The sequence below is a fragment of the Glycine max genome, chromosome 11, assembly GCF_000004515.6.
Source record: "Glycine max cultivar Williams 82 chromosome 11, Glycine_max_v4.0, whole genome shotgun sequence".
NCBI classification, from domain to species: domain Eukaryota; kingdom Viridiplantae; phylum Streptophyta; class Magnoliopsida; order Fabales; family Fabaceae; genus Glycine; species Glycine max.
This window is the reverse complement of record NC_038247.2, coordinates 12,344,596-12,416,684: the sequence shown is the minus strand read 5'-3', so window position 1 is coordinate 12,416,684 and position 72,089 is coordinate 12,344,596. Positions and strand designations below refer to the sequence as shown.

The 72,089-nt window shown below is 35.4% G+C and overlaps 1 protein-coding gene across 2 annotated transcripts; it reads right to left on the bottom strand.

Annotated features, from left to right (window-relative positions):
* Window positions 1-31,463: 31,463 nt before the first annotated feature.
* LOC100783315 (elongation factor G-2, mitochondrial) lies at window positions 31,464-57,499 on the bottom strand. 2 transcript variants are annotated; one of them, XM_041006483.1, is made up of 20 exons: window positions 57,025-57,499; window positions 55,596-55,817; window positions 55,081-55,202; window positions 54,839-54,989; window positions 50,013-50,084; window positions 48,443-48,538; window positions 47,600-47,688; window positions 47,396-47,462; window positions 46,620-46,658; window positions 46,275-46,329; window positions 45,119-45,234; window positions 44,951-45,025; window positions 44,799-44,867; window positions 44,576-44,697; window positions 33,568-33,693; window positions 33,260-33,380; window positions 33,021-33,121; window positions 32,883-32,943; window positions 32,030-32,083; window positions 31,464-31,934 (listed from the first exon to the last, which is right to left on the bottom strand). In XM_041006483.1, exons 1-20 carry the CDS (start codon window positions 57,415-57,417, stop codon window positions 31,830-31,832), a joined length of 2,256 nt encoding a protein of 751 aa, XP_040862417.1. In that variant the 5' UTR covers window positions 57,418-57,499; the 3' UTR covers window positions 31,464-31,829. The 2 variants fall into 2 exon arrangements, with proteins under 2 accessions (XP_040862417.1, XP_040862416.1); XM_041006482.1 differs by having other exon boundaries at window positions 45,119-45,228; window positions 46,269-46,329; window positions 57,025-57,498.
* Between the last annotated feature and the right edge of the window lie 14,590 nt (window positions 57,500-72,089).

Below are 72,089 nucleotides of genomic sequence, written 5' to 3'. Positions count from 1 at the left end.
ATAATCTAGGAAAATTTGATGCAAAATCTGATGAAGGCATCTTTCTTGGATATTCATTGCAAAGTAAAGCATATAGAATATATAACAAAAGAACTATGAGTATTGAAGAATCCATTCATGTTTCTTTTGATGAATCTAATGCTATTCTATCAAGAAAGAATATACTAGATGATATTGCAGAATCTTTAGAACAAATTCATATTCATGGACAAGATTCTAAAGGAAAAGGGAAAGGAAGCAATGAAAATCCTCAAGAAGAAGCAAAGTCAAATGATAAACTTCCAAAAGAATGGAAAACCTCAAAAGATCATCCCCTCGACAGCATTATTGGTGATATCTCAAAAGGGGTAACAACTAGACATTCTCTTAAAGAATTATGCAATAATATGGCTTTTGTATCTATGATTGAACCTAAAAATATAAAAGAAGCCATAATAGATGATAATTGGATAATTGCTATGCAAGAAGAACTAAATCAATTTGAAAGAAACAATGTGTGGGAACTTGTTGAGAAACCTGAAAACTATCCCATCATAGGAACAAAATGGGTATTTAGAAATAAGTTAGATGAACATGGAATAATCATTAGAAATAAAGCTAGATTAGTTGCAAAAGGATATAATCAAGAAGAAGGTATAAATTATGAAGAAACATATGCTCCGGTTGCTAGATTAGAAGCCATTAGAATGCTCTTAGCATATGCATCCATAATGAATTTTAAGCTTTATCAAATGGATGTCAAAAGTGCTTTTCTAAATGGCTTAATTCAAGAAGAAGTATATGTTGAACAACCACCAGGTTTTGAAATGTTGGATAAGCCAAATCATGTCTATAAATTGAAAAAGGCTTTATATGGCTTGAAACAAGCCCTTAGGGCTTGGTACGAGCGTCTAAGTAAGTTCCTTTTAGAAAAAGACTTCTCTAGAGGAAAAGTGGATAATACTCTTTTCATAAAGAGAACATCACATGATATTTTATTAGTTCAAATTTATGTTGATGATATTATTTTTGGATCCACTAATGAATTATTGTGCAAGGAATTCTCTCATGACATGCAAAGTGAGTTTGAAATGTCAATGATGGGAGAACTTAATTTCTTTCTTGGATTGCAAATTAAACAAACCAAGGATGTTATCTTTGTCAATCAATCCAAGTATTGCAAAGAGTTAATCCACAAATTCGGCATGGAAAATGCTAAGCACATGGCTACACAAATGAGCACTGCTTGCTATCTAGATAAAGATGAAATCGGTCAGTCAATAGATGTTAAGCAATATCGAGGTATGATCGGATCACTTCTTTATTTATCTGCTAGCAGACCTGATATAATGTTTAGTGTGTGTATGTGTGCTAGATTTCAATCAAATCCTAAACAATCACATCTTAGTGCTGTTAAAAGAATCATAAGATATTTAGTAGGCACTATGAACATAGGTTTATGGTATTCTAGAAATTCCACATGCACCTTAATTGGATATTCCGATTCAGACTTTGCCGGTTCTAAAACAGATAGAAAGAGCACAAGTGGAACTTGTCAATTCATTGGATCTGCTCTAGTTTCTTGGCATAGTAAGAAACAAAATAGTGTTGCTTTATCCACTGCAGAAGCGAAATATATTTCTGCCGGCAGTTGTTGTGCACAAATCTTATGGATGAAGCAACAACTTTCTGACTATGGAATCCTTCTTGACCATATACCTATTAGATGTGATAATACAAGTGCAATTAATCTTTCCAAAAATCCAGTTCAACACTCTAGAACTAAACATATAGAAATTAGGCACCATTTTCTAAGAGATCATGTTCTAAAGGGAGATTATGTATTAGAGTTTGTTGATACAAAGAATCAACTTGCTGATATCTTCACAAAACCTCTCCCCAAAGAAACATTTTTCTCTATTAGAAGGGAATTAGGCCTCTTAGATGTTAGTGATTTAGATAAATAAGAATTGTTTGAATTATTTTTATGATTGATTATTTGTGTTGAGTATGTTACTTTGCTTGATTTTTGGTTAAATTCTTGTTATTATGATAGGCTTTATGCATTATTGTGTGTTTGATGTTTGAATGATTGAATTAAATGCATTAGTAGTGATGATTGATAGTATTAGATGTATAGACATAGATAATTTTTAGAGAAACTAGCCTAGTTTATGCTTTTGTAATCGATTACCATTCAGTGTAATCGATTACACAAGAACAGGCAGTCTGTAATCAATTACAACATCCTGTAATCGATTACCAGAAGGCTTACTACTCCTGTAATCGATTATCATACCTTGTAATCGATTACACCTCGTCCTCCTCTATAAATACCTTCGAACTAGTCACACTGCGTAGCCTCACTCTCGTTCTCGTGCCTCCTTCATCCCTAATCTTCAAATTCTCATATCTTCCTCAATTCTTCACCAAAACACGTCCCGTAAAGCCCAATCTTCCTCATTTTCACTCCTCTTTCGATTCCACCGATTGAAATTCACTAAAACTTCCTCAAATGGTAGAATCATCGAAGAAGAGAAAGGGATTATCCTCCACCACCACCACGGACCATCTGAAGCACCCACAACACCTATCCATCCTCCCTTATCATCTCCAAGATCATCCACTCTGTTTTCTTCCAATGATCAACGTCTACGGTACCTTTCTCAATTCTCTTCTAAGATTATCTTAGACCCTAAGTACCTAGACATAGATTTCTTCAATGATGAGACATTTAATTGTTATCAAGTGTTTCAAAATTCTGGCTTGGTTGATTTCATGTCTTTAAAATTGCCTTATTATCCTGAACTTGTCAAAGTCTTTTACTGCAATTTAAAAATTCAGGATGACATTATTTCTTCTGAGGTGCATGGTATTTCCATGATCATTGATCAATCATTGTTCTTTTCTTTGACTAAATTACCCAATCAAGGTGCATCTTTTGAGGGAACCATTGTTGATGACTGGAAATTTGATTATTCTAGTTATGATGCTTGTCGTATGGTTTGTAATGACCAGGCTGAAATGACCGGTAGATTGCTGGCCAGATCATTGACCTTTGATAATCGCATCATGCACTACATTATTGTTAGAATTTTGCTTCCCCAGTCTTCAAATTTGGCTCAAGCCTCTGAGGAGGACTTGATTTTGATGTGGGCTTTCCTTATCGGCCGTCAAATCGACTGGGCTCACTTGGTTCGGTACCGAATGCATAAGGCATTACGGGCCAATGCACCTCTCCCTTACCCTCAATTGGTCACTCTATTTCTCTGTCATTTTCAAATTCCGCTTGATGATGAACCATTTGTTCAAGTCAAGCGTTCCTTTGCTATTGGTGTTGGTGCAGTCACTTCTTTTGGATACCATAAGGATCGGAATGGTCAATGGCTGAAGAAAGATGCACTTCCTCCATAAGATGAGCGTATTCCCTCTCCTCCTACTCAGCGAGATGATTCAGCCCTCATGACTGAAGTTCTATCCGTCTTACGGGGTCTTCGTACTTATGTTGAAGAAGATGTGGGGTATATTCGCCAGAGCTTCGATCTTCCACCACCACCTCCACCTTCTTAGATTTTAGTTTATAATTTTCTTTTTAAGCCGTGTATTTTGGCTATGGTATTTAAGTTATCATTTTCTGCACTTTATTTATCTTTTGGTATTTGGACTCTAGTCTTTTATGATTGGATTTTATGTGTTTCTGAATTATGATTGTTTGGATTATATTTTGGTTATGACTTATTTATGATTTTGGTTGGTTATGACTTATGATTAATCTTTGTCCACTTCATTATCTGTTTTGATTCCCACGGACTTTGGCTTTTTGATGTTGCCAAAGGGGGAGAAAAATGTGGTGGTAGAGAAGCTTAGAAATCAAGTGATCATCAATTCCAAAACATAGGGGGAGTGAACACAATATATTATGCATATACATTGCTTGCTTGTATCTTGATTTCAGGACTTAAATTGTCATCATCAAAAAGGGGGAGATTGTAGAAGCAAATGACTTTGATGTTTTCATGATGATCATGATGATTTGATGCAAATGCGCTTTTCAAGTTTAATTCAAGACAATGATTCAAGAATACAAGACACGACATCAAGATGATCACTAGTATTTTAGGAAGGGAATTCCTAATTGAAATAGCAAAAGGTTTGGCCAAGTAATTTAAGTTAAAAAGTGTTTCTCAAGAGATTTACTCTCTGGTAATCGATTACCAGAGGATGTAATCGATTAGCAGTGGCCAAAAATGGTTTACAACAGCTATTAAAAATTTGAATTCAAATTTTAGACTGTGTAATCGATTACGCAATATTGGTAATCAATTACCAGTAGTTAATAAATGTTTTAATTCAAATTTTAAAACCTGTAATCGATTACACAAATCCTGTAATCGATTACCAGAGGAGATTTTTAGAAAATTATTTTTAAGAGTCACATCTTTTCAAATGGTTTTTACATGGCCACCAAAGGTCTATATATATGTGACTTGAAACACGAATTTGCTCAGAGTTTTTCATAACAAAAAGTCTTATTCTCTCAAAGAGCAAAAACATTTCATCCTCTTAAGAATTCTTTGGCCAATACACTTGCAATTCAATAAGGAATTAATTGAGTGCTCAGATTGTAAAATCTATCTCTTTCAAGAGAGATTTATTCTTCTCTTCTTTTTAAATTCTCAAAGGGGATTGAGAGACCGAGGGTCTCTTGTTGTAAAGAAATCTGAACACAAAGGAAGGATTGTCCTTGTGTGTTCAGAACTTGTAAAAGGATTTTACAAGATAGTGGAACTCTCAAGCGGGTTGCTTGGGGACTGGACGTAGGCACAAGGGTGTGGCCGAACCAGTATAAATCTGAGTTTGCATTTTCTCTTCCCTTAAACTCGTTTATTTATTATTGATTTATATTTATATTCAGATAGTTCTATTTGAATCATTATTTAAAAGTTCATTTTTAAGGGAACTTGCAACTTGCATTGAAATTTAAATAGAATTTTTAATTGGGGAAATAGTTTGCAATATCTTAATTCAGCCCCCCCCCCCCCCTTCTTAAGATATCTGAGGCCACTTGTCTAACATCTATTTCTTTGTTTGGCCATATTTTTGTACCTTTTAGGAATAAACAAGATAGCAAAAGTATTGGAAAGAAATTGGATGACCAAGTCATAGCTCTCTCTTTCAAGGCTTCCAACAAGTGTAAACTTTATGGAAGCTTATGAAAGTTCTTACAAGGATTTCAAAGATGAATACTTTTGGATTTTTCCTCGAAAGAGATCCTTGGAACACCTTTTTTAGGTAGTGGGAAAGAGGCGGGTTGGCAAAGACTTATTTTCTTCTAGGTTCCCTCTATATTGGACCGGGGATGACTACAACAAGCCCGTGAAGGACTATAAAACCCTTGAAGAATCCCTGAGTAAGATGTGGGGAAAATGTAAGGCCCCCTTCTTTGAATTAGGCAAGAAATGGCAACCTAAGTTCCTCCCTAGAAGTTTGATACTAAATAGTTCTTTTTTTCTTTTGAGGATTTTCCTGCTAAAAGGGGTGAGCGTTCTATTTCTTATACATATTATCTTGTTATTTCATTACTTCATTCAACGTCTCATGTATTTGTTAAACACTAGACGATTCATCATTGGACGACTCAGACATCTCTAACGGTTTTTGTTAGTCGTCTTATATGACTAACTTTTGTATAGAAAACATTTTCCAAAACTAGTATAGTTCCCTAATTTATGGTTATTTTGTAGTGATTTTTGTAAATAAATCTTGTTTTATGGTTTAAGTTGTCTCTAGAATATGTCCATTGGATTTAATAATGAAATATGTGCAATTTTAGGTGAAAATAAGGCTAAGTCATGAAGTGCTAAAGGTGACAGTTGAGCTTAGCTCATCAGTGGGCTAAGCACGCATCCACCGCTAAGCGCAGCTTCAGCGCGACAGAAGAATCTGGCAGGGCATCAATATCAAGGCCGCGCGCTAAGCACGAGATCAATGCGCTAAGCGCGGTAGTTGTCTTTAGCCAAGCTCAGCGCACGACTGGCACTAAGCTCAAATCCATTTACTCGCGCTAAGCGCGAGGGTGGCGCTTAGCACAATGTCGCGAATTCAAAGCCTATTTAAAGCTTATTCAGAGCCTATTCAGGCTTTTCTTGTGTAGAATTAGGGTACAATAGGAAGAACTTTAACAAGGGCTCAGGGCACAGAATTCCACAGCACACCACAGTGCCTATTTCGGGAAAAGAGCTCTGGAGGCAACAAGAGGAGCAGCTTTTGCAGAGATACTAGTTTTTGTAAGCTTATTATTGTTAGGGTTTCGTCTGTAATGGCTGGCTAAACACCCTTGTTGGGGTTTCTAATGAACAACTGATGTAATTATTTTCATATCCAATTGATTTTGTTTCTTGTGTTCAATGCTTCTTCAGTGCTTAAATTTTGTATGCTCTTGGTCTAATCAACCATTTGTGTGCCTAGTTAGGTGATTTTAACATTGGGAAATGTGTTGTTGCCTTAGAACTTGAATGAAGCAGAATTGAAACTTAGTCTTACAAGAGGGATCTGCGGATTAAGTATTGGTTTTAAGTATGTTGTTACAATAATGTTGTTTGGTTTAAGTCTAGTCCAACAAGAGGGATCTGAGGACAAAGCTTAGGCTAAATTAGGCTAAACTTTCGTAAGCTATTTAAGCTAAGTCTAGTCCAATAAGAGGGATCTGAGAATGAAGCTTAGTTTAAGTTAGTCTAAACCTAGGAAGGCTATCTAAATTGAGCCTAGTCCAACAAGAGGGATCTGAGGACGAAACTTGGATTGATTCAGTCCAACTTGGGATCGAGGTTTAGTAATTTAGGCTACAACATAGAACACAAAAGCATGATTGATGAGAGAAACATCCTTATATGCATCAGCTGGTCTGTTAGAAAGTCCCAACACTTCTACCTACTGATGTTAATTTTACTTATTTGCATTTTTTCTGTTTTTATCCTAGACCTAGTTTAATTATGTTTTAAACCATCAATTATCAATGTTTCTTTCAACAATGCCTTATTTCTGAATTTAACCCGGTCTTAGACTAGTTTCCCAGAGTTCGATACTCGGATTCATCCGTTTTAATTTTTAAATACTTGACGATCCGGTGTGCTTTCTGGCAAACCGGGTTTCCCTTGAATATATTTGTACGAAGAAAAAGTGGAACAAAAAGTAACCGCAGGGGAAATCCAACAGTTTTGATGAAAACAAAGATATAAATTTGTGATTACCACTTTGTTGCATGTAAGTCAACAAGTTCGATGACTGGAAGCAACACTAGGAGAGACCTATCCATTATTGGATAACTCATCTACTTGAAGCATCAAATACTCGTCCAGTCAATCCAAACAACGAATGGAATAAGCACCTTATTTGAATTATCAATTTATTCTAGTTTATATGATTCTATTTAAAAGGAACATATCTGTGAATCTATCTTTTATTTCCTTTTATGTTTAACGATCATATTGAGTTATGAATAATAGATATGAAACGTCAAGATCCTACCCAATAGAAACGCACAATATTTGTTTATTTGAGGAAACAAGATCAATCTGTACAACAGTCATTACATTCAATTCTGAAGATACTCTCCACAATTATGAGCATCTTTGTACCTATAAATACAACAAGATCAATCTCCACAATGATCATAACATTCAATTCTGAAGATACTCTCCACAATTACGAGCGTCTCTCTACCTATAAATATGGATTGAAGAACATTGACAAACGTACAAAGAAAGGCAAGAGTCGTGAATCAAGAAACGAGAGAAAAGAAAAATACTTGTTGAGAAACACAATAAGCTTAAGAGAGTCCACCCTTTGTAGTATACAAAGTATTAGTGAGAGATAAGAACCTTATTGTAAATCCACTCTTTAAGTGTTATAAAGAATCTAAAAAGGGGAGACCACAGGTGACAACATTGAGAATTGTAAAGAAACTGGACTCCATGTCCATTGAAGAATTGATTCAAACCTTAAAGGTTCATAAGCAAGAACTTCAACAAGATGAAGGTTTTAAAAAGGGCAAATCTTTGGCTCTAACAACACACAAAGCCAAAGCCTCTCCAACGTGTAATGAATCTTCATCCAGACTTGCGTCCATAAGCTCATCCAAAGCTATCAACACTGATACATCTTATGATGATAAGTCTGATGATGAAAGTTCATACGAAGATGATCAGTTAGCCTTTATCTCAAGGAAGATAAGGAAAATGTGGAAGAAAAAGAGTGGATTAAACTGAAAAGGATCCAAGAAACCATATAGAGAAAGAAATAACAAGGATAGAAGTTCCATCATATGCTATAAGTGTAAGAAACTAGGACACTTCAAGTCAGAATGTCCAGACCTTGATAAGTTAGATCACAATAAAATATACTTTAAACCAAAGGACAAGAAAGTGCTGATAAGCACATGGAAAGAATTGAATGACACATCATCTGATGAGGAGACAAAAAAGAAAGAAGAAGCCAACCCTGTCTAATGGCAAACATTGCATAAGAAGGATTAGACTTTAAATCATATGAAGAGGTAAATATAAACAACCATGAAACTCTTCTATTAGCATATCATGAACTTCTCTCCAACTCACCCATTTTGTCCAAAGCTTATCAAAATCTAAGAAAGGAATTCAAAAGTCTTTCAAAAGATTTCAAAGAACTTCAATGAAAACATGAAGAAAAGATAGATAATTCTTCAGAAATTTTCACTCAATCATGTGATGACTTTGAAAGTCTAAAGTTAAAGACAACAAAGCTTCACCTTAAAAATGAGGAAACTTGTCAAGAAAGACCTAGTCTATTGGAAGACCTTCAAAAGTTGAAAAATCAATTGGAAGGCTTACAAAATAAGTATATCACACTCAATAAACTTCATGATTGCCTAAATGAGGAAATGAGTAATCTATTGAAAGAATGTTCACAAGTCCATTAGAATTATGAAAACTTGGAGGCAAGTAAACATAACTTATAGGTTGAATGTGAAGGATATAAGAAAAGCCTGAAATTTTTAAATGATAAATTTGAACAGTATGAGATTCTCCAAAAGCAACCTCAAAATGTTGTTACACTTCACCAAGAGATTGAATTTTTTTAGAGAAACACTATCCAAATTTTTTGGAAGCACTGAGAAACTTAACAAAAATGTTAAGATACAACAATTGCCCAACTGACGAATTTGGAAATGGATATAAAGGAAAAAGGTATGTTCATGATGAAGAAACCATAGTATGTTACTGCTTTGGAAACATTGGACACATGACATCCAAGTGTTAGACATCTACCAAAGACTGGATCGTCCAATGCTTTCAGAACTAACCAGAAAGGACCCAAGAAAATTTGGGTACCTAAAGAGAAAATCATTCTTGTTGCAGATATATTTAACCACAACAAGAACACACCAATCATGGTAGTTGGACAGTGGCTGCTCATGCCATAGGACAAGAGAAAAGTGTATGTTCCAATGCTTGACTCCCATGCATGGTGGAACAATCATTTTTGGAGGAAATCAAAAGCAGAAGATAACAAGGGTAGGAAAGATAACTATTGATCCCTATCCTCCCATTGATAATGTACTGTTTGTTGAAGGGCTTAAACACAATTTGCTTAGCATAAGTCAATTATGTGACATTGAACTTGATGCCTTTAGTTAAGATGGGTGGGTTGTCCAACACAAAAATAGGACCCAACTTTTCATTGCCAAAAGGAAAGCTAATCTTTATAAGATTAATCTTAGTGAACTATCAAATTAAAATATAACATGTCTACTATCAATTAAAGGAAATCATTGGGTATGGCACAAGAAACTTGGACTTGCAAGCTTAAGGTTAATCTCAAAACTACAAAGACACGATGTTATGAGAGATTTACCAAGAATGTCATACAAAGATGATTTACTTTGTGAAGCATGTCAGAAAGGGAAATAGATTAAAACCTCATTTTCAAGAAAAAACTTTGTTTCCACCTCAAGACCACTTGAATTGTTATATATTGATTTGTTTGGTCCAACATGAACAACCTCTATTAGTGGAAAAAGATATGGCTTGGTAGTAGTGGATGACTACTCAAGATGGATATGGGTTATGTTCCTTGCTTACAAGAATGAGTCCTTTGAGGTCTTCTTTAAATTTTGTAAAAGAGTTCAAAATGAAAAGAGATTATTCATTACTTCAATCATAAGTGATCATGGTGGAGAGTTTGAAAATCAGAGCTTTCATCTATTCAATGAAGAAAATGGAATTCTTCATAACTTTTCCATTGTTAGAACCCTTCAACAAAATGGTGTTGTTGAGAGAAAGAATAGATCATTGCAAGAAATGGCCAGAGCCATGCTCAATGATAACTCTATACCTAAACATTTTTGGGCTGAAGTAGTGAACGTTGCTTGTTATTTACAAAACAATATATATATATATATATTATATAAATAAGACCCATTATAAAAAGGACTTCTTATGAACTGTGGACGGGATGAAAACCCAATATTTCATATTTCCATCCTTTTGGATGCCAATGTTTTATCCTTAACACTAAGGACAACTTGGGAAAGTTTGATTCTAAGTGTGATAATGGAACATTACTTGGGTACTCTAAAATATCCAAGGCATACAGAGTTTATAACTCTAGTACCTCAGTTGTGGAATAAGCTATTCATGTAAGATTTAATGACACAAAGTTTGATACAAAAATGCCAAAGCTTGATGAATCTTTTATAGATATAAGACTGGACGAAGGCATTGGACCACTGATAGAACAATATCCAGAAACAGACGTGTCTAATCAAGTAACAGAACAACCTCAAGAAGAAAGAGAACCAACTAGATTAATTCTAAGGAAGAACCATCCAGAGTGTCAAATCATTAGAGATCCCTCAACCCCTCAACCAAAGTCCAAACAAAAGGATCTCTCAGAAAACAAGGTTACACAACTCTCATTTCAAAAGTGGAACCCAAGCATATTGATGATGCTATGAAAGATAAGAACTGGGTAAAAGCCATGCAAGAGGAACTTGAACAATTCCAGAAGAATGAGTCTGGAAGCTTGTAGAACTACCACAAGGAAAGAAAGCAGTGGGTGGTAAATGGGTGTTCAGAAACAAGCTAGACAAGGCAGCTAAGGTTGTGAGAAACAAGGCAAGATTGGTTGTCAAAGGTTACTTACAAGAGGAAGGTATAGACTATACAGAAACCTTTGCTCTTGTTGCTCGTCTAGAGACAATACATATTTTACTCATTCGCAGCTCATAAAAAATTGAGACCATATCAAATGGACGTAAAAAGTGCATTCCTCAATGGAGTAATACAAGAAGAAGTCTATGTAGAACACCCCCTAGGTTTGAGAGTAACACTTTTCCACACCATGTTTTCAAACTCTACAAAGCATTGTATAGACATAAGCAAGCTCCCAAAGATTGGTATGAACATCTTAGTTCATTTCTTGTAAACAATGGCTTTGAAAGAGGAAAAATGGATACAACGTTGTTTCATAAGAACTATGGCTCCCAATTTATATTAGTTTAAATTTATGCGGATGACATTATATTTGGTGCTACTAATGAACCTCTCTGTGAGGATTTCTCTAAGTTAATGCAAGCTGAATTCGAAATGAGTATGATGGATGAACTAAAGTTATTTTTAGGACTACAAATAAAACAAACCAGCAAAAGTGTATTAGAATAAACGAAATCCGTAAAAAAGTTCCTCGATGGTCATACAAATTTATTGACGAATTGGAACAACTGGAGGGAAAAAATGAAGTAGAGAATCATCAAATTCGTTCTAGAAAAGCTAAACGTGTAGTCATTTTGACTAATAAATCTAAATTTTAGGACTACAAATAAAACAAACCAGCAATGGAATCTATATCTATCAAACCAAATATGTCAAGGAACTTATCAAGATGTTCAAGTTGGAAGATGCAAAAGAAATGAAGACTCATATGCATCCAATGACATGTCTTGGACTAGATGAGGAATCCAATAAAGTGGACAACTCTTAATACATAACAATGATTAGATCCTTACTATGTCTAACTACGTCCATACCTGACATACTATTTAGTGTTGAACTATGTGCCTGATTCAAACAAGACCCAAGGGAAGTTCACTTAACGGCTGTCAAAAGAATATTTAGATATTTAATTGGAACTTCTAATCTTGGTATTTACTTTAAGTATATAAAGGATTTCATGTTGATTAGTTACTGTGACGTTGATTACACTGGTGAAAAAATTGAAAGAAGAAACATTACTGGAAGTTGCCATATCATTGGTGGAAACCTAGTCACTTGGATCAGCAAAAAACAAGGATTAGTAGTGTTATCCACTGCAGAAGCAAAACACATATCATAAAAAAGTTGTTGTACTCAACTAATATGGATAAAGAGTCAACTAAAAGACTACAACATATATGAAGAAAACATCCTTATCTACTGTGATAATAAGGCTGCAATAAGTATCTCTAAAAACCTTGCTATGCATTCATGAGCTAGGAATATAGAAATTAAACATCACTTTCTAAGAGACCATGTTCAGAAGGGAATAGTGGAACTACAATTTGTACCCACTGATAGTTAGTTTGCTGACATTTTTACAAAACCCCTTATTGAAAAGAGGTTGATTTTGTTAAGAGATCAACTTGAAATGGCCTTAGTAAAGGAATGCTTAATGTCTAAATTCTTGACAAACTACACTCTGCATCTAAAGGACATGTCATCCAATGGTCATACAAACATACATGCATGACCGAACGACTAAGAGTGGACGAGGGATATTTTGAAAACTCTATATCTTATTAAAACATAGTGGTTTGATTTTTGAGCTATCCTTAAGTAACGAACCTATTAATTACCTTTTTAAGAGTCTAGAGAAACTGCTCACATTCCCTTATAAACTCTGAGAAATTAGGGCAGCAGTCTATCTTCACTATCCTTGCAAGAACTCTCAAGATTCTCTAAAGAAAACTCATAGAAACCCTAATCCTTTTCTCTGCCCCTACCACAACCATCAACACCACAGACACCATTACCATCCACATTGATAGAGAACCTATTGTTCACATTGAACACTTCTTCAACATTGTATGCTGGAAGGTCTTGGCCTTAACATATAACATACTCTGCTTCTTTGTGAAATTTGTGGCTACTTCAACGATCCACAACTGATATACCCAAAACTCATTAGGATGTTCTAGAGGAACGCTCAACTTAAGGACTGGAAGACCATTGTGTCCAAGGTTCTTAGAAAGGAAGTTGTGTTGTCCATGGAGACCATCGCACAAGTCACTAGGTGCAGAAGGAAAGGAAGCACATACTAAGAAGACTAGAAGAAGACCTATGAAAGCCACATTCCAAAAACTCTCTATGGGAAGAAGGTCAAGGAGGCAGATGGCAAGAATAAGGTTTAGGAAAATATTCTATGTGATATGGCCAAAATCTAGTCCAACATCGCTCGAAAGAGCTTTATGCATAAAGTAGGTTCAAAAGACTCTGTGTCTGGCCTACAAAAATTTGTGCTCTTCCATTTGATGAACGAGATTTCATCTAACCTTCCACACATTGTTTACCTCAACATACCAAAGAACATGAAGACCTTGGGCGGAGTGATGACATATACTATGCCACCCTCATGAACAAACTCCTCTGGGAACACCAAGTATTCCATGTCTTTGAAAGACTGGACAAGGACTCCAAGCACTCCATCATCAGCAAGGGAACTTTTGTTGCCAAACAACAACACTTTAGTGTTGTCAACCTGAAGGTAATGAAAGTTGACATCAGAAGGAACAAGCCCATTCCTCTAGTAGATCAAGATGATATCCAACAGAGGAGACCGAAGAAGCTGGCCAAGATTGTTGCTGATGAAGATAAAGCTTTGGAGACCTTTGGACTTTCTAAAAAGGTTCAAAGGATCCTTAGAGAGTAGTAGGGCAAAGTTCAAACTAGGAAGTAAGCCCATCAATAACAAGAAGAAGAAGAGATTGTCTCCAAGGAGCAACTAACAAAGAAAAAACATGAGGAGTCCAAACCTTCTCATTCAGTTCAGTCTCAAAGGACTCTTCTACAAACCACTCTAGTAAGAAAGAGTTAGAGATAGATCATTGAGTAGGCTACAAAAGCTGAGGGATTTGTGAAATAAGGACAAAGGCCCTCTGATAATCCCAAGGAAGTGAAAAGCAAAACAAGAAGAACTTGTTGTCCAAAAGAAGCAGAGGCATGATTAGCCAATCATCCCCTTGTCCTTTCCATAGAAGAGGAAGACAAGAGTTAGACGCAAGTCCTTGACCCCAAAAGAACCCATCAAGATTTCATCCTCTGACGGCTCTAGTTCGTTTAATAGTGGGGCAACTTTAATTCCCACTCCACAACCATCCAATCCACCACTAGTGCAAACTAAGAAGCCTCTCTCCCCAATCAACACATCCAAGTTTCCATTACTTGGATCCACATGGAGAAGAAGCTGGAGACCCTGGATCCAACAAACCAAAGAAGAGATTGCTCACAAGAAATCAACGGAAGTATTGCCCTGAGAGTGAGCCCATCCAATGGCCATATATGAAACCCATCCAAAGACAACATGAGCTAGTGACTTAACCTCGATGGATGAAGTACAATCACATCCATACTTCATTTGTTGAATATGCGGCTCTGCCCCCAGATGCCATAGTAGCTCTGGATACCCTTTCTTAGACGAGACCAATGTATCCCAACCTAGTCAGGATGTGTCCTCAATGGATGCCAAATGGTACCATTAAAACCACTCGTCCATCCGTTGTGTCAGCAAAGTAAAAGCAAAAACATGCAATCACTTCCAGTGATCCATATGACAAGCCACCAAAACTCACTATGCTTGCAGCAGATCAACATGGACCCCTCAAAAGAGAATCCCATTCCTCAAACACTATGGTCCAAGAAGGTGCTAATCTAAAATTCTCGCACCAGATTCAATACCTCCCATCTTGGTTGCCTAATACCCTCCGAACAATATCTTAATATGATAGGATGCATCTTAAAGTAAATGTACGTACTAGACTAGGCAACTACTTATCCCATTGGACTCCACATTAGTAGATGCACTGACATCAAGATGGTGCCTAACAGAGTTTTCCCAAGACTGCCCATCTATGATGAAAGGAAGAAAAAGGGCTTCAAGCTCTACTTTAATGAAACCCGACCCAACCAAAAATAGAAGACACAATTGGTCAACTACTCCCACAACTGAAAGACTCTATTCCAGGGACAAAAGCTCATTAGAAAGCTTGATGTTGATGGCGCTAATACCTCTTGGAATTAGATGGTGGGATATGACACCAAAGGAGCCAACTCCTCTAACTCTGCACATGTACCATTCAATAGGCAATAGCTACTCAATTTAGTAGTCTCGGTGAATCTATCATTCTAAATTTACAATAAGCCCTTATGCATCTATTCAATGTTTTTGCAACTCCAATGTCACTTCCACCTACCCAACCTCAACCACTAGTAAGTGTTCCACCCACTCTTCCAACCCCTACCCAAACCCAAACACTTAGCCTTGACCCTCCATCACAAATAGCCATTCCCTAAACACTTCAGCCACCACTTACCCACTCTGATATTCCACCACCACCAAACCACCCATCGCCATCTTAACCACCAATACCACCCACTCAGGATCAACAATGATGCCCTTCATCAATTCTTTCACCTTCAAACCCACTGTCCTTTTGCTAATGACAAAAAAGGGAGAAGTTTATGAAAGAAATTTTTTATGTAAACACCAATCAATCAATAAAATAAGGTGTTTTGAAAGATATATGTGTCTACAACTGCATCTACTCATGCAAATACATATTAGACTTAGGGGGAGCTGAAAGCTACCAAACATAGCATTATGGTTTGTTGTCATTTGTACTACAATTATTCTGATATATACTTGCTAGATTCACTGCTCAAAATTTATATACATTGTCATCATCAAAAAGGGGGAGATTGATAGACACTGTATGACCCATCATTGGACAACCCAAACATTTCTTACAGTTTTGATGAAAACAAAGATATAAATTTGTGACTCATGCACATACATATTAGACTTAGGGGGAGCTAAAAGCTACCAAACTTAGCATTCTAATATATTATCAGTCGTACTACAATTATTTTAATATATACTTTCTAGATTCACTGCTCAAAATTTATATACTTTGTCATCATCCAAAAGGAAGAGATTGTTAGATGCTGGACGATCCATCACTGGACGACCCCAACATCTTTTACAATTTTGATGAAAACAAAGATATAAATTTGTGATAACCACTTTGTTGCATTTAAGTCAACGGGTTTAATGACTAGAAGCAACACCAGGAAAGACCAATCCATTACTGGATAACTCGTCTATTGGAAGCATGAAGTACACATCTAATCCACCAAACAATGAGTGGAATAAACACTTTATTTGAATTATCAATTTATTCTAGTTTATATAATTTTGTTTGAAAGGAACATATATGCGAATCTATCTTTTATTTCCTGATATGTTTAACAGTCGTATTGAGATATGAATGACAGATATGGAAAGTCCTGATCCTATCAGATAGAAACACGCAGTATCTGCTTATTTTAGGAAACAAGATCAATCTGCAAAATGGTCATTACATTCAATCTTGAAGATACTCTCAATAATTACGAGTGTCTCTCTACCTATAAATACGACAAGATCAATCTACACAACGGTCATTACATTCAATTCCGAAGATACTTTCCATAATTACAAGCGTCTCTCTACCTATAAACATGCATCAAAGATTGAAGAACATCAACGAACGTACAAAGAAAAGCAAGAGTCATGAATCAAGAAATGAAAGAAAAGAAAAACACTTTTCGAGAAACACATTAAGCTTAAGAGAGTCCATCCTTTGTAGTATGCAAAGTATTACTGAGAGATAAGAACCTTATTGTAAATCCACTCTTTGAGTGTTGTAAAGAATCTCTAATTCTATATCAAACTTCTATTTGTGAAACCTAAAAATGGCTTAGTGACAAAACAATACTTGGGTGTTCTTAGATTCAAGGGGAGTCTAAGGGTTGTGCCAGAAGTGACCTTGAGAATACTTGTAAGCCAAGAGTGGCCTTGAGAATACTTGTAAGCCAGAAGTGGCAGGAAAAAATACTTAGACTAATCAAATTTGATTAGTAGAACCCTTTACTGGTTGGTAAAGGAGAACTAAACATAGCTCGGGTTAAATGAACCAATATAAAACGAAGTAGTTTTACTACTCTTCATTAGCTTATTAAAGTATTTCATTATCCATTACTATCACAATTTGCACACAAGATTTTTACCAAAAGACAAGTTTTGCACCACATTGGACGACAGTCCACCTTTTGTCACTACACGAGGTTTTATAAATTTGTTTATTATAACATCTTCCATTTTGAAAGGGTTTTATATTTAAACTAACACACTAGTCACCCCCCCCTTCTAGTGTGATTTATTATATTTCAGTATTGCTTTTTTCTTTTTCAAAAGAATTTATGGATGCAAGAGATCATTTTGTTGCCTTGAAGAAAGGGAAAGCTACCCAGTCCCAAGATTGATAAGAAGAGGAAACGGGACAAGAAGCTACTCGATCCCGAGTTTACCAATCCCAAGAATGCTCCCATTTCGAAGGTGCAATCTAAGGAAGAGAAGAACCCTGAGGTCAACATAAAAAAGGCTCAAGTTAAAGTTCCTTCTCCTTCCGAGAAGTCCAGGCATGGCAATGCCCAGAAAGATTAAATTAAAGGTACTCATGTTATTGGTGTTGTGAAACTGCCAAATGCAGGTTTAAGTAGCCACACCTAAACCAAGATACTTGCCAGGATCAAATATTTTCTTCTTGTTGGATTAGCTGGGAATCTAGAAGGGCAGTAGAATAGATTCTGTTGAAATCTTTACCACTTATCAATACGATGGTAGTAATTGGGTTGAGATAGAGCCAAAGACCGATAAGTATTCTTTAGACTCAAAGGAAGAAGAAGCTCCTCGTCTCGGAGAAAAACCACAAGGGTCGAGAAATGAATATGTCAACCAAGCTGAGAATTATGTATGCCTTTTTTCTGACAAAAATGTTGATAAAGATAAGGCCTACAAGGAACAACTTGGCAACACAAATGTTCCCACTACTAAGAATGTCCTTCATCACGACAAAGCAATTGATATGGAGAATATTGTCATTGTTGAATGAGATTTTGAAGGGTTAAGATGCCGATTTACTTTGTATTGATTTCCTAAACAATTTATTTCTTTAAGTTTCCATTTCCTTTTACTTGTTTGAATTATATAATCACTTTTGTTGAACACCATCTGTTTTGATAGTCTTTATAAGTATTTTTGTTTTTTTTCCATGAATCATTTATAAGCACTTCTTGCTTCTTCCTTTGTAGGCCTATTGAATACTCATTTATGTTTGTTATTGAATCATAGGTGTTTGTGTCTCAGCCCCACCACATTTATTGCTTGTAACTTATTTACACAAAGGTCACACATTTTTGTTACAAAATTTCAAACTTCTCATTTATTGTGAATCCACACTTGTTGCATATATCTGTTTTTACTTAGTCATTAAAGCCCTTTATTGTTGCTGCAATTCTATTGGTCGTGCTTTTTAGGTGTTAGGTGTGACTCACAAATATAAGTAACCCTCTTTGTTATCTCACTAAGAGGCATATCTTATCTTGGTGCTTCCTCCTTCATCATTTATTCCATGTACCCTAAACTTAATGAAATCCTAATGTTCTTGGCATTTATGTTCCATAAGCTTAGGGTGCTTGAATGGATGATGGGGATTTTCACCATAACCTTGACCCTTTTCTTTATTTTACTCCACATTCCCTTAGGGTATTTTGAATAGATGTTTGTGGACTTGTGCTCTTTTCCAATCAACTCCTCTTCTATTTTGAATAGATGTTCGTGGACTTGTCCCTAGTGGCCTTAATCGAAGCCCACCGAGGCAACCTTGACTGTGTAGACAATCATTCTTTTTTCTGTTTGTTGATCTCATTTGGTACTCGCTTCTTAATGTTTTACTAGCATAAATTAATCAAGAAAACCTGAAAAACCTTATCAGTATTTGGGGTTACTTGATTAATAGATGTTTGTACTATATTAAAGTTCTTAGGGTATCTTGGTTAACTGACGGGGAACCAGGGGCCGAGTTGTTCCTTATGAGAACACCATAGCCAAATCGGTCCCATAACTTGTTGTGGGCTCCCACAAACGCTTAGATTCCTTCATCCTACGTGCTCAAATGACACTTGTTGGAGTAAACACTAGAGGTGCCCTTGTGTTTGTGCTTCCATGATACCAACTTGGTGAGATTTGACTCCCGAAGGCTTTCTTGTTTCTATTTGGCGGTTAGGACTTTTTAGCTCGCATCCCTACTCTTTAATGGGCCAACTGCCTAAGGCTTCCGCTCGACTCGTGGTTGCATCATCTTCTAAATCCAACGAGATTATGACTTCAGATACATCCTTTGTGAATGGCTTGAAGATTGGACAAACAACCTTTGTCTAATCTTGGGGTGTGATAGTTTCATTTATTTTCCTTTTTCCTTCGGGTTTTCTTGGGGTGTGATAGTTTTGGCTTATTGACCAATTCGGTCTTCAACTTTCAGTTGTTGAAGACCCTGCAACTAGAACATTACATAGCCTACCATAGGAGACGAGTTGTCAAAGATGCCTTTTCTCTTTTGGCCTAGTCGTGATCCATCCATGCTCTCTCTCTTTATGGAGGGATATTTTTGTCCAAACTCTTGCTTGGTGTCAACCTTTTCCATATGCATCTTCTCCTTTCTTTTTATGCAAAGAAATTTTGTGTGTAATGCTTTGTGTTGAGGTGTCACATATTTCAAGACATATAGCTTATTATCCATATTTTACTTTGTAACTTGCCTTCTAAAATGAAGATTTATTTTAAGAGATATTTATTTCTGAAACTTGTATTTTAACCTCGTCCTTGAGCTATATATGAATTTTGTAGGTAATGGTGGTTGACCTTACGAAGCTACTAACTAATAGTGGTAGCCACGAGTCTTGTCATTTTGTCTTCCATCTATGTTGGTCGACCTTTTGAAGCTACCAACTAAGGGTGGTAGTCACGAGTATTGTTGTTTCATCGTCCAACTATGTTGGTTGGCCTTTCGAAGCTACCAACTATGGGTGATAAATCTCATCGTTTTGCCGACCAACTATGTTGGTCAACCTTTCGAAGCTACAAACTAAGGGTGGTAGCTGCAAGGCTCGTCATTCTGCTAACCAACTATGGTGCTCGGCCTTTCGACGCTACCAACTAAGGGTGGTAGCCGCAAGGCTCATTGTTCTTTTGACCAACTATTATGGTCGACCTTTTAAGGCTTCTAACTAAGGGTGGTAGCCATGAGTCTTGTTGCTTTGTCGACCAACTATGGTGGTCGATCTTTCAAAGCTACCAACTAAGGTGGTAACCGCGAGACTTGTCGTTCTTACTGGACTAGCTTTTGACACAAAAGTTTTGTTAAATGATGGTAGTATCATAATGATCATACACAACTGGCTTTTATAAAGCCTATTCTCATCTAAAAGTTGCAAAAAAAGTGTATTGAAAAGGAAATCTTTTTACTCAACTATAATACTTCTACAGATTCATCATGTTCCAAGTTCATGGAATTAACTTCCTTGAAAAAGTTTTAAGTGAATATGTGCCTCCTCCTGACTCAAAGACTATGCGATAAGGACCTCATAATTTTCAATCATTTTTCCATCCTTGGCATTCTTTTTGCCGAAATTTTCCCTTCTAAGAACTAAATCTCCTTCTAAGAAGATTCTCGAAGTAACTTGCTTATTATATTTGGCATCTATCCTCCTTTTCAATTAAGCTTCTCTTATGCATGCCATTTCCCTTATTTCTTTAGCTAAATCCAATTAGAGCCTAATGTTACTCTCATTGTCCCCGTGATCATAATTGAGCACTCTCCACAAAGGTTCTCCTATTTTAACAAGAATCATGGCTTTTATCCCATATGCTAGCCTAAATAGAGACTCTTCAATCATAGAATGTGGGATTGTTTTGTAAGCCCATAGAGCAAGTGGGAGCTGCATGACCAAACATCCTTTAGTAGAATCCAACCTTTTTCTTATTCCTCTCAAAATTACTCTATCACAGCTTTGACTAACCCATTTGTTTTTGGGTCCTCAATAGAGGAAAACTCATGCCTTATCTTCAAAACCTTCTAGCCACTAATTAAACCTTTTCCTCAAAAATTGAGTTACATTGCCCGTGACTATAATATCTGGAATCCTAAATCAATAGATTGTTTGTTGGTATGCAAAATTATCGGCATTCTTTTATGTGGTTTTGGCCAATGACTCATTTTTTATCCATTTAGTAAAGTAATCGATGACAACAATGAGGTAGTTGACCAAACCCATTGCCTAGTGGAAAAGACCTAAAATCTTGATCCCTCACCAAGAGAAATGATGGAAGCTTGCTTGAGAAGCTTCTGTGGAGGTTGGATCTTTGGGCTTCAATGAGGTCCTTCAATGGTGATTTTCAGCCATGGAGTTGCAGCAAAAGATAAAGGAGAAAAGGTGAGAGAAGGCGTCATCCACTAGGGAATAAGCCATGAAAGGAAAAGCTTCACCACCAAAAGAATACCTTGGATAAGAAACTTAGAGAGGAAGCTTCAATGGAGGAAGAGAATAAGGGAGAGAGAGAGAAAGTGGCATGGAAAATTGAAGGAAGAAAGGGAGAAAAGTTGAACTTTGAAGTGTGACTCACAAAACTCTCATTCATCAAAGTTGTGACAAGTATTACACATGTTTCTATTTATAGCATAGGTCACTAACTAAATGAAATTCACTTTGTTTGTGAATTTCATTTTCATTTCATGTGAATATAAGAGGAATATTCCAAGGATATGTCAAAGGCATCTTAGCATATTCCAAGGATATGCCAAAGGCATCTTAGCATATTTCCTTTAAATGCCACAAGAATGGAAGATGTGACTCTAGCACATGAGAAAGGAATATGCCACAAGAATATTCCAAGAATATGCCAAAGGCATCTTAGCATATTCCTTGAGAAGCTAAGGGGGGGAAATTACACACACCCATTCAATAGCTAAGCTCACCCCATGCCAAAATACATGAAAATACAAAAAAGTCCCTACTACAAAGACTACTCAAAATGCCCTGAAATACAAGGCTAAAACCCTATACTACTAAGGTACCCTTAACTCGTAGGGTAGAGTGTTCTTAATTTGTAGGGTACCCTACAAACCTAAAATGGCCAAAATACAAGGCCCAAAAGAAGGAAAACCTATTCTAATATTTACAAAGAAAAGTGGATTCATACTTAGCCCATGGGCCCAAAATCTACCCTAAGGCTCATGAGAACCCTAGGACCTTCTCCTACATCTCTGGCTCAATCTTCTTAGAGTCTTCTATCCAATGCTCTTGCAGGGTAGGATTGCGTTAAGAAAGACCAAGGAGAATTCATAACTTGTAACTTATTTGTGAAAACATTATGCAAGTCTTAGCATCTCTGACATTTGTCACACTTTTTGACATAATTCAGGGCATTTTTTATCATTAGCCAATAGTATCCCACTCTTAATGCTTTTCTGACCAAAGACTTTCCACCCAAGTGATGTCCACAGCTTCCCTAGTGAACTTCTGCCAGTATGCAAGCTTGCTCAAAAGGAAACAAGCATTTTAGTAGTTGTTGAGAATACCTTCTTTTTGTAAAGTTGAGTGTTATTAATTCAATATTTTACTGTCATCATTTGTAATTTCCTGGCTTTCTTGTTGTCTGAGGGTAACTTCCCATCCACGAGATATGTTGCAATTGGATTCATCCAACTCTATTGACTTGACACCGCCAAGACGTGATTTAGCTCACGAAGGGTTTGTTGTATTACCATTTTGTTGTTCCCTGAAATTTGCGTACTTTCCAACTAAGATAGTATATCGACTCTTATGTTCTTTCCTCAGAGTATATCCATGAACTCAGCTGACTCAAATTTAGATTCCAATTCCTTGGATTTTGCTAGATATTTCTGTAGGAGATCATCCTTGGTTTGGCATTCTCCATTGATTGGAGTTGCTTATTACCTTTATCTTTTTTGCACCTAGGCCTTCTTCTAACCGCATTCTGGAAATACAAGCTTCATACTCCGCTTGGTTGTTGGTTGTTGGGAAAGCAAAAGTCAATGCTTGCTCAATGATCAACCCGTACAAGGATTCCAAGAGAACTATAGCACCACTTCATTTCTTGTGGGAAGATCCATCTACATATATCGTCCATACTTTGTCACCTTCTGGGCATTCTGAGGTTAACTTGGCAATGAAATCGGCCAAAGCTTGCGCTTTAATTACTTGTCAAGGCTAAAAAAGAATGTCATGCTCTGAAAACTCAATGGTCCATGCAACCATCATTCCAGCTAAGTCAGGTCGATACAAGATTTTTCAGATGGGTTGGTTGGTCTGCACCACTATCTGATGCTATTGGAAATATTGTCTTAGCCTCCTTGTTGTTGTTATTAGAGCAAAAACCACCTATTCAACTTTTGGGTGCATGTGCTCAACCCCTTGGAGTGTAATACTCATGATGTAGATCGACCTCTGGTGTTCACATGTTTCTCGGACTCAAGGCAACACTTATTGCCTTGTTTGCCACAACGAGATAAAGATAAAGTGTTTCGCCAACTTCTAGCCTTACGAGCATAGGTGGTGGCGGTAACTTTTCTTTCACTTTTTGGAAAGTTGCTTCACATTTCTCATCCCATTTCAACTTGGTGCCCTTTCTTTTGAGCTTGAAGAAAGGCAATGCATGTTGGAGAGATTTAGATATGAACCTTGTCAACATCGTTATTCGCCTATAGTGGCGTTGACAAGGTTCATAGCTAAATGTTGAGTTTCCTCCAGGGTCTTAGGATTCCTCATCTTTAAGATGGCCCTACATTTGTTGCGATTCACTTCTATTCCTCTTTTAGTCAACATATATCCCAAAAACTTTCCTAGTCTATAGATATGATTCGATTAAAATGTGGTGGGTAAGACCCATAAAATAAATATTTACAATATAATGGCTATGTTAATTTGATGAGAAAAGTATTATTGTTAAAATAATTCTTTACAATAATTATAATAAAATTTGAATCTATATCTTTATAATGAAATAATAGGAGTTATAAAGTTAATTTTGTGGTTGAGAAACGAAGTTTTAAGAATTGAACCAAGAAGGAGGATGAAGCGTAAATTCAAATTCTTTTCACTAATATTTTAATAAAAACTAACCACTAACATTAAATGATTAAAACAAAATTAGTTTTTTACAAATATCTTTTAAAAATAATCTTGAGATAAAGTTAGATGTTAAACATAGATATCTTCTTTAGTTAAGAAATTATTAAAGGATCCAGAATCATTATATTATTTACGATTCCAACAAATAATCATGTCATATGTAAAAAATTCTATATTATCCTATAATTTCTTTTTAGAGAGGATTTAAGCTTTAATCTTCCAACCACGTTAATAAATTGGTTAGCATTATGATACAATATTATGAAGTTCTACATAGATGCTTTGAATGGGAAAGAAGCCAAGTGAAAAAGGAAAAGATAGAAAGCATAAAAATCAAGGATAAAACAAGCAGGAGATAGGGGGGAACTGGAGTTGAGATCAGCCACAAATATCCCACCAATCTTTTCGTAGGGAAACCAAACTAAAGAGAGAAAAGAAAAGAATAAGGGAGACAGCACAAATACTCTAGAAAGTATAAAGAAAAAAAAAATGAGACAAAGCATAAGATGTTCCATCAAGCTGAGTCAAGATGGGGTCCCTTCCAAAAGAGAGAGAGTCCTCTCAATTGTCTAACCAAACTCGTGAAACTAGTTCAGGCCCCTCTGGATCACCAACTAAGTTGATTTTTTTATATATAAATAGTGAAATTTATCTTTATAAAAGTGTAATATAGTGATATATTAATTCTTAAAAGATAAAAAATATAAATTTAATTTTTGAATATAAAAAATATGATAAATTAATACTGTTGCTAAATTTATAAAATTATTTTATCATTAAATTATAATATTTAAAGACTAATTTAACAATAAATTATATTTATTAAAGATCAAGTTAACATTAAGTTGTAATCAAGAAATTCATTTATAATTAAATTATATGCAATGCAGGATTAATTTATTGTATTTTTTATACATTTAATAATTAAATTTAAATTTTTTATCTTTTAAAAATAAATTTATTAGTATTTCATACTTTTATAGACGAATTTAATTATTTATTTAATTTAGTGGTGGATTGATCTGACTCTTATATACATTACACGACTTCCTTTTTCAGACCTCATCAACTTAATTGTCCTTACCTTTTGGTGGCTCCCCACCCCCAATTATACGATCGAGAGCACTTTAACTCATGTGTACCTCAACATTCGTGGAAGGAAGGATTTCTAAGCATAATTTGATGTCCAGGATATAGTCAACTTTTCCGAACTTCTATCCAACATAGGGGCCCCACGTTCCACCATTATATTCTTATACAACAATTATTTTTTTTCCTTAAATATATTTTTATTTCTATAATTTAATATTTTTTTCATTTTTATTCCTTTAAAAAAAGTCGATTTAGTTCATATGAAATATGTTTGTTTTATTTTTCATTTAAAAGTATTTTAGATGACATTTTGAATAGTAAAAAAAATATTTTGAACAATAAAAAATACTATCTAAAATATTTTAAAGAAAAAAAATAAAATAAATATAATTTAAAAAGATTAAAATAAAAAATTTAAAAGATAAATAAAAAATAAATTATAAAAATAAAAATATATATTTAAGTTTTTTTATTTATCATCATTCAAAGTAGTGGAGGTGCATTCATCTTTATTTGATTTGTTAACCTCATCTAATCAACAAAAATATCTATTCAAACTCATGTGCCAATTTATAAGAGAAAAGGAGAAAAGTAGGAATAATAGAATGTAATTTATTAAAAATAAAGAGACAGAAAAATGGAGTATTGAGTGTATTAATTATATGAATATGCATATATATATATATATATATATAAATTTTTTCTTTAGAAAAATACAGAGTATAGTATAGTTAATATATAATTAGATTCCTTAAACATATTAGGTTTGATTTTTTATTTAGAGTATTAGAAAAATACAATATTAAAAGAGACATATATATCGAAAAAGAATACTCTTGATTCATGCATAGGAATGTATATAAACTGAGCCATTTGTAACATCAAATATTCATTTAACGTTGTTGTTTAGCTACATTAGATTTGATAATTTAATACCTCATGAATAGTTCATGTGTGATCTTTATCCATATAAAATTATAATTATTTTTAAAATTTTACTTTACTTTATATCATGGGGGTATATTAAATATTAAATAAATAAATTTTATTTAACAAGAAATTTGATAATAATAATACAAATTGTAAATAAAGCAACAAGTCAATTTCAAATTTTGAAAATTTCAACTAAGTCGTACCTAAGCTTTAAATTTGACTCATTTAAATAAATAAATTAAACTTTAGTAATTTTTTTTTCCACAAGTACATCTAGCTTGAACATCTAATATTCTCCACTCAAATTAACTTATTTTCACCCTTATTCATGCCTAATAGAAACTAGATTTAAATATGATTTTAATATATTTAAATATAATTAAATTTGAACTTATTCTTACAAAAATATTTTTTTATAATTCTAATATTTATAAAAATTTAGTTTTTGTAGATGGTTAACTGTGATATCACTTGGGAGTAATAACACTTTGTATAAGACTTTTGACAACAAATCAAATATTTTTTATCTGTAAGAATTAAATATATATACTAAGAAGTTTATAATAATCCACATTTCTTACTCAACCAATTAAATTAAACTTGCTTAATATGTCAGTATCACATGTCTACCTCCATAAATTGATTAATTGAAGTAATTAATTGATTAATTGAAGTAATTAAATATATGATAGTTTTTTTGTACGCAATTAATTGAAGTAAACAATATTCAAATGGATTAAAAATATATTTTTTAAGTACTTTATGTGTGTAATCGAAGTAAATAATATTTATATTTCATATACAATATATTTTATATGTATTTTGTATGTGTGTGCGTGGGTGTAATACTTACATAAATAATTATAGGTTAAAATATAATTTTATTGTCCCTATTTTTTTTGAGAAATTTTGTCCTCTAATTTTTTTAAAAAATTAACTTAGATATTATGTCCCTCACTTTTGTAAAAATTTATTATTTTAGTCCCATTTTTTAATTTTAAACTTGAATATGTACATTTTTTTTAATAAATTAAGATAATTTTAAAAAAATATTTGTCACGTGAATAATAAATAGACATGTGTCAATTAACATTTAAAATTAATCACAATAACCAAAATTACATGTTTTTTTAAAAGAGGGAAGACGAAATTTAAAATTTAAAATGGGCGACTAAAATCGTCACCCTTTTAAAAGTAAAGAATGACATATTTCAATTAAAAAATAGATGAACTAAAATTACATATTTAAAAAAATAGGAGAACAAAAATTATATCTTAAACATAATTATATTTACCTCACATAAATAATATAAATAAGGATTCAAACTTGCCACTTATCATATGCGAGAATGACTTATTCCATTTGATTAACCTTTTCAGGCTAAATTTAAGTATTTTTGAAAATTCTCAAGAATTTTTCTAATTAGAAACTTTTGAATTTTAAAATAAAATAATTTGAGTATGTCATTATGTGAAACAATAAGAATAACTATTTAATCAACAACGATTAATATAAGTAATAATAACTTGTGTCCTCTAACTAAGTAAATCAAATTCAAAATCCCACCTTGAATATAAAATAAACCATATTAGAAAAAAAATTATCCACATGGTATAGGCTCATAGTTCTTACTAAAAGATTGGTCTTCAAACAAAGAGCAAACACAATGATAAGAAAGGAATCACCGAGGATTCGTTTTAATCTTTGGGGTTCCAAATATAAGGCTTCACTCTCACTCTCAGCCTTTTATTTTACATCACGACCCCCCGACATCCTACAAATGTGGAATTAATCCGTACAACTAATCATGAATCCCTTTATTTACGAGCTAAATTCTAAATTAGTCCTCTAAGATTGAAATTGAATGAATTGAACAATAGATTTTATTTCATAAAAACAAAAATAGTGGGGGTGTAAAAAAAGGGTATAATGGGTAATAACAATTTTAAAAGAAAGGGACTGACTTAGCAAACCAAGAGGTGTGTTTAGCAAGACACCACTGTTTACCTGCTAATATGGACATAATTTTGGTCCATTTCTAATACGGCCTCATAGCTTGCACTATTCACACACCGCTTATGCTCTTACAACCCCTATTTTTTGGTTTCTTTTTTATATTCTCAAAATATCCTATTCTCTCATCTTTACAGATTTTACGTAAAATAGAGTAATTCCTGGGTTCTCAGACAGATGGAAGAAAAAAAAATCAAAATAGAGGAATGTGAACCCGAGAGACAGAAAATAATAAAATATTCTAAAACTTGATGTGCCAACACGTGATAAGTAAATTGGAGGCCGGGTGATTTTTATAAATCTATTGATTAGCTTCTTTAATGTAATAATGTTTTAATATTTGTTCCTTAATTATTAATGTACCTCCCTTTTCTACTTCTTTTGTTTTTAAATTTACATAAACAACCTCACCCCATCCAAGTATTACTAGCAGTAGACAGTATTTAAGCAGTGACGGACGTACGGGGGCAAAGCATGGGCTTCAGCCCCCCTCCTTTCCAAATGTTTCTAATATATATTTAAAAAATAATTAAATTAATGTTAATCATAAATTTATAATTATAATAATATATTTTTTTAAAAGATATGTAGCGAGAATTTGTTGCAGTCAATCTTTCTTTTTTAAAAGTAAATCTTAGATATACTTTAAAAAGATATTATTAACTTTTAAAATATATTATTATGTTTTAATATATTCAAAAAGTTTATAACCTAAATATTAGATATACCTAAAAATGATATTATTAACTTTTATAATTTTGCAAAAAAGTTTATAACAAAGACCACTGCAAAATTTTCTTTTTGCCAATTGCTTCCCTTCTTCAGGCACTATTGTTTTCTCAATTGTCACGCACTCATTGTTTGAAGGAAGAAAAAAAAAAACGTTAAGAGTAAATTTTTTCCCAATTCGTGTGCCCATTATTTATTTTATATTCATGAATATGTTTAACGTTTAGAAATTAGAACATATTATCTTTTTACATACATTCAAAAATGTATATGGTGTTTAGTTTAGATTTGTTTCAGTATTTTTTTCTTTTTTTTTTTTGTGATTGATTGTAGAAAGCATTATGAGAAAATCTACTCTCTTCAGGTATCGACAAACATAGATGAATCTAGATACTAATGAATGAAGTTGAAACTCCTTATTCTTAGGGCTTCTGAGCAATCATTCAAAGTTTCTACGAAGTTGAAATACCTTTTGGGAAATTTATCAACAATTTATGAACTATGTCAAGGATCATATTTAACTTATTTTTTTATTGATCGTTTAATTCATTTGGTATTAATTCTTCCTATTTCAACTGTCACAACTAAGAAATTATTTTCAACTATGAAGATTGTCACAAATAAGTTCGGAAATATGATGGAAAATGACATGTCTAAATTTCCTGGCAGTTACGAACGACGGGAAAATGTGTGGACAAATTGATCAAACCGTATCAAACAATTTTTGGCGGTTTAAATCCCCCAGAAATCGTTTCTCACTTTTACAACAAACCCAATACCAAATAGACATGGCAATGGGACGGGTCGGGTAGGGGTATTGTCTCCCCAATCCCTTACCCCGAGGCGCTGTTTTCGAGGGCGGAAATGATGGGGTCGAAGATGGAGTTGGTGTCGAGGGAGTGGAAGGCTTGAACGCGGTTTTGCAGTGGGCATGGATGGAGATGATGGTGTTCGGCTCTCCCTCTTCACTCTCAACCCCTTTCCAAGCTCACCATCGATGACTTCCGCGCCGACACCACTTTATGCGTAAAAAAAAACAGTACCTTATTTGAGTTTCGATTTTGGTTTCTCTATTGGTTGATGCTCCCCGCCCTTCCCCTCATCAAATCCACTCATAGGCACACACACGTTTTCTATTTCGTATTCTTGTTGTGAGTGTTGTTCAAAAAATAAGGAATAGATTTCGTTTTAGATAATTTTATGTTTCAGAGATTCTATCTTTCTTCCCTGCTTGCTTCGTAGTTTGTCTAAATATATTCTTTGCAATGCAGCCAATGCTAACCAGTGAAGAATGGAAGTGAATTTCGGGAATCTTGCATTTGACTTTGATTCGATTGGTTTTTGATCGAGGAGTGTTGTTTATGTTGATTTTACAGTGCCAGAAACTGGTTTAATTTTAATATATGAAACTTTACTCAAGCATTTTCTGACAGTTTGTAACTGCCAGAAACTAACTGCCGTAAAATGTAATTAAATAGTAATAAAATGATCATCAAGTCATTATTTAGGAGTGTGATTTAACGGCATGGACCAAAACTATTAACAGAATAAAAGATTAGCAACTGAAACGAGTCAATTTTTTGTATAGGGACTAAAATTGAAAACTCAAATTTAGGAAAAAAAAACATAATTAACCTTTTTTGTATTAAGAAAATTAAATTTTTTGGAGTGAAATTCATGAGGCATGAGGGAAAAATCCTTTTCAAAATACATGTTTGTTTCACGAATTATTTAATTATTCTAAAAAATATAAGACCAAACAAAATTATCTCACGTTTGTTATGATGTCATAAAAAAATAAATACTAAATATATTCTATTCTTGAAAAAGATATAAGTTCACATTCTATCAATATTTCTGCAGAAAAATTATTTCCATGAGATATAAATACCTTTTCACAAGTAAAAATCCCATAACCACTATCCCACTACTCTGTCAAAAGTTCCTTCAAGGTACGTGCTTAAATTTTTTTCAATCCCGTAAATTTCATTTTTTTTTCCAATTAATATTTCCACAATTTAATTTACTATCAGTTTCATTCATAAAAATATTTTAATAATTATAACATATATTCTCAAGAAAAAAATAACTTAACTAAAACATTTTAATCATTCCTGTAAATATAAAAAATAATTCCTACTAATTTTAATAATTAATCTAACACAATTTCATTATATTTACAAAAAAAAATCCTGAGACAAAAAAAATAATCCGTGTAACAAACACCCCTAACGAATGTATGTTTAAGTGTTTAACAATTGTCTAATAATGGTCCGTTTCTAATATACAAGCTAACGCAATGAGATGAAATATAAGAAAAAACATTTAAAGTGAATGAATAGAAGACTGAAATGAAATTTCCCTCTGCTTGTTTAAAAGAGTGAGAAAAACATATAAACTGTAGAAAAATAATTTATAATAATCATAAATTTCATAAAAGACACGTAGCAGGTACCGTAATGAACATAAAATTACATACCGAAGAGCTCTTAATCACCAATCTAAGAGTCATCTTCATCGACAAGTACGAGCATGTGTAACTTACACTTGGGACCCAGAACCATTTAACTACCCGACCTAAATAAATTATCCGTAAACCATATTATCACAATTCACAATTACAGCAACTTTTATTTGCTTTCCAAAATTGGTAGGCCTAATAAAATGAATCGAACCTATATCCTATATTATTGTCACAACTTTTTTTCTTTAAGAAAGTGATTGTCATAATTTTTTTTATCATGTACTTCGACAAAAGCTGATGATTATTCACCTTCCTTATTTCCCTTGTACGTGTTTATCAGTTGCGTCTGTACATCATGAGAAACTGGTGAATGTTCCTTGTATTCCATTGTGAATTCACCTTTGCCCTGTTGCAGTTATTAGAGAACAACCACGAAATTAAAAACCAAACAAAAAAATTAACAGCAAAACACGAATTATTCTCGAGTGGCATGATACTTACCTGTGTCATTGAACGAAGAGCTGTAGAGTATCCAAACATATTGTTAAGAGGGACCTGAAATAATTAATAACAGCAACCTATTTAGCAATGACAAAAGGACAGGTTATAGCTATAGGTTCACCGTTCATGCAATACATTAATATTTCAACATGATTAGACCAAATAAAACCAGTAAATAATCATTGCACAGGAGATTTCCAATCATCCGAAATAACAATTTTACAAGCAAGTTATAATCCCCATTAACCCCCATATTGCACTAAAACATGATATCAGAGTCTATCCTAGATCCATCAAATGGATCACCCAACATATTATCTACACACCAGGCCCAAAAAATGCTGGGGTATGAGGGGTTGTATTGAAAAAAAAACACCTCCCACATTGACTAAAGATAAGACTAAAATAGAATATATAAGTGGGGAACAATCCTCATCTTATGAGCTAGTTTTTGGGGTTGAGTTAGACCCAAATTCACATTCTAAGAAGCTCTCATTTGTACTTTAAAGATCTAGCAATAAATCAATTGTAAAAATTTGCAGTTACAGATTCAAAGCCAAAATGCTATTTGTGTGTGTTAAGGCTAGTTGACATATTTAGCTTTCACACAGGATCCTCCAGCGTCACATCAAGAACCAAAGTCGTATTTCCCTGAAGCGTGCTTGCCTAATAGCATAATTAATTACCCTTGAAAATCTAGCTTTTGACCAACCCCAATAGCATCATGTAATCCATGTAACTAACCTCATCTAGTGGGATAAGACTGTTTTGTTGTTTCTCCATAGGTGAACCATAACGAACTACAAAAGTAGTTAAAAACTAAAATACTTTTAAGAGATTATTAGGTACTTACATGAGCAGTAATGACAGAATCATCTCCTTCCTGATCATTTCCAACAATCACACCTTTTCTCCTTTACATGAGTTATAAAACTGTCAGAATTCTGGAAATATACCACAATATCCAGTTAAAAAAGTAAAGAACCCTCACTTGTTGATGTCACCAGCAACAGCTCCCTGAAATTCTGTTGGTACTTTCAGCTCAACAAGCATAACAGGTTCTAATATAACCGGTCTGGAAGCTGCATAACACTGTTACAAAAGCACCACAAATTATCAAAGAATTATTAGTCAATCACCATTATGTGAAGGAATCAATAGATGACTACAGGGACTATATGTGGAATGTCATTTATAAAATGAAATATGGATAACAGAAATGAAAAGGACCTGTCTAAAAGCATAGATAGAAGCCAACTTAAATGCAAGTTCACTGGAATCAACAGCATGGGCAGCACCATCTATCAAGACAACTCGGAGATTTTCAACTGGATGTCCAATTAAGGCACCACTGTATGGAAGAGAGAAATTGAGTTTGCCATACCAAAAGTTTAATCATACAAGCAAGACCAAATTGTATAAACTATAAAAAAAAAGCATCTAGATCATTACATTGATAGAGGACAACACACTACATGATGAATCACAAAAATTAGAAGTAGAATGCATGATTAAGCAATGATTAATTTTTTACTCACGAGTTGGCAGCTTCTTTGAAACCCTTCTCAATTGCAGGGATAAAATTTGATGGAATAGCTTGACCAACAAGCAAGTTTTCAAATTCAAACTTAGTTGATGACCCTGCAGGAAGTGGTTCAATATACCTGCAAACACATTGAATAAAATATATATCATCAAGAAATAAAAGGGCATCAGGGAAGAAGTGCAACCACAACTATCATCTTCCAAATTGAACAGTAAATTTTTTTTACATAACATGATAACATATATGATCATCTGTTCATGTGTAAAACACCATAAACAAATGACTTCAACTCCATGAAGGCGTTCTAAATTATATTTAAATATATTTACTGTGAAATGTTTTTTATTAAGCAATATATCACATGTATATATAATGGACATTCATTCAAAGTCCACAAGGAAAAAGTAAAAATAGTTACGAGTTAGAATTAGGTTGTAGGCAAGTAGGAAATACTTCAATAATTCATATCAAGCAGAAACTTAGTTTACAGCACTATGTCCCAATAGACACAATTGTTAAGACACATTTACCAAAAGCAATTCTTGAGCACTGATTACTAATTGTGTCACAATTATTTTACTACATTCTACATCATGAAATTTGTTCTCATAGCCTAAATGTGTTCTACATCTTGAGCACCAATTAAATACTTGGACAGCTCATAGCCTCATGAAATGAGAAACTAATGTATTGACAAGTTTCACTTCACAAATCTTGTCTGTGTGAACATATGAAAACAAGACATACAAAAACTTTACAAGTTTCAAATTAAACATGCTAAGTTTAAACCATGTTCATTTTTGCCTTTAAGGTCAATAATGTATTGAAAGAGAATAGACATACAGAACAAGAGGATCAAGACTCCTACTAACAGCACCAACCAGCAGTATTGGATGTTAAATCAGGAAGGAAATTAGTTATAAACTTATAATAAGGCCCAAACAATAGAATCATGATTCGCTCAAACTAGTACAGAACTGCGAATTGGTTCGTGCATACCAATTCACAGTTTGTTTACAAACGGGGACACCCAAACTCATGGTTGAATCTGTTGTGCAGTGGAAAGGATTGTGAATCAGTCATTTACGAATGGGAAGATTGTGAGCAGAGTAATAGGAGAAGGTGTAAGGCAGGGCTAGGGTTGTTCGCAAGTCGGGTTTGGCTAAACCCGTTACAACAACCCGATCAAATTTTTATGGGTTGGGTTGGGTCAGGGCAAAATTTGTTACATAACTGACCCAATCCCACCCGGTCATAAACAGGGGGTTGGATTGGGTTAAACGGGTCTGAATTTTTAAAAAATATTTTTTATTTTGTAAAATTAAACTTTTAAGAATAATAATTTGTTTATGTCTAAATTTTTGTAAATATATAATGACTAAATATACTCAAAAGAGACCAAAGTGTGACAATATTTAACTGATAAAAGTAATGATTTCAATGCTAATACGATATTTTTATTTTAGATTGAAATAAAGTATTGTTAGCATGAGAAAAATAAACAAAATCAAAGACAGGGATAAAGAAAAAACTTAAAAAGAAAAAAAATCATGGGTGGTTTAATTTAATAAGCTGTGAGCTAAAACTTAATGTGTTTTGCATTTAATAATTAATTTATATATAATAATAAATTTAATTATATGGTATGGATCGGGTCGGATTAAAAAATAGAACTCATTACCTAACCAATATATGATCAAGTCTTAATTGAATTGGGTCAGAGTCAATCCAAACACTTAACAAACCAAACCCACTTTAATTGGGTCAGGTTGGGTCACAGATTTGACTGCACTTGTGAACACCCCCAGGCAGGACAGTGGCTAGGCAAAGGAAAAGAAAAGATGGGAAATGGAAGCTGAAATGATTTTTTTTTTAACCGAGGAGATATAGTTGAGGAATGGTGTTGTACAGCTGTGCAGCACTTTTCTTGATAAGTGTTACATTTACATATATAATTAAGATTTTAATTTTTAAAATGATAAAATTACCTATACAAATAATTTAACTTAAATGAATCAATCCATTGATTAACTACTGAGGGAATCTAACTCAGTTGGTTGAGCAGGTAAGTTGTTGTAAACCCCCCGATACCTATCTTTGATTTCTACGGATAAAAAAATCCATTGATTAACTTGTGATAAAAAAATTCTATTGTTAACATATTTTTATTAAAAATAGATAACAAAATTTAAAAAAACTATTACAAATGAACCATTTTAAATTCAATTCAGTAAATAATAATTACTTGAACAATTCATAAGAATTACTTTTTAATTTAAATTTTTTTAATAATATTAAAGGCCAGCAGAATTAAATTAACATTTGTAGTAACACATTATATATGTAATTTATAATTTTTAACAAGATAAAAAAAATTCAAATAGCTACAGACTATGTATACCCCTTATGTACCAATACTTTGTAAGGTGGCATGCCACAAACCCATACCATGTACTAAAGAATATTGTGAACCTGGTAACTACGGCCCAAACAAATTGAAAGCAGACAGTTAAAAGTGGGAATTTATTGCTTCAGTTAAAAGTAGCGCTAAAACCTTATTACATTGGGTAAAGCAGACAGTTAAAAGTGGGAATTTACTGCTACAGAAAACATCAGTTTAGAAAACCTATTTATACATGGCAGGGACAGTACAAAACATACAAGAGAGTATCAGCATGTGCTAAAAACTATTCGGTTATTCTTAATCAAGATTCAGATTAATTCACATGCTTTTATAGGAGTATACTTGTAATATTTCTTTTTAGCTGAAGCTGTAAGTCTAACCATAGTAGTTAGACAGTTAGTAGTTAGTCTGTTAGTTAGGACAGCCATATTACAGCTGTCACTAACTCAGGTTAGTTGACAGTTACAGTTGTGTAACTACTATTTGTACTGAATTGTAATCAGTTTTCAGTTGGGTTGAATTTCCACAATAACAAATCTCTTACAATTTCTCTCTTCTCTTTAAATATTTTATGGTATCACAGAGCTAGGTTGATCCTAAGCTTGTTATTTTTTCATGGCTTCCGCACACAATAATTCTTCTGGTGGTTTGCCACCTCCTCCTCCTCCGCCATCACCAGTGGTGGATCCTTCTCCTCCAGTTTCATTCTTACACTCCATTTCTAAGAAGTTCACGAACTCCGATTACCTTCTATTGTGCAGTCAAGTGCAACCTGTCATCAAAGGCCACGGTTTACTCCATTTTCTTGTTAGTCCTATAATTCCACCAAAGTTTGTGACGATTGCTAATCGGGATGGTGGCATAATCTCATCAGAGTATCTCAGTTGGGAAAATCAGGATCAACTTCTGCTTTCATTGCTACAATCGACAACTTCTGGAGCTGTTCTACCTTGTCTCGTTGGGTGCAACACTGCGAAGCATCTTTGGGAGAAGCTTCACTCGCATTTCCATTCGATTGCTCGTGTGAAGAAGTTTCAACTTCGAATGGAGCTTCGCAATATCTCTCTCGATAATCATAAGATTACTGATTATCTTCTCCACATTCAGACATTGGTCGATTCACTCATCTCTATCGGAGATTCTGTTTCACAAAGTGAACATGTTGATATTATCCTTGAAGGTTTGCCAACGGAATATGAATCCAGTGACTTTTGTCTATAACTTGATGATGGTGAATCATTACTCCTTGCTCATGAATCACGAATTGACAAAATTCATAAGCAATATCTAGGCACTGTCAATATTGCTGAGGGTAACCCTAATTCCACCCCCAATTCTAGTTTCCCAATTGCTTGGTGCTGGGAACAATTCTGATCCTCAGGCGCATCTAACTCATGCTTCTAATGGTGCTAACAATAATAGTGATGCTTACAGTAGTGCTAATCACTACACTCCAGGTAGAGAGGTGGTGGCCAGAACTTATCTCGAAGCAGCCATGGCCGTGGTGGGGGTCATGGCAAATATGATTTTTTTTTTGTCAGCAAAAGTAGTTATATATAAATAGAAGTACCAAAGGTACTAAAGATACAGTATAGTTCTAGATATACTACTGGATTCAATGATCAGGCTGGCTACAAGCTGATAGGATCCAGAGTAATCAACAGTAGGTACATGTACATAACCCTCAGCTGGTTTGCCATCCTAATTACAGAAACCATCTATTAGGTTGCTAGACCACTGGTTAAAGTGTATAGAAAAATCTTTCTCCATAGCTCTGAGCCATGTCCAAAGCAGAAACACTGCATCCTCCAGCAGCTTGGCTCCATTGAATGGTTCATTCAGGAAGATGACCTTATTCCTTTGCTGCCAAATCGACCAAGTCAGGGCTATCCACCAGCTCTTCCATCTATTGTACCTCTTTGATCCAGGCCTCCCATTGACATGCTGCATAAAGTGTTGTCTTGGAATTATAGGGTGCACCCCCAAGGTTCGAACCCATGATTGGGATTCCCACCACAAAGGTTGTGTTGTGCTGCAGTCAAAAAATATGTGGGATGCATCCTCCTCCTTATTTCTGCAGAAAGGGCACATGCTGTCTTCCAGCTCTACTTGTCTTCTTCGTAGGTTAGCTTTAGTCGGTAAACGATCTCTAATTAGCCTCCAAGCAAAGAATGAAACCTTAGCTGGTATCTTTAGCTTCCAAAGATCCTGAAGTGCCCCATCCTGATTTCATCCTCTATATCTCCCTGCAGCAATTTATATGCACTCCTTGTAGAGTAATGACCATTAGGCTCATGCTTCCACACCCAGAAGTCAGGAACTTGTTGCTGGATTACAACCTGTGAGATCTCCCTCATAAATTCGACAGCAGAGTCGACTTCGTTATCAAATAAAGGCCTTCTCCATGAAAAATTTCATTCCCATATTGTTTCAGAAAAGCTACCCACGTGCTAAATGAGTTTGTGCTGCTGGCGAGATATCTGATACAACCTAGGATATTTCAGCATTAATGCTACTCCATCACTAGACCAGCAGTCCTCCCAAAATTTGATTTTATCACCACTCCCCACTTTCCATGTTGATCCAGTTTGCAGAACATTATTCAGCTGGTGGTCCTGAAATACCGCCATTAAGTCCTGCCACCATAATGATTCATTAGTGCCTCTTTTTCCTTCAAGAAATTATCTCCACCCGCCATATTTGGACTCCAATATTGTGGCCCATAACTCTGTTTTGGTGAAGCATATCCCACCGCCATTTTTCAAGTAATGCTTTGTTGAAAGTCCTAACATCTTTTATACCCAGTCCTCCCTTTTCTTTTGGTAAGCAAATTGATTCCCATTTCACCCATGCTATCTTCCTTTGATCCAAACCTCCTCCCCATGGGAACCTTCGCTGAGGTTTGATCAGTTTCGCCGCTGTTTTGCTAGGTAACCTGAAAAAAGAAAGAAAATAAATTGGGATAGATGATAGGGTGGACTGTATAAGGGTCACTCTCCCCCCGAAAGATAGATATCTTTGTTTCCATGTAGATAACTTTCTCTCACACTTTCTAACAACTGGATCCCACAGCTCACTATGCCTTGGGTTTGCCCCAATAGGGATACCCAGATAAATAAAAGGCAAGGTCATAATACTGCAATTCAAGTATTTGGCTGCCTCTTTAGTCCACTGATCTGATTTTCCAAATGCCATAAAACGGCTCTTCGCAAAGTTTATTTTAAGTCCAGATGCAAGTTCGAAACTCCGCAAGATCGCTTTGATTGCCTTGATATTTTGCAGTGTAGCCTCCCCAAAAAATAGTGTCGTCAGCATATTGCAAAATGCTGACTGGAATGTTGTCTTTCCCCACAGCAAATGCAGTGTATAACTTCTTGTGGATTGCTTCTCTCATGAGTCCAGTTAGGGCTTCCGCTACAATGTTAAACAACAAAGGTGCTAGTGGGTCACCTTGTCTAAGACCTCTTTGCGGAGTAAATTGGGGAGTAGGGCTACCATTTACCAATATGGATACCGAGGCAGTTTTGATACAGCCCTGGATCCATTTATTGCAGAAGCCCATCCTACGCATCATGTATATTAAAAATCCCAAGAAACTGAGTCATAAGCCCTTTCAAAATCTGCTTTAAACACCAAGCATGCTTTCTTGCCTCTCTTTGCTTCCTCCACCACTTCATTGGCAATAATTGTGCTATGCAATAGCTGCCTTCCAGCTACAAAAGCAGATTGCCTTTCATCAATGATTTCCGGCATGATTCTCTTCAGTCTATTAGCTAAAAGTTTGGCCACGATCTTGTAGACACAGCCTATTAATGAAATAGGTCTGAAATCATTAAGATTTTGAGGGTCTGGCACTTTAGGAACTAGGGTAATAAAAGAGGCATTGCTTCCTTTGGGGAAGATCCCATTTGCATGAAATTCGTAGAGGAACCGGATGATATCTGGTTTCAAAAGCTGCCAAAATTGCTTGATGAACTTGAAATTAAGTCCATCCGGGCCTGGACTCTTCTCATTGCCGCACTCCCATACTGCCCTCTTAATTTCTTCCTCGGAAAAACATCCTACCAGCAACTGATTTTGTTGCTGGTCAATGCTCTTAAAACTGATACCATTCAATTGCGGTCTGATGGACTCGGGCTCTTGAAAACGCTGTTAAAAAAACCTGTAAATTTCCTCTTTCACTCTGGCTGGTTCATCAACCCACGCAGCATCAATAAGCACTCCATTTACTACATTGAATCTCCGATTTGAATTAAGCAGCAAGTGGAAATAATGAGAGTTGCTGTCTCCTTCCTTTATCCACCTTGACCTTGCTTTCTGTCTCATTAATGATTCATGGGATTGGGCTGTTGTCCATAGGTCCTGCTGGAGCATTTTCTTTTTCGTACATTCTTCAGGGGTTAAAATTCTATCAGCTGACTCAATTTCCAGCTTATTAATTTCCGCCTCTATGTTTTGGACCCTCTTGAAAGTGACTCCAAATTGTTCCTTGTTCCATAGCTTCAACCTCTCTTTGAGACATTTGATTTTTTCTTTGAGAACAAATCCTCCCCACCCTCTTGGTTCTGACTGTGACCAGCAATTGATAACCACATCCCTGAAAGACTTATCTTGAAGCCAGCAGTCAAGCATCCGGAATGGCTTAGGCCCCCAATCCACATTCTTTGAAATGAGTAAAATTGGGCAATGATTAGAAAAATTTCTATTCAAGGTGAATTGTGTACCTGCTGGCCATTTGGTAAACCATTCAGCTGTTACAAGTGATTTGTCCAATCTGCTCTTTGCAGCCCCATTAGGTCTAAACCAAGTGAATTTACTCCCCACACATGGTGGCTCTTCTAGTTCCATATCCGCTATCCATTCATTGAAATGACTGATATGTCTGCCATCTACCCCTAGATGGGATATAACCACCCTTTCTGATGGGTTTCTGACACTATTAAAATCACCCAGCAAACACCAAAGCCCATTTGGATTCAGGCTTTTAAGCTGTTTGAGTGAGTCCCAGAGATCTCTCCTATTCTGAGCATCACAAGGGGCATATAGGTTAATTATATAAACCTTTTGTGCCTCATTAGTCCAGACACCTTCCAGTAGAATGAATCCCCTACCTGTAACCTTTCTCTCCACTTTGAATCTTTTCTCGTTCCATAAGCACAATAATCCTCCCGCCGTGTTTGTTGAAGGCTGCATTTCCCAACATACATCAGCCTCTCCCCAGATAGCTTGGCACATGAATTTATCGATTTGCTCCTTCTTCGTTTCCTGAAGGCATAGCACATCAACTCTGTGCTTCCTTACCATCCTCCTGATTGCACTCCACTTGACCCCCCTCCCAAGCCCTCTTACATTATATGATAAGATATTCATGAGACATCATTCCTATTGCCCAGCTTTTCTGCCTCCTTGCTATCTCTGATTTCCATATCACAGATTCTTTCGATAATGGTTGCATGTCCCATGTCACCTGTCATCCCCATCTCCTGGGCCATTTCCCATTGCTGCTTTGCCTGCTGGAGGTGGTTTTGATTGTCTGCCATACTCTTTGATGGCCCCTCCCCCTTCTGAAATTGAATTGAATTATGCATAGGCTTTACAGTAATAGGTATTGCAAATCTGTTGAGGGGCATGGGGTTTTTCTTAGGGGTTATTTTGTGTTGTTGCTGGGCACAATCATCTGTGTCTCCCTCCATGAGCTTCATATATGTGCTGAGAATACCCTTTTGTTTTTTGCCCTTTCTCCCTCTCGAATATACGTTCCATGAGCCAGGAGTCTCTTTTTTGTTGTGTATTGGGCTTTGGCTGGACTGGGATGGTAGTAAAGCAGGGGTGTGGCTAGTGGAGTCCATAAGCAGTGGCCCAATTTCTATTGCACAAAATTGATGGGCAACGTTGTGGTTTTTAGGTTGTGTTTTTTAAATGAGGCATGTAGGTCACGTGTCTTACTACAAGGTGCCAGCTGTTCCCCACTGCATCCAACGGTCATGTGAAGCTGTTGACTCAGCTCAAGCTCGTCATTGTCCCTTTGGTAAACCACTTCTACCACGTCAAGTTCCTCCCTACTCCCGATATTACACCTATCCTCTGCTCCGAGATTTTCCTCATTCACGCAACTTTCCCTGTCTTCTTTACGGGATGCGTCATTGCTGCAGGTCCATCTGGGTCTTCCATATTTGGCAACCTCGTCGGGTTGTCTGTGTCAAAGGTCTTCACACAATGGTTATTACCCGCTGCTTGATCAGAAGTGGTCGTAGCGGGGTTGGGTGATGGTCCGTTGGGTAATTTCGTCATTCTTTTGGTCGCTGTCGCAGCGGCGGGGCTGCCGTCATCCCATTCCGGTGTGTTTTCATGCTCCGCTCCGCTAACGAGCTTTCGCAAACTGGCTATCAGTGTCGGCATCAGAGGAGACAATCTCCTCGGAGGAGCCGAGGGTGCTGCGAGCTTGGCAAGAACACCTCCTGTTATCGCTCATCGTCTCTTTCACTATGTGGATTAGGAATGTCTCGTCGCCGATGTGTAGATTGACCGTGTGCTAGAGAGTGGGCTTCCATGGGGTCCTAATGAGTACCCTCGCCCTATCCAACCTACGCAACTCCTCCACGTCATCATCCACCTCCACCAGGTCTCCTATAGCAGCAACAAGCTTACGGATGTTTGCTGTATCCCATGCCTCTAATGGAATGCCCCAACATAGGACCCAGACTAGTCTATGGCCCGTTCTAATGCTGCTGCTCCATTTGTCCAGCGAGTAAAACAGCGTCATCCCATGCATATTCTCTTCATTCGCCAATTGTTCCGCCTTGCTATCAGAGAGACCAAGGAGCAGAATCATGTCGTCGCCGAGGTACTTGGGCACGACATCATCACCTATCTCCCAGGTTATCTCATCTTCAACTTTGTCGAAGCTTGTCATGGTCTTCAGGCGACCAACCCACGCATCAGAGTACCATGGCTTGGTCCCCGTCGAGATGTCAATGTGAACTGACGACTGTGACCCAGCTTGCCTGGTGCCGACATTAACTGGGTACCGCCTTTGCCCTGATATTCTAGTGTTTGAGAGCAGAGCTTGCGCGTACGACGTCGGGGCTGCCTTGTGTTGAGCATGCGTTTGGCGGAGTGCTAGCATACCTTGACTACGGTTGTGCGTTTGGGTTTTGGGCTCCACTCTTCTTTGTGCATGACTTTCCCTCCTCCTTTCATACTTTGGGACGTTCACGTACAGTTTCAAGCCACCTATTATGAGGTTGTCTAACTGTCTTTCCAGTGTACGTTCGTCGGAGACACCTCTAAACCTCACGAAACCATACCTCTTCCCACCTCTGTTCCTTTGTTTGGAGATGAAAATCTCCCGGACATCCCCCCATCTTTTAAACTGTGCCCACAGGTCGCTCTCCGTTACTTCATCGAGAAACCTTGTAAAGTAGAAGGTTGAGATATCTGATCTCTCCCTCCAGGTGTTGTGGACATGAGTGGATGATTGACCAGGCCTATTACCGGCATAGTTATGCCGGGGATCCTTCCTACCTCTCGCTCCCTGTCTCTCATTCCTAGACTTGACTCTCACCCAGTGGCTATCACACTCTGTCTCTCTCTCACTCACTCTCTCCGTCTCTCTCTCTCTCATCTCTCTCATCTATATTGGAATTCACATACCAGAACACTTCTCTGTAGTTATTAATACATATTTCATGCCTAAAAAGATATATGAATTAAAGAGAAGGTACATGAGATCTGTGTGTTCAATATGTTTCTTTTTGCTGATGGATTCATGGCAAATATGCTGATGTTCAGTATCAGGTCTGCCACAAATTTGGACATGAGGCCTCTTTTTGCTATCATAGGTATGATGAAAATTATGTTCCCTCTCAACCTATGAATTATACTAACTCAACATCACCCTCTCAAACTTCACAATCTCAGAACCAAACACCCCTACCCAAACCCAAACCTCACAGTGGCATTCTGCTCCTTCACCATCCCCTGATTAACCTCAATTCAGTGCCTATCCACAACCACAACCCTTTACCCCATTCCCTTATCCACCTCAATACATGTGTTAAATATATGCTTTTATTTTTTGTATTACTTAGCTAGAAATTAGGGATTATTTGAATCCTTGTATCCTAATTACTTCCTATAATGATTATAAATAAACATCAGATGAGTGGGTAACACACAGTTTCTGTAAAAACTTAAAATGGTATCAGTTATTAGGGTTCGATCCCTCTCACGTTTGTGCGCAGTCACTGTTGCAGGAGAGAGATAAACACAAAAATATGTTGTTGTCAAAACTGTTTTATGAATTGGTGTACAAATAATATTTCTCTTTAAATTATACTTGTGATTCAAGTCATACAATTTGATCTGATACACAAGCAATGCCTGCCAGAACTAGGATGGTGTTTTAGCAATTCAATGGTTTCAGGTCAAATTTCATGATTCTAAACTATAGCATGGGTAGCAATGCATTTTGGCTCAAATCTATGCAACCCAACTGAATAATCTGGGGTGCATACATGCATGTGTACAAAAATTTATCTTGAAGCAAAGATAATATTTACAGCAAATAAAATAAGAATGACTAATCAATACTGACCCAATTACCCGTCCATATTGACCTTGTCCTCCACTTTGCTTCTTATGCAAATAGTCAAAATCAGCACGTTGAGTAACAGTTTCTCTGAAGTTAACACGGGGCTTTCCAACTGAAGCATCAACCTTAACAGGTAAAGACAAAAGAATGAAACTCCAGATGAAGCAAACATTTGGCCAGCTTCGAACAAGAAAGAAAATAAATATGTGGAGGATGAAAAGGGTACCTTATACTCTCTCCTAATGCGTTCAACATAGATATCTAAATGCAGTTCCCCCATTCCAGAAATGATTGTCTAACCACAGAAGTTTACTAATATCAACATACGAACAATAATATTGTACTTAAAAAGAGAATGATCAAAGAATTAAAGATAACCTGCCCACTCTCCGGGTCCAAGCCAACACGAAAAGTAGGATCTTCTTTTTGGAAGCGATTCAAAGCTTTTGAAAACTGTAAGCAATTCAGGAGAAATCCAATTAGGTGATACAACTTTTTTCAAATCTAGGCAGGGGGTTGACGTGTTACATAAAATAAATTACTCACTTGCCCTCCAGAATCTTTAGAGACTGGCTGTACAGCTAATGACATCACTGGCTCAGGAACATTCATAGAAGTCATTGTGTATTTAACTGAACCGTCAGTAAAAGTATCTCCTGATGACCAAGACAAATGTTAAACACATATATAATCAAAATGAAACAAAAATAAGAGCAGAAATAAATAATGAATGGAAAGAGACTGCCCCAACAACACATCTTCAGCATATATAACCCAGAAAGCAATACAAGATTTAGTTAAAATCATAACACTAACTGACATTACCTGATGTAGACAATAGATCCTTCCAAAAAGGAAAAGAAAACAAGAATAAATGAAACAGCCTATAGAGAAGGAACATCCACTATTTGCAATTCATAAACATGTAATTCAATCTGTTTATCATTCTGCATTCTGACAGGGGGAGGCATCCTAAGTGATTGAACACAAAGGCCAAATTGAAAAATATTATCAAATTAAATATTTAATAATTTAATTATTAATAATTAATAATAGCAAACATTTCAAAATTGTAGAGCACTATGGAATATTTCAGCCATCTACAGCCAAAAACTACAGCTATTAGTTTGGTGTTCTTGGAGGAAAAACGTCCTTTCACCTAAAAGCAGTTTATCTTATCATAATACATTGCAAAGGCTATATGCCTACAACAAGAATAAGAACCAGAATTAGGTTTTGCAGTGTGTGGTTTACAGGGTTCTATTGCACATTGTTGGAGAGGAATGCCTACATTTTAAGTACATCCCCTAGTCTTTACATGTCATGAGATTGGTTTGTTTACAGGCAACCACTGGAGATCTTTTCATGGTTGTTAAAGGGAATGGGGAAGTGAAAGTTCACTAATTTCAGCATGCAAGCCAGAAAGGTTTCACAGTTTTTCAGCATTGTTTAGCCACTTTGCTCCTTTTCTTCTTTTACAATACATCTTTTGCATTTTCTTCTGTTTTTCTTTTTCAGCCTCGCAAGTGAAATTTATTCTCCAATAAAAAATTTAATCCCTCTTTTATTAATGATGATATATAAACCATCACCAAAAGATTCTTGGCAAACACCTACCCACCCAAAATAAATTCCAACACAGGAGCAATATAAAATTCAAAAAATGCATAGGTTTAAGCAAAGACAAAAGAATAACCTGATGCACAGTCGACACCAAATACAGCAACTATTTGCCCAGCATGAGCCTCTTGAATGTCCTGCAGATTGTGAGAGAACCCAATTAAAAGTTGTAAGAAAATGGCAGAGAATAACTGAATATATTCAAATTCTTCAGAATGTATTTAGTCAAGAAACAAAACCCTAGCAGTTTATGTTCAACAAAAATAATAGTATATCAAATATGACCTACCTAACTACCTTATTTTACCTCTTACTCCCTTTTAAAAAAAAAAAAGTATCTTATTATAACTCTTACTCCCTTTTAAAAAAAAACACTGTTTCCAGGGGCATTCAACTTAATAGGGATACTGAAACTCTAAAAACAAACCTCCATCTCATCAGAATGCATCCGAACCAAGCGAGGAACCTGCATGCACAAGAAAGGACTCAGCCACAAATTCACTATATATAATCTCGGAATGCAATACAATAAGACATGGAATGACACCTGATCTTACTAGTGAAATACTGTACTGCATTTATTATGTATCCTGCCTCATATTTAGCTAATAAAAAACTAAAACTAGTACCAATCTTTGTTGCACTGTTTAGTTTTTCAAGGATCTCTGATACAGACCACATATTGTTTCCCAGTCTTTGAATAAACAAAAAATTTCAAGACAAAGAGGAAGAGATATACAAAATGTCCTCCAACAAGAACATGCGGCGAGGTTCCTTGTGAGATGTGTGGTTAAATTAAATACGATACCTTTTTTAAGCAGGATGAGTTTCTTCAAAAATTAGTTCAAAATGCTAGTATGATAGTATCTAGTAAAAGTTTGAATCCATGCACTTAATCTTAAAGATTTAAATCTATGAACTAACAGGATTTCCATGAAAATGAGGCTATATTAATGTTGTTGAAACAACAAAAAAATGCAGATTTGGACTAATGCTACCGTAGAATGCTCTTCAAGAAAATATCATGAATAAAATATTGAATGGAGTTATACCTATCATAGATTGGAAATGAACAAATGAAGAGTAAAAACAAAATATGACTATAGAACATAGACACAGAGAATCAGGTCCACAAGGCAAAACACTCATATGAACAAGACTAATACATTCATGCTAGAACAGTTAAGAGCTATATAAACTTACCTTGATCTTCTTGCTAGTGTTTACATTAATAATAAAATCACCCTTCCGAATCACACCCTCGTAAATTCTTCAGCCAAAAAAAAAAAAACCATTAGCTTATGTATTTGTGTAATGTAGGCTAACATTCAAAACAAAAGATCAATATATATAAATGATGAAAAACGGTTTCAAATGGGATTAACAGCCTCCTATGGTGAGGGGTACCTTAGATATGTTAACTGACCAAACCGCCCTTCCTCCAACTTGAAAGCCAATGCCACAAGTGGCCCATCAGGACTTCCACGCAACTCAACCTAGATAAGAATAGAATATTACAATAATCCAATATATAGCAAGACAAACAAGGGTAACTGAAACAAGCAAGCATATCACAAATCAATGTGATTGTATCTCTCTGGATTGCAAGAATTAACCTCATAATATCCACAAACATTATTTCATTACAGCAGAGATTTTGGAAAGAATGCAGGCAGGTTGCATCAAACCCAGCTGAGATTGGGCACAACCTGAATGCAAAAGTTCCTTCTACTCTTTTAAACTCATCCCAAACTCATATACAACCAAACCCTCCTTGTTATCATACCTTCGAATACCCAACTCTATCCTGAAATCATAAGCCTTATTTTTTATATTGATAAAGAATTATTTTTGGCGAGAGGATCCTAAACATGTCTAATTTAGTCTTCTCTTAAAAAACATTTATTTATATTTTCAAATTTGAAAGCAATTTGACTATTACTGTGATTTAAATCTTGGTTATGTCAATTCGGATATTAGTGTTTCATTTTCTCCCCTGGCTAGTGACTTACAATATTACAATGCATGCATTACTATGTTTAATATTGATACTTTTCACTTTTCGAATGATTTATGTTTCATTATGTAGAACACACATTCAAAGCAATTTGTATCATTTTAATAGGATATCTTATAATTCATGATTCAAAAATTGACCTTCAAATTCAAAACTTCAAATGCAATTTATGACAATCACAATAGCTACATAGTATTAAAGCAAGACAGATCAACTTTAAAAAAATCAAGTACCTTGTCCTCATTCTTAGTTTGGTCAAGGGCATAATTACTAACTTCTATTGGACATGGCAAATAACTAATTACACCATCCAGAAGTGGCTGTACCCCCTGTACCAGTAACAAAAATTAAAAATGAGATAGAAGGTAATGATGCAAACAAGTGACGAGTCTGATGAAATCTTGAAAGTTCAAGTTTGGATCATATTCATATATTAGCATGCATACAAAAGAATATTTGAGGGGTCGAGAATTGGGACTTGAGAGCAAGGTCGCTTTCCTAGACGCATAGATGATGAAAAGATTCATCATTTACACCATCAATACTAAGTATCAATTTAAGAAAGCATATAGAATATTACCCCCAGTCCTGTATATAAGAAACAAAAGGCAACATTGTATTGGTCCTAATTATAGGAAACATAGGACTACTTTATTGCTAAAATTCCTTTTTACCCCTAATTAACTGTGAGATCTATTAATGATTACTCTCTTTTCCCCATGAAAGTGGGTGAGTTTATTGAGCTATCAACAAAACAAGACACATTCACTGGTTGAAAAAATATCTTTTGAAAAATAATCATATCTTAAATCATTTAATGCTATGGGTAGTCTTGAAATAAAAATAAAATTTATGATAAACTAACTAATCTAACGAATCTTGTATTTATTAGTTGATAGAAATCAGTGATTGTATTTCCTAATAATCAGTAATTGATTGATCTTGTAATCAATTACTGATTCTATTTCTCTATTATAAATAAGATCATGTGTGGTCTCAAGACACACAAATACTGTAATATTTTTATTCTGTGTAAAGGTCATAAAGTAACTAGAATTTAAGTTTGGCCTTGGCCCAAAAAGTGACAGACCCAAAAAGCCCAGTGTGGCTGTGGCATGACATTTATGATCACCATTATGATAGTTGTCTGTAACAGTCACTACTCACTAGGTTGCAGGCAAGACAGTTACAAATGGATTCAGGGTGCATTTGAAAGAGTTTATTTACCATTTATTTGGACTTATGACATAAGTACTTGTGTAAGTGTTTGGGAGAACTTATAAAAATAGCTTTTGATATGTCAACAAATTGTTCTTAACTTGTTTCAATAAGCTCTCCAGAATAGCTTACGAAAACAATTTACAACTTATAGTTTTACTCTATTTCCTTTTCAATTATAGAAACAATTTATACAAAAGTACTTATATGATAAGCACTTATTCAATAAGCACTTAAGTTGTTTTTCCAAATAGGCTCTCAATTACAAAAGTGCATATTGGAAAGACACAAACTAAATTAAACCATAATCACAGCATTAAGTCAACAAATGAAAAAAATAGCGCTGCATCAACCAGATAAAGGGGAGGAATAAAGAAAGTAGTGCATTGGAAAGACACAAACTAAATTAAACCATAATCACAACATTAAGTCAACAAATGAAAAAAAATAGCGCAGCATCAACCAGATAAAGGGGAGGAATAAAGAAAGTAGAGCTATGCAGCAATATACAAACTGAAAGTGATTGTATCCGTCATTGTACACACAAAAAAAAGATATACAAATTGAAAGTAATTCACTGGTCACCTTATTTTTGAAAGCACTACCCATGAATACTGGTATAAATTTCTGGGCTATGGTAGCCCTACGAACTGCTTCCTACACACAAAAAAAGAAAAATAATTAAGAATAATAAAACTCTATTCAAAAATAAAATGGTGAGGGAGGATGTCAGGAATGGAGACTAACAAGTTCTATTTGTAACACCCTAAGGGGGTGTTTGGTTTGACTGTTTTCTATTTTCATTGAAAACAGAAAACGGTGATGAAAATGTGTTTAGTTGGATTTTTGAAAACATTTTCAGTGAAAATGAAAATAGGAAACAACCAGAAAATGAAAGCAATAAAATCTCGTTTTCAGTTGAAAACAAGAACCTCATTTTGGGTAAAATGAAAATGCGATGACAAGAAATGTAATTTTAAGCAAATTTAAAAATACGAACAAGATAAGAAGTCAATATATCATAAATTTTCAGTGTTTTTATTTCCTGAAAACAGAAAACAAGAAGTAAAACCAAACATGTTTTCAGAATTCTAATTTTTTGAAAATGAAAACAATTTTCAGAAAATGAAAACAGAAAATGAAAATGCAAACCAAACACACCCTAAATTTCTCTACAATATATATATAATATATAATATATGATAATTCTAAAAATTTATAATGTGTGTAACAATAATATTAATAAATTTTTGAACTACTAAAAATTGATGTATTTATAATTAATGTCAAAATTAAATGAAATAACAATATTTTATAAGACGAAAGTGAGAATAGCTGCATGTCTCAGCTAGGGTGAAATTCCTTTGAAAATATGAGTCAATTTTTACACATTTTACTTGACTCAATTTTTACCAAATAGATTTGAGTGGTAAATAATTTATCCACATTTTCCCTACTATTTAAATACCTGATCTAACTATATAATTGAATGATAAGATCATTTGTATGGCTTTCCTTTTCCACATATTTAGACGACCAAGGTGCCTTATTTTGGGGTTCATTTAATTTAAATATTCTATATTTATTTTACTAGTGTCTAACAGTACTAAAATGTCAACAATCAAATATTATAATTTTATTTAACTTAAATTAAAATTTTAATTTATTCCACACATATCCTGTCTTGACAAAATGACAAAAAAATTTATCAGGAAAAATTAATTTAATTATTATCTTATATATATATATATATATATAATTTGAACCTTCAAAATAAATTAATAATTATTATAAAATCAAAATACTATTATTACATTATTTATTATTTAACTTACAAATTAATTATTAAATACACCAATTTATAGTTCTTTAAGAAATTATAAATATTGTTGTTACACACATTATAAATTTTTAAATTTATCATTTAATTAATTTTTTATCCAACATAATTATATACATCTTAGAGAAAAATTTAGGATGTTACACTTCATATATCACCATATAAAATTGTTAGAAGTAAATGTCAGATTTAAGAACATGTATAATGGGTAGTATTAGTTGTTACTGACTCATGCTGGCGTGTGTACACAAAGCATAGGCTGCATTTTATGTTGTGTGTGTCCTACAGTCCTAATACACAGTACACACCAGCATCTGGAGCCTTTGCTGGCCGCCAAATTTTTGTGGCAACTCCACCACCGTCCTCCCATCCTTTCCACAAACCTCACTCACCTCCCTATTCCCTGCCCAAATCAACTAAGAAAACTTATCTCACTAACCTAAGTCCTTTAGCTTCAACCTTCAAGTCAATTACCCCAGCCTCCTACGCCATTATCTTCATAGAAACCAACATGTATACCTTCTAGCACTGCCTCTAATGCACCTTCTGCCATCAGCTTCACCACTGTCCCCTTTATCATGTTACAAATTGGTGGGTGCAGCCAAATTATTCCTGTTGGGCACTGTTCTAGAATTAAGGTTAGAAGAGAAGTGCTGTCATGATCACCTTGTCAAACAAGCCAAGGATATTCCAACTGCAGACCAAGATAGGCAAAAACAAATTGATGCCTCATTCTATGGCATCATATGGTTTTCCATATAACTTCAGTCCTATATTACTCTTTCAGGGCATGATATTATGTTTGAGGCAAGACCAAAAAAGTGTACTTCAATTATGTCAAAGGCCTGCACAATGTTTCTAATTTGGACTTAGGGCCTAACTCAATCCCACAAAACCGGCTTGCAAGGTAAGTCATGGCCAAGCCTTATAAGCACTACTTAAGCCTTATCTCTAGTCAATGTGGGACTATATTCACTCCCTTACACCTATCACAATGAAGGTGCATGAGGCCGCAAATTAAGGTTGGCCAAGGGTGTCTACAATTACGGCAGCTTAATACACACCCTCACCCCAGGGCTACTAGCCTGGGGCGTGCCAATGCAGGTGGCCAACAGCAATGGATATAGGATAGAGTCTTATATTAGAATTTGAGCTTAGAAAGTAACTCAACTCCATAAAACTAGCTTGTAAGGTGAGAATTGTCCAAGCTATCTATGCATCACTCTGGCCTTATCTCGAGTCAATGTGGGACTATATCCACCCCCTAACACCTATCACAATGAAGGTGCATGAGTCTACAAATTAAGGGTGTCCACAATAAGGCGGCTTAACACTAAAACCTTAACCTAATACATGGACATGCAAGCTTGTCTAGGTAAATGATAAGAACCTTGGGAGAACCACAACAAAAAAGGTAGCTATTGTAGTTGGAGGACTCAGGGTCATATAAAACCCCACACCAAAATCCCATACTTTCAATCAATTGAACCCTAATAATAAGCTTAAGAACTTGCTTGCTAAAACTGATTCCCTTATGCACTTTGCTGATGATGCTAAGGGTGTAAGCAGGTCGGTTTGGGTTGGGTTTGGTCAAACCCATGCCCCAACCAAATCAAATTTAAACGGGTTGGTTTGGGTCAATTTTCTAAGAAAAAATGAAACCCAAACCAACCTGTTTGTAAATGGTTTGGGTTGGGTTGGGTCAACAAGTCAAAACATTTAAGTTTATCTATTCTTTTTTAAAACACAATATTTTTTATAAGCTAAAATTTTTATTAAATGAATTAGACACAACTGATTCTTGTTAGATTTTTTATTAAAAAGAAAATTTTGTGATGTCATCACACCTCACTCTACTTCACTGACTCTTATTTATCTATCTATTCATCGGGGATGGAAAATTAAGCATATCATATTCAAAATAAGAAATTTCAACAAGCATAATGAGGATGAGTTTCAAACACTTTTTTCTACCAAAACCAATGGGACATTATGAGGCATACTCTTTGTAAATAAATTCGAAATAATTTTAGAAGCCCCTCGAAGTGACTTCAATCAATAAAACCCTTGTCGCTTTAATCCTGAAGGTTAAGGATGTATTGATACTTACTCAATTTAGGTCGATAAGTCTATATAATCAATAGTCAATAGAATTTATTTTTTTAAAATTTAAAAATATATATTATATATTACATATATTAATAATTATAATTAAATATAAATTAACGGGTCAATAGGTTCAAATATTAAAACCCGTGACTCAACCCAAAACTCAACGGGTTTGATCGGTTCGATTCGAGTCGGACCCAAACACAAAAATTACCCAACCCAAATTGTTAGGGTTGGTTTGGGTCAATTCGGGTTCGCAAGTGACTCGCACCCGCTTAAACCCCTAGATGATGCAAACAAATAATCAATATGCCAAACATGTCTTCATGGTCAGTCTTTGTCCTTGATAATCTGCCCCCAAAACTTAACTATTGGATTTTCACTACAGCCTTTTATTTTCATCAAACAGTCTTGTCTGAAAGCAACTATCGCATATCTCCAACCAGCAAATGTTTGTTCTACCTTGAACCTGTTGACATGTCTAAAATGGTTTCTTGGTCCAGCAACCACGGTGAACAGGGAGGAGGTTGTGGTGGAAACAATTCCTGTCCACATCACACTTATGAGTCATGGCAAGATATTTGGTCACACAAAGGACCAATGCAGAACCAAGGCCAACCAACAAGCTAAAACTGTGAATGCTGTTCACGTGACCCCGTCTAACTCAATTGACAAGGTTTCCCATGGGCCTCTGGGAATAATGAATATCTCAAACACAAAGCAGAAATGTAGTCCACTACACCTGTCACTTTTGTAGCTCAAATCAGTAACCTGATATTTTTTCCTAGAGTTCTCTTAGACCTTGGATTCTAGACTAGGGGCTTTTGATAGTATGTTTGGTAATAGATCCTTTTCCTCTCGTCTAGACTAGGGGCTTTTGCTAACTTCAGCCAATGGTTCACAAACCATAGTCCAAAGAATTAGTCAAGCCAAATCCCCTTCCCATACTCTCTTTAAATTATGTATTTTCATGCCTATTTATCCTTTTAATTTGATTTCCTTAAGCAAACACACTCTTATCCTTCCTTGCTCTGTTATCACAGTCAATGATAAAGGAGAAAGTAGTACTATGTTTACGGTAAGAAAATCTGTTTGTGACTATTAACTAAGGGTAAAGCAAGTGGCAAATCTAAAACATAAATGTACTAACATGCTTATGATTTTTAGATGAAACCACACATAGATAATTTAATTGATACATTAATGAAGGGAATATATGAATAGTGAGAATAGATATTCTGTTAAAATAATTCCTTTCTCCCGTCACAAGCTGACAGATCTATACCTTCTTCTCTTGAAGCACAGCTAGGATGCTCAAACCATAAGGTCCTCCATATTTTCGGACAACAGGCCAAGAAACTAATTGATAGAACTTAGAAGTAGAATAAATATGATGCATGCAACCCAATGAATTCAATAATTGACATAAAAAACTCAAAAAAAATAATTGTTACCTACACACCTCAAGATCAGCAGCTGATATGGTCTCATCACCAAGAAAAGCTTCAGCAAGTTTATCGTCAACCTCTGACACGGTTTCTATGAGTTCACGTCTTTTCTCTGCCACCAAGGCTTCCATATCTGCAGGCACTTCTTCAGTGACAACATTTTCACTGCAATAAGCAACAATAGAGTAAGCAAAAGAATAATGCCAGAGGAGACTTAATCTTAGGAACAAACAATGCAGAAGTTTTTGAAACAGACCCATTTGAACCATGGAAATAGAAGGCCTTTAACTGCACAAGATCAACTAGTCCCTTAAAATCATCTTCCAATCCTATTGGAACTTGTATGGCAGCACTATGATGCCGAAGCTTAGATCTAGCCTGAAAAATAAAATAAAAATGGTCTCAAAATGGAAACAATTTTAATTCAAAAATAAGACTGAGAATTTATAAAATGCACAGGGTTAATATAAAATAAATAGAGAGATCATTAAATCATAAAACTAAAATTTTTTAGTTTATGGCTTGCATAATGCAAAATCATTAATTATATGGTAGGCTCCGTGCATATAAAAACTGAGTCACAGATTATTTTACATCGTGACCAATTTTTTATAAAGATACAGCTTAGGAGTTTCAAAATCAACTTTTTCAAAATAATCACTTTCTCAAATGCCACTGGACCAGTGATAAGGGAATAACCAAAATTGTGTATATGGCAAACAAACTATAAAGCTGTTCGTCTACAACGACTTCCATAAATCTCAAATTCACCTGATTTAACACTTTCCATGGATCTGCTCCCATCCGATCAAGCTTGTTTATAAATGCAAGTCTTGGAACTTCATATCTTCTCATTTGCCGATCAACAGTAATGGACTGACTTTGCACCCCACCAACACTACAAAGAACAAGAATGGCACCATCAAGGACACGCAAAGCCCTCTCAACCTCGATGGTAAAATCAACGTGACCAGGCGTGTCAATAATGTTAATCTGCAACAACACATTTCCCAGGATATTAAACATATAAATATATGAAGACAAAATTACTTACAACACGATAATTAACCACAATTCACTCAGATAATAAAAATAGTAACAGCAGAAGCATTCAAATCTCAATTCCCCCTTTATATTTCTTGATTCCTATTGGTTCAAAATTCAATTCAATTTAAAATCAACCAACATAACAAACTCTTCAACTCTTCCAATTTTATTGCACTTCAAAAACACATAGCAGTAATGATTTTTACAAACACTCAACCAATCATTAAATCATACCAAGTGTGACTTTTGAAATAGTTATTTTAAAAGTCAACATTATCATACAACCTGTAGTTGGATGACAGTCTTAAATGTTTTTCCACTCTGCATTCTAATTTTAAAAAACATAATAATGAAAATAGTAACAACAGTACTTACTACCTTACAGTCCCAATTCTTATTTCTTCAAAGCCTCGTTTTGTTACCTCCATGTCTTAAGGCCTGTTTGGTAAACTTCTTTATAAACAAAATAAATAAATAAATAAAATAAGTTTCTCCAAAAGATAAAATTAGCTTAGCTTATGCATAAGCTAATGAGCAGTTTGTTTAAACTTATTTGTTGAACTAAGCATTTATTTTAATAAAAATAAACAGCTGTTTGTTTTTAGTGTGTTTGCCTAAACTGTTTATGCTTAAAAAAATCAGTTTTCTGTTTATTTTAAGAGGTAAATCCGGGGCGGTTTGTTTAAACTTATTTGTTGAAATAACTGTTTATTTTAATAAAATAAGCAATTTTTTTGTTTTTTAGTGTGTTTGTCTAAACTACTTCTATTTAGAAAAAAAAAAAGTTTTCTACTTATTTTAAGAAGCAAATCGTATCTACTTCTTAAAAAAAGGTTATTTTAAAATTGTTTTTTTGAGTTTAAACAAACTCATCCCCTACCGCTTCTTAAATAAGCGTATATAAAAGGCGTTTATTTTAAAGTTGTATTTTTAAAGTTTAAACAAACTCCTCCAATTTATAGAAGTTCTATCATATTAGCCACCTAAAAGCTTATTCTCAGCTTAAGCATAAGCTTTTGGAGAAACTTATCTCATTTTATAGAGAAGCTTATCCAAACAGGACCTAAATTCAAATTCAATTAGAACTGAACCAACACCACAATAACTCTCCCAACATTATTTCACTAGTTGAATTCAACAAACAAAACCAAACCTTATAATCTTTCCACGTGCAGTAGGTGGCAGCAGACTGAATGGTGATTCCCTTCTCCCTCTCCAAGTCCATGGAGTCCATCTTGGCGCCGACTCCGTCCCTGCCCCTGACCTCGTGGATCTCGTGGATCCGACCCGTGTAGTACAGAACCCGCTCCGTCAGCGTCGTCTTCCCGGAGTCGATGTGCGCCGAGATCCCAATGTTGCGGAGCCGCTCCATCGACTCCTTCCACCAGGGATCCTTCTCCGGCTTCGCGCGCGCCGCGTTCCCGGCCGAGAAGTGGCGGAGATGGAAGGCGCCGCCGATGAGGGAGGACGCCGGCGACCGCGACGAGGAGGTGGAGCAGAGCGCGTAGAGGAGGCGCGGGGCGGAGGACCGGGATACGCGTGCCATGGCGGGGGAGAGGGTTTTGCCCTTGTGGCTTTGTTCTTGGGGTTTTGACTACGGAAATGAAACTAAAACCCTAGGTAGGACCAATTGAATGGGTTCAAGTTTAAAAATGTTAAATTTTTAAATAGATTTATAATGAGAAAACAAAAAAAAAATTAAAAAAAAAAAAAAAAAATATATATATATATATATAAGAGGAAAAATGGAAAAGAATAATAAAAAAAGAAACTAAAAGTATCATACAGAAAAAATGTTTAAGCCTTTTTTAAATATTACATATATTTTTCTTATCTATGAGAACCCATAACAATCCAAAAAAAAAATATCAATGGATTGAATTGTTTATAACAACTCATGCATCCTAGTCTTACTCAACCAGTTAAATCTTTTTTACTAATATTACATATATTAATAAGGTTTAAGTACATTATTAATATTTTAATTTTAAGTTGAATTAAACTAGAATATATAATCAGAAAAAAAAAACTAGACTACACATAAATACTTTAAAAATCATCTATAAGATGTTTTTTATTAATTAAAAATATAAAATAAAAAATTAATATTGCATCAAAATTTAAATCATTTAATCAACATGTAGTTGGTTAGAGTAAATTTAAACTCACATTCTTTTATGAGTGTTTTGTTAAGATACCTTTTGAAATTACCATTTTCAAAATGGTGGATTCACATAATGGTACACAAAAATATTTTACTTAAAAACCCTCTCAAATGGCCATGTGAGAAATGGTGGATTCATCAATTAGTGGGTAAATTATAATTTTTTGCCCAATTTTTAGGTGTTTGTGTGGAATGTTGAAAATAATGGATTTGTCAGATGGTAACTAAGTGGTATCCATGTTGATCAATGATTGTAGTCTATAACAATTTAAGTCCTGAGCTTTTGATCGAGACGATTTTTCATGTTCAATCTACGATGTCAATATGATTCTACCCTTTTTTTTCTTTTTATTCACTTGTTTTCCTAATATGTCAATTGTAATACAGTTCTTATTTTCCTATACTTTGGTTTATCAATTTTTGGAGATGCGTTCTTTTATTACCTTTATCAGTTTATGTACATTTGATTCTTTTTTTACTTTTAAGTGGGATCTAAAATTTGACTTTTAAACCTTTGAGTTTTTTTTTTTTTGCTTTGTGCTCTAGCATTTGTTTTGTTTTCGTTTCTCAAATTTTATGTCATATGTTATGCTATTCAACATTCATTCATAAGTCAATCATGAAGAAAGGTTATGTGATTCTTTTTGCATTTGACGTATACTTTTTTTGGAAAGGTAATTTGTATTGTCCATCATTAGTTTTCGTTTTTGAACTTCCTGTGAGTATGAATGAGTGACTTATAAAATGGTGCTTGGGCGTGGTAATTTTGCACACCTTCCAACCATTTCCTCCTCACCTGTTTATTAACATCGAGCTAAGAAGATGTTTACAGTTTTACCTTTTTTGAAATATTTGTAATCATTGACTATTATGTAGAAAATGATTTTCAAGAAAATATGTCATTTCATCCTAATTGTGATCAAAGAAGAATTGGTAGAAGGAAACGTATTTCATTGAGAGACTTTATACTGCATAGATACAAGATAGGTTGAATGAAAGAACTTTTTTGTGTAGGGAATGTATGTTGTTTCAACAATTTATTGTGGATTCCTATTCCATGATTGAAATTTAAAGGTTATCATTTATTAGACAACATCAAAAAACTATTACAAAAGAATTTTTGTCTGAAATACAAGAAGTTGTTCATTGTGGTGATGTTGATGTAATTTTTGTTGGTTTTAGGGTGGTGTTACCTTCTTCCTTTGTTGGTGAATTTCGTTATATGTTCAACAATTGTCAAGATTCAATGTCTATATGCTCAAGATTTGGTTGTTTAGATCTTTTCTTGACAATTATGTGCAACCCCAAATGACCAGAAATTCAAAGATACATTGATTCAAAAGGATTGAATGCATTTGGTTGTCCTGATATCTTATGTGAATTATTTCACATCAAATTGCAAAGTATAATGAATGACTTTAAAAACTTGAAATTCTTTGGAAATGTTATTGCAAGTAGTATTTTTTATTAACTATTATTATTATTATTATTTCTCTATAACTTTTTTTAAAATTTTATGCTTTTATTGATGTGATTTTTTTTGTTATGTATTCTATTGAATTTCAGAAAAGAGGTTTACTTCATGCACATATTTTGTTATTTTTACATTCCCAAGATAAAATTGATTCAATGGAAAAGGTTGATTATGTTATATGTGCTTAGTTTCTTGATCCTGACAAGTATCCAAAGTGGTTTAAAGCTGTTTCAACTTTTATGATTCATGTTCCATGTAGAATCAACAAAAAAAAAAATTCACCATGTATGAATGATGTCAAATGTTCCAAGTTCTTTCCTAAAAAAAAATACAATTTAAGTGCATCACTTGATGATGATGGGTTTGCAATTTATAGAAGGAGAGACACAAGTTTACATATAACATGTAAAGATGTTAAATTGGATAATAGATGCATTGTTCCATACAATCCAATGTTATTCATGAAGTATCAATCTCACATTAATATTGAATATTGCCACAAAAGTAACTTCATCAAGTATTTATTCAAATATATCAACAAAGGTGTTGATAGAGTTACTATGTCGTTGTCAAATGATGAAACTTCAGACAAGATACAAAACTCCATTGATGAAATCAAGTAGTATTATGATTGTAGATAATTTATATTATTTAATTTTGTTACTTATATTTTTCAATTATAAACTAAGATTTATTTATTTTTTATTTCTTTCAGGTATTAGTCAACATGTGAATCAATGTGGCATATTTTTGCATTTGATATACATATGAGATGGCATGTTGTTCAAAAGTTGAACTTTCATTTGCCTGATGATCAAGTTGTTTGTTTTGGAGATCAAGAAAAAATGATTATGTTCCTACTAGAAACTATGAAAACATGACTTTGTTTCTTTCTTGGATGAACACCAATGATAACTATCTAGAAGCTCGAAAATTGACTTATCTACAATATCTTGAATATTTTGTATTAAATTTTGACTTACAAGAATGGCGTGCAAGGAAAAATGATCTCGCAATTGGAAGGTTGAATTTTATTCCACTTGGATCTGGTGAATTGTATTATTTAAGGATGTTGCTTCATTTTCAAGTTAGGTCCACTTCATGTTCAAGTTAGGTCCATTTCATTTGATGATTTGAGGATTGTTCAAGGAAAAATATATGGTACATTTTGTGACGCATGCATAGCTCTTGGACTTTTAAGTGTTGATAAAAATTTATTGATGGTATCAAGGAAACTTTTAATTTTTCTTTTGACCATTATCTTAGAAGACTATTTGTGAGTTTACTTTTATCGAATTCTATGGTTAATCCTTCAGTTGTTTGGGAAGAAACTTGAATTTATCTTCTAATGGTATCTTATATGACAAAAGGAAGGAATTGAACTTACCAGGTAATTTTTTTTTAACATTAAAAGTATTATGCTTTTTTTAAAAAAATAAATATATAATTTTTGTGTTTTTAGATATATTTATTGAAGATGATACAATGATAAAACTTTGCTTGATTGAGATTGAGAAGTTAATGTTATCAAATAGGAGATCTTTGAAGGAGTTTAAGTCAATACAAATGATTCTTGATGAATATTTTGATATGTACGGTAATGTGCTTTTGTTTAATGAGCTTAATTATCATGTGAATGAAATGCAGCCATTATTTGATGAACAAGTTGTCATGCTTAATGAGGATAAAAAAAATATGTATGATCATGTAGTTTATGCTTCTATATATAAATACACTTCCCAAGTTTCTTTCAAGACTTTTTTCCCTATTCAATTATTAGTGTCTGTCCAATTCTACTTTTTAATGTCCATTCTCTTTTTTGCTTCTTTTTTATTTAAATTTTATTTTTAATGGTTACTATTATTTGTTTTAGATGGACATGAAGTTGTGCGTACACGAAACAACTTTTGCTAACTTGTTTGTAACAATACACTTGAATTATTGTTCTGACATGCATAAGCTGAAAAGTTGAGAAATATGTTCCTTTTTTATTTTAAAAAAATTTATAAAAATTGATATATTTATATATTGTAAGTTCTCTTTCGGATAAGATAGAAGATACCAATTAAAATTTTGACTTTAAATTTTATGTGTAATCTTATCATTTTGGGCTTCTCATAGGATAAGACTGATGAGCAAGAACATATATTTGTACGACCTCCCTCTCAAGAAATCTTCAACAAAAAGGTTCTTTGATATGTTCTTCTTCTTCACGAGAATCTTCCTTTGGTTCTCTCCTTTTGGCTTTGCCCTCTCTTTCCATTCCCAAACTTCTTCGTCAATACTCACTCTCTTTGTTGTGTTGTCATTGGCGCTTACCATCCTTTTCCACGCCCTTTCCTTTGTCATCTACTCCCGCTCCTGTGACCCCTTTCGGTCGCGTCGCCTTTTGTAGTCGAGATTTGACCTCGCAAAAGAATTCTTCAAGAGGGACAACGACTACGAGGATCTTTGATTTCTGCTTTAATTGGGGTTATTGATTTCTTTTCTTAAGTTTCTCTGTTTTGTTTATTTTCAATTACTACAAAAGTGGCAGAGATAGGAATGCACAAAAAGACACAAGGTCCTTATGAGCAGCAAAGACAAGAGCACACGAATAAGGTGAGTTGTTCTTCTTTGATTTTTTTACACTTTTTTTTCTTCCTAAAGTTTTTGATTTTTTTCTTCTTTAAAACTTCTACCGAAGCAGCAGACCCAAGAGCGCACGAGAAAGAGGTTGTTCCTATTTTGTCGTGTCCAAGGGATTAGGGAAGACAAGCAAGGATCCCTGCCAATTTTAGAGACGAGGCTCACTCTAGCATATGGGATCACTCCACTTATCTAAGGATCTATGCTATGTATCTCAATCAGAGGCTTGAGTTGATGTTGTTTAATAGATAAAGCTTCTTCAATGATGACGGTGATGATGGGTTAGGAGGAAGAGACAATTTTTGGTCATCGTTGTATGACTTTGGTGGTGCTTATGACAATGGTGAATTTAAAGGAGAAGGTGGTTATGGATACCTCTTCTGGCAGTGGCAAGCATCATTTCTTTTTTCATTTGGGTGCTTTTCATCTTAGGAAAATTGAAGTCGTCACTTCTTTTGGTGCTTCTCCTTTACAGTGTGGTAAGCCATTTTTTGCTCTCTTTTTTCCCCTTTTTTCTATTGGTAAGAGTCTTTTGATAGTAAGGTTCATCAATATTATTTTCTCCTTTTCCATTTTAGCATGACTTGGTTTTTCCTAGTATGTTGATAACTGATGTGCATAAGTATATTTTGTAATTAAAACATATAAGGATTATCAATATTCTCTTATTTTATTGCTTCTTTCGGTGTAAATAATTGGAATTTTAGAATCCTCTAAGTTTTTTGGTGCAGTAGATGCCTAAACTATTAAAATTATAATGTGTTTGGTGGTTTTTATTTTGTAGAAACACAGACAAGGGATTGGAAGAGAAGTTGAAGCATAAGGATTCGCGCTTAGCGCGCCAGGCTCACTGAGCGAGCTCTAGTCGCTTAGTGAGAAGACCCCTACTTAGCCTGAAGAAGAAGCTTGGAGAGTATGAAGTCATGCAAAGGGGCGCTTAGCACACGTTGCATGCTTAGTGCATGTTGCGCCATTAGTGTCCAATCACTTACTCGCGCTTAGCGCACAGATGCGCTTAACGCAGAATCACAAAATCTCAGCTCAAGATGGTTTTTAAGTGAAAAAAAGAAGAAAAAGAGGGGATATTCGAGTGGGAGATAATACAAAACACTAGAGCTCGAGGGAGAAGAAGAAGAAAATAACCATTGAGAGTCATTCCTTATCCACTTATTCATCTCCATTCCATTTCTCTTCATATTTTCACCCTTTTTGTATAGTTAAGCCTTTCATGACAATCAGAGGCTAAACAACCCATTGTTGGAGAGATTTCCACCAAACTCTCTTGATGTAATGATATTTAATATTATTACTAGTTTCATTGTCTCTTTTTGTGCTTATTTTCATGTATTTGGTTTGATCACCCATTTATATGCTATGTTAGGGTTTAGGCATTGGAAAATGTGATTAATCCTTAGAACTTGAAAGAACATCTAAAATGCTTCATTGCTAGAGATAGTGTGAGGTGGTTTAGCCTATTTATACATCTTTATTAGTCATGCAGTTCAACTAATTTAATTCTTGAGGGATTAAGAAAGGAATTAGGGGAATTAGGCTCTCTCATGTGAGGAATCACAATTAGAGTACTTCAATAGATGTAGGTGATAACTAGAGTACTATTAGATAGAGAAAAATTAACTATCTTACGTCAAGAGAAGTTTTGGTAGGAAGCCCCCAACATAATCAACTCTTGCGTTCACAGTTCTTCGTCATTCCCAGTGTTTGTTTTCCTTGCTCAGTCTTAGTCTAGATCATATAAACATCTCATTTACAAACAAAATGACTCGAATCGCAATTCTTAAATCCATTCATTAATTGCACAAAAATTGGATATACACCATCTTGAGTACAAACAAAATCCTTGTAGAAATGATACTCGATCTTACCATTTTAGAATACTACTTGGACGAATTGGTATACTTGCCAATGAGTTAACAAGTTTTTGGCACCGTTTCAGGGATTTTGCTTTTTATACTTAATTGTTGCATATTTCAATCTTGAAGAAATTATTTTTTATTCTTTGATTCTTTAATTCCATTCTTATTATTAATTTAATCCTTTGTCCTGGTTAATTGCTTTGTAGTAGCTTGATTCTTGTATGCAAGGTAAAACTCCAACGGAGGACTTAGCTCCACTAAACTTGGAGATTGAAACAGACTGTAGAAAGAACAACATAACTAGAAGAAGAAGGGAGCTACATGAGGGGTCAGTTGACCAAGGTGATTGAGGAATCCCATCCTTTGAATCATCTTCTTCATTTCCAGTTAACTTGGAAGAGCCCATGGTGTCTACCTTTGAGGCAATGATCATGGCAGAAGACAGACCGCCAAGGGTGACCCTTGAGGACTACTCCAACTCCTCCAAACCTTAATTCTTTACTAGTATTGCACGACAACCTCTTCCATGGCCTATCGAGTGAAGACCCCTATGCTCACCTAGCCACCTACATTGAAATATGTAACATGGTGAAAATAGAGGGAGTCCCAAAAGATACCATACAAGGGGGAAACTTCTCTCATAATCAAGGCCAAGGCTGGAGGTCCCATCTTGGGAATCAGTTCAACAAGGATCAAGGAGGTCCATCCAATCGACCTCCTAATCAAGGGCCTAACTTGTGCGAGAGAACCACTAAGCTAGAGGATAAATTGACTTAATTTATGCAGGTATTCATGTCTAACCATAAAAGCATGGAGTCATCAATTAAAAATTTAGAAGTTTAAGTGGGCCAACTAGCCAAGCAACTAGCTGAAAAGTCCACAGGCAATTTTGTGGCAAATACTGAGAAAAAGCCAAAAGAGGAGTGTAAAACAGTTGTCACTAAGAGTCAAGGGAGGGAGAGAGTGGACAAGAAGGAAGAGAAAACTAAGGGAGAAGTAGAAAGTGAGGGAGAAAAAGAGTAGAGTGAGGGGGAAAGGAATAAAGACAAAAATATGATGAGTGAAGAAAAAAATGAGAAGAGAGAAAAAGAAAAAGATGAGAGGAAAAAGAGCGAGGAGGTGGTCTTTGAACCTAAGACCAAAAGTCAATTGGTGAGGGAGAATAGGAGAGAATCATCCACCATGCTGGTGAAGGAAGCCCCTTATCTTCTCGTGCCTTCAAAGAAGGAAAAAATAGTGATACTTTGCTTGATTCCTTGACATTTTCAAGAAGCTAGAAATATCAATTCCCTTCGGGGAAGCCATGCAAGAGATGCACTTGTACACTAAATTGCTGAAGGACCTCCTCACCAAGAAAGGGAAATACATCAATAATGAGAGCATAGTGGTAGAAGGGACTATAGTGCCATTATTAAGAGAATCCTACCACAAAAATTCAAGGATCTTGGAAGTGTGACCATTCCTTGCTCTATAGCGATTGTATCAGTGGGAAAGGCTCTCATTGATTTGGGGGCGAGCATTAATCTGATGTCTCTCTCTATGTGCCGACGGATAAGAAACTTGAGGATTGCTCCCACCAAGATGACACTTCAACTAGCAGGCTACTCTATCACGAGGCCTTATGGTGTAGTTGAAGACATTCTAGTCAAAGTCCGTCAATTCATATTCTAGTGGATTTTGAGATTATGGATATTGAGGAGGATTCTGACATCCCGTTGATTATGGGCTGTCCATTTATGCTGAAGGCTAAGTGTGTAGTTGATATGGGCAATGACAATCTGGAAATGAGTGTGGAGGACCAAAAGCTGACCTTCAACTTATTTGAAGCTATCAAGCATCCCAGCAACAACAAAACTTGCTTCAAGGACATTAATGAATGCTATTGGTTGTCTAACCAAGGAGGAGGAAAAAGATCTCAGGGCTTGCCTGAAGGACTTAGATAGACCGAAGGAGATCCCTTCAGGGGAATATGCTTTTGAAGAGATGAAGAAGGATGGAACAACGAGGAAGCATAAAGTGGACTTGAAGGTTCTACCAACCCACTTGAAGTATGTGTTCTTGGAAGAGAACGGCACGAAACCTATGGTGATTAGCAATGATTTATCTTCTGATGAAGAGTCTAGGTTGGTCGAAGTGCTCAAAAAGCCCATGGCAGCCATTGGGTGGCACTTTTCGGACTTCAAGGGAATTAGCCCTTCTTATTGCATGCATAAAATTATTATGGAGGCTGATTATAAGCTAGTGAGACAACTGCAAAGAAGGCTTAATCCTTCGATGAAAGAAGAGGTGCGCAAGGAAGTCCTTAAACTCCTGGAAGCAGGGCTCATCTATCTTATCTCAGATAGTGTTGGGTGAGTCCAGTGCATGTGGTTCCCAAGAAGGGTGGGAAGACTGTGGTGAGAAATGAGAAAAATGACCTCATTCTAACCCGAACTGTCACAGGATGGAGAATGTGCATAGATTATCGGAAGTTGAATGATGCCATCAAGAAGGATCACTTCCCTCTACCATTCATAGATCAGATGCTTGAGAGGTTAGCAAGCCAGTCTTTCTATTATTTCTTGGATGAATATTCTAGATACAATCAGATTGCTATACATCCCAAGGACCAAGAGAAGATTGCATTTACATGCCCATTTGGTGTCTTTGCCTATAGAAGGATGCCATTTGAACTATGCAATGCTCCAGCTACCTTTTAGAGGCATATGCTAGCCATATTCGCTAACATGGTGGAGAAATGCATCGAAGTGTTCATAGATGATTTTTCGGTGTTTGGTCCATCCTTTGATTGTTGTTTGACCAATTTAGAGCTAGTGTTGAAGTACTGTGAGGAGACAAATTTAGTATTGAATTGGGAGAAATGTCATTTCATGGTCCAAGAAGGAATTATGTTGGGGCATAAAATTTTTGCTAGAGGTATTGAGGTGGACAAGGCCAAAATTGATGTTATTGAAAAGCTGCCTCCACCAGTCAATGTAAAAGGCATCAGGAGTTTTCTTGGACACACTGGTTTCTTCAGGCGTTTCATCAAGGACTTCTCCAAGATTGAAAAGCCATTGAGTAATTTACTTAATAAAGATGTCGTGTTTAAGTTTGATGAAGAGTGTTTGGCAGCCTTTCAAACTTTGAAGGACAGGTTGATGACAGCTCCAGTGATTACAGCTCCTGATTGGAATAAGGAATTTGAGTTGATGTATGATGCAAGTAATTATGTAGTTGGTGCAGTTTTGGGGCAAAGAAAGGATAAAGTATTTCATTCCATATACTATGCCAGCAAGGTCCTGAATGGTGCACAATTGAATTATGTGACCATAAAAAAAAAGTTGCTTGCCATTGTGTATGCATTAGAAAAATTCAGATCCTATCTGGTGGGCTCTCGAGTGGTTATGTTCATTGATCATGTAGCCATAAAATACCTTCTCACAGAGGCAAACTCCATACCAAGGCTCATTAGATGGGTTATCCTACTCCAAGAGTTCAACCTCGTGATTAAAGACAGGAAAGGGTCAGAGAACTTAGTGGTTGACCACTTATCAAGGTTGATTAATGAAGAAGTCACCCAGGAGGAGCTGGAAATCCGTGATGAATTCCCTGATGAGTCACTACTAGTTGTGAATGAGAAACCATGGTTTGCAGATTTTTCCAATTACAAGGCAACGAGGATCATTCCCAAGGATCTAAATTGGCATCAGAGAAAAAAAATTCCTTCATGATGCACGCTTTTATGTTTGGGGTGATCCTCATCTTTTCAAGATTGGAGTGGGAAATTTGTTGAGGAGGTGTGTAACTAGAGAAAAGGCCAGGAGTATAATGTGGCACTATCATAATTCTCCCTATGGAGGTCATTATAGTGGGAATAAGACGGCTGCGAAGGTTTTGCAAGCTGGGTTCTTCTAGCCCTCTATTTTTAAAGATGCTCATGATCATGTGCTACACTGTGACCAATGCCAGCGGAATGGAGGCATATCCCTAAAAAATGAGATGCCTCTTCAAAATATAATTGAAGTGGAGGTTTTTGACTGCTGGGGGATCGACTTTGTGGGCCATCTTCCATCGTCTTATGGGAACGAGTATATATTGGTGGCTGTGGATTATGTCTCCAAAAGGGTGGAAGGTGTAGTTGCTTCCAAGAATGATGCCAAGATAGTCATCAAATTCTTGAAAAAAAGCATATTTGCCCGGTTTGGGGTTTCAAGAGTCTGGATAAGTGATGGGGGGGGGGGGGGGGTTCACACTTCTACAATGCCCAATGTCATACCTTAATTTGGTTCGGGGACAATTATTTATCGACATGCAGGTCTTTGTTGGTCACGTTGAGGTGCTTAGAGCCAATTGCCGCGCAATTCGTAATATTTTGCGATGTTTCAGAAGGAAATAAGCCATAAACTCAAAATGGGGGTGAACTAATCAATTTAGGGGGTGTTCTTCAGCCTTGGGCCCATCTAGGCCCATCAGGAAGCTTCTACATGAAGCAACCAGCTCGCCTGGGTGAGCATGTTACTTCAGGCTTAAGCCACCAGTTCGCCTGGGCGAGTTGGGCGACAAGCTCCTCCCCTATTTTGGCTATAAAAGGGCGTGAGAGGCTGAAGGAAAATGGTCAACACCCTGGGAAAGCATATTTCACTTAAAATTAGTGAAAAGAAGGAGAAAGAAGAAGAAAATCAAGGCCGAGGCACTTCCTTAACGCTTCCGTAACATTTTTGTAACCAAATCTGTGAACGTTCTTCGTCCTTCGACTGGTTAGTTTTCGATTTCGAAGCTTTGAATTCATTCTATGGACCCTTAGGGGTCCATTCTTGCTTTCTATGTTTTCATCTTCATCTCGTCTACTTTTGGTATTCCTTTTCTTCATTTTAAGCGAGTTTTGACCAATCATTCATACCGTAATCTCGCTTAATCACCGTTTAAATAAAATTCAACCGATCATTTGTGTTGTAATCTCACTTAATCACCATTTAAATGAATTTCAACCGATCGTTTGTGTTGTAATCTCACTTAATCATTGTTTAAATAAGTTTTGGCTGGTCAATAACGCCGCAAGTTATCTTTATAAAAGGATTGAAGATTAATGAGCCAAAACCAAATAAAAACAACTCATAAACTTCTTCATTTCATCAAAAAAATCAAGAGATCATTTCAAGGTCCAACACCTTAACGATTCTCTCCTTTCAAAAGTCAAGAGAACGTTCAAGGTCCAATGCCTTAACGATTCTCGCCTGTCAAATTTGAGAAGATCGTTTCAAGGTCCAACGTCTTAACGAATCTCTACTCTTTTCAAAAAAATCAAAAGATCGTTTCAAGGTCCAACGCCTTAAACAAATTTTATTCGCAACTAAAATCAATCTTTCAAAAAAGATAAAAACAACTTAACCAACGGTCAGTTCTTAAATAACTACGTAGGTCTGATTTCCTCATCACAATTGGGGAATACATAGGAGCGAGGGAAACACCCTTGTCGACAACAAAATAGTAAAAAACATAAAAAGGCAAGAAAAACATAAAAAGAAAAAATACATAAAAAAGCATAAAAAGGGAAAATACATAATGTTGAAGTCATGTCTTGCACACTAGATTAGAGGCTGCCGTCCTATGTGACGGGCACGTGGGGTGCTAATACCTTCTGACGTGAATCTTACGGGGCGGAACGTTTGACACAGGATTGTTGACGGAGAGGGACACCACTTCCAGAGATGGAAGATAAGTCACGGTGACGCCACAAGGAATCAACCTTGATAAGTCAGAATTTGGTTCAACAGGAACCTTGAGAGAAGTTTTCTCACGTATTTGAAAAGAATGCCAAAAGTGCTTCATTCATTTTGACAAAAATATATATAGTTCACCAAATCCTAAAAACGAAATAAATTGGTGTAGCTGAAAAGGCATACGTTTCAGCCACAACCACCAAATTATTTATTTAATTGCAATAATTAAATAATAAAATAAAAATAAAAATAATGGAAACATGGGCCTTCAATCATCATCAATGGAAGCTATACAAATAACCAGTCTTGTCTCTGTGACGTGTTGGGCTTGTTTAAGTCTGCCTCTGGTCATGGGCCCTTCAAGTGCTTCATGGTCCTTGCCCTTAGTTGTTTCCTCATCACTGTGTTGGGCCCTTTTAAGTATGCCTCTGGTCATGGGCCCTTCAAGTGCTTCATGGTCCTTGCCCTTAGTTGTATCCTCATCACTGTGTTGGGCCCTTTTAAGTATGTCTCTAGTCATAGGCCCTTCATGTGCTTCATGGTCCTTGCCCTTAGTTGTGTCCTCATCACCTTCCCCGTGCATAAACAACTCCCAAGCCCCCATTTCAAAAATATGCAGGACATCGTCTTTTGGGTTTTTCTAATGTTTTCCTCAAATAAACGTTGGTGGCGACTCCACGCATTTTCCTTCAACGGAAGACGCACCCTTGGCATGACCGAGAGGCCTTTTCGCGCCCCCCCACCGGAGGGCAGGTCACGACAGTTGGCAACTCCACTGGGGACTGTTAGAGAGTTAGGCCATTCAGTCAGTGTGCAATGTTTTTTTATCATGACTTCTTCGTCATTTATGTTCCCTTTTCCCTTATATCTTTTGTTTTGTCCATATTTGTATATAACCTTTACTATGTTATTGTGTTTGGTGTGTGTTTGTCTATTGATTACATTCATAGTTAGAAATATTTTATTCTACGCACACATGGCACCTACACCTCACACACACATTAGGCCCTATGCCCGGGTCTATGTGAGCCATAAGGAGTGGAGGTTGATCTGTGGTTATGCTGAGTCTCCGACTCGCTTGATGATAGTGAAGCCTCATCTAGAGTTTTCCTCTTTTGGTGATGCATTGTCGCTGATAGTCCCTATCACCATAATGTATTACCTAAGAGGATGATATCTCTAGAAGCCAGTAAAGTTACATGAAACCACCCTTGGGAATTATCACTAGAAGTGGAATTTTGGATCATTTCCATTAGGTTCCTGAATTAGTGGGGCACATAGCAAATTCACTCTGGCATTTTCCTTGATTTCATTATACATCCCTCCATGGAAAACTTACTCTAGCATATTCATTGATTGCATCATGCATCTCTTCATGGCATCACAATGGACATATCATTCCCGCATTTGTCGTTTATCATATTCGTGCATTGCATTTGCATAAATCACTACATTACCACACATCTGCATTTAGCATGCTCTTTTGTTCTAACAATTGCATACATTCTATTTTCCTCATTTGCATGTCATGTTCACTCATGCATGACCCTTGCATTTTCCTCTGCAAAAAAGGGGGGGAGGGGACAAAAAATAGAGAGAACAAAAAGAAAGTCACACCACATTCTTAGTTACATGTGTCGGGTACCATGATGATGGCTATAAACCAACCATGTTGGGATTATACACCCATTTCTAAAAAATGATTGAAAATCAAGTGAATGTGGTACCTAATGCATGGTTAACTAGGAAAATGATGGTTCCTAGGGCATCTCATGTCAATCTCATAATTGCATTTTGCCGTGCATAGCATAAGTATGCCTGAGTCATTCATCTCTATGAGGTGCGGCGAAGTATTGCCAATCAAAATTTCTTTTCCTTGGATTATGGGGTTGAACCAAGCATATGATTTTAAGGAAAGGTTCATCAAGTCAAGGTCAAGTATGGAAGTAACCAGCTTGCAAAAATTGGGGCAAAAAATGGATCGAGTTACATCGTTTCTTTGTCTACTGCCAACACATAAATTATGCCAATTTACAAAAAAAGTTGAGAACTGTTGACGTCCATGTGTTACTTCTAGTTTCACTTTGACTTTGACAAGATGTAATAAACAATGTTGTCTGAATTGATTCAACCCCATATCCTGTGTAAAATTTGCAATATTTCAACAATGCATTATTCACATGCATCCATGTTTTTCATTGGTTGCATTGCTCATTGCATTCTTTCCTTGAAATTAGAACTGTAATCATTGTTATCAAAAGGAAAGAACGTGCTTTATGACGCCCTCACCGAATGCATGCTAGAGCTAGAGTAATGAGTGAAGAAAAAGACAAGGTGCAAGAGCAGATAAAGGCCGACATAGAGGCCCTGAAAGAG

Bases quoted from the DNA above. Each gene is read 5' to 3' on its own strand.
- LOC100783315 (XM_041006483.1), bottom strand. From the start codon at position 57,417: ATGGCACGCGTATCCCGGTCCTCCGCCCCGCGCCTCCTCTACGCGCTC. The intron at 32,084-32,882 runs GTAAGTACCTAA...TAATTATTTCAG, and splicing joins ATTCTGTCATTACTGCTCAT to GTCCCTCTTAACAATATGTT. The intron at 31,935-32,029 runs GTAAGTATCATG...TAACTGCAACAG, and splicing joins CTCTTCGTTCAATGACACAG to GGCAAAGGTGAATTCACAAT.